The sequence below is a fragment of the Lampetra fluviatilis genome, chromosome 64, assembly GCF_964198595.1.
Source record: "Lampetra fluviatilis chromosome 64, kcLamFluv1.1, whole genome shotgun sequence".
Taxonomy (NCBI): Eukaryota; Metazoa; Chordata; class Hyperoartia; order Petromyzontiformes; family Petromyzontidae; genus Lampetra; species Lampetra fluviatilis.
The window spans coordinates 4,789,315-4,861,403 of record NC_136338.1 but is presented as its reverse complement, the minus strand read 5'-3'; the positions used below and the strand labels follow the sequence as shown (position 1 = coordinate 4,861,403).

Sequence of the window (72,089 nt, the reverse complement as noted above, 5' to 3'; positions counted from 1 at the left end):
TCTGTGACAGATCTAGAGGTAAAACCTCTGTGGCAGACCTAGAGGTAAAACCTGTGTGACAGGTCTAGAGGTAAAACCTCTGTGACAGGTCTAGAGGTAAAACCTCTGTGACAGGTCTAGAGGTAAAATCTCTGTGGCAGATCTAGAGGTAAAACCTCTGTGACAGGTCTAGAGGTAAAACCTCTGTGTCAGGTCTAGAGGTAAAACCTCTGTGTCAGGTCTAGAGGTAAAACCTCTGTGACAGATCTAGAGGTAAAACCTCTGTGTCAGGTCTAGAGGTAAAACCTCTGTGACAGATCTAGAGGTAAAACCTCTGTGTCAGATCTACAGGTAAAACCTCTGTGACAGATCTAGAGGTAAAACCTCTGTGTCAGATCTAGAGGTAAAACCTCTGTGGCAGATCTAGAGGTAAAACCTCTGTGGCAGATCTAGAGGTAAAACCTCTGTGGCAGATCTAGAGGTAAAACCTCTGTGTCAGGTCTAGAGGTAAAACCTCTGTGACAGATCTAGAGGTAAAACCTCTGTGACAGATCTAGAGGTAAAACCTCTGTGTCAGATCTAGAGGTAAAACCTCTGTGACAGATCTAGAGGTAAAACCTCTGTGTCAGATCTAGAGGTAAAACCTCTGTGTCAGATCTAGAGGTAAAACCTCTGTGACAAATCTAGAGGTAAAACCTCTGTGTCAGGTCTAGAGGTAAAACCTCTGTGACATATCTAGAGTTAAAACCTATGTGACAGATCTAGAGGTAAAACCTCTGTGACAGGTCTAGAGGTAAACCCTCTGTGACAGATCTAGAGGTAAAACCTCTGTGACAGATCTAGAGGTAAAACCTCTGTGACAGATCTAGAGGTAAAACCTCTGTGACAGATCTAGAGGTAAAACCTCTGTGACAGATCTAGAGGTAAAACCTCTGTGACAGATCTAGAGGTAAAACCTCTGTGACAGATCTAGAGGTAAAACCTCTGTTACAGATCTAGAGGTAAAACCTCTGTTACAAATCTAGAGGTAAAACCTCTGTGACAGATCTAGAGGTAAAACCTCTGTGACAGATCTAGAGGTAAAACCTCTGTGACAGATCTAGAGGTAAAACCTCTGTGACAGATCTAGAGGTAAAACCTCTGTGACAGGTCTAGAGGTAAAACCTCTGTGACAGATCTAGAGGTAAAACCTCTGTGACAGGTCTAGAGGTAAACCCTCTGTGACAGATCTAGAGGTAAAACCTCTGTGACAGATCTAGAGGTAAAACCTCTGTGACAGATCTAGAGGTAAAACCTCTGTGACAGATCTAGAGGTAAAACCTCTGTGACAGATCTAGAGGTAAAACCTCTGTGACAGATCTAGAGGTAAAACCTCTGTGGCAGATCTAGAGGTAAAACCTCTGTGGCAGATCTAGAGGTAAAACCTCTGTGGCAGATCTAGAGGTAAAACCTCTGTGGCAGATCTAGAGGTAAAACCTCTGTGGCAGATCTAGAGGTAAAACCTCTGTGTCAGGTCTAGAGGTAAAACCTCTGTGTCAGGTCTAGAGGTAAAACCTCTGTGACAGATCTAGAGGTAAAACCTCTGTGACAGATCTAGAGGTAAAACCTCTGTGACAGATCTAGAGGTAAAACCTCTGTGTCAGATCTAGAGGTAAAACCTCTGTGGCAGATCTAGAGGTAAAACCTCTGTGGCAGATCTAGAGGTAAAACCTCTGTGGCAGATCTAGAGGTAAAACCTCTGTGTCAGGTCTAGAGGTAAAACCTCTGTGACAGATCTAGAGGTAAAACCTCTGTGACAGATCTAGAGGTAAAACCTCTGTGTCAGATCTAGAGGTAAAACCTCTGTGACAGATCTAGAGGTAAAACCTCTGTGTCAGATCTAGAGGTAAAATCTCTGTGTCAGATCTAGAGGTAAAATCTCTGTGGCAGATCTAGAGGTAAAACTTCTGTGACAGGTCTAGAGGTAAAACCTCTGTGACAGATCTAGAGGTAAAACCTATGTTACAGATCTAGAGGCAAAACCTCTGTGTCAGGTCTAGAGGTAAAACCTCTGTGACAGATCTAGAGGTACAACCTCTGTGACAGATCTAGAGGTAAAACCTCTGTGACAGGTCTAGAGGTAAAACCTCTGTGACAGATCTAGAGGTAAAACCTCTGTGACAGGTCTAGAGGTAAAACCTCTGTGGCAGATCTAGAGGTAAAACCTCTGTGACAGATCTAGAGGTAAAACGTCTGTGACAGATCTAGAGGTAAAACCTCTGTGGCAGACCTAGAGGTAAAACCTGTGTGACAGGTCTAGAGGTAAAACCTCTGTGACAGGTCTAGAGGTAAAACCTCTGTGACAGGTCTAGAGGTAAAATCTCTGTGGCAGATCTAGAGGTAAAACCTCTGTGACAGGTCTAGAGGTAAAACCTCTGTGTCAGGTCTAGAGGTAAAACCTCTGTGTCAGGTCTAGAGGTAAAACCTCTGTGACAGATCTAGAGGTAAAACCTCTGTGTCAGGTCTAGAGGTAAAACCTCTGTGACAGATTTAGAGGTAAAACCTCTGTGACAGATCTAGAGGTAAAACCTCTGTGTCAGGTCTAGAGGTAAAACCTCTGTGACAGATCTAGAGGTAAAACCTCTGTGGCAGATCTAGAGGTAAAACCTCTGTGGCAGATCTAGAGGTAAAACCTTTGTGGCAGATCTAGAGGTAAAACCTCTGTGTCAGATCTAGAGGTAAAACCTCTGTGACAAATCTAGAGGTAAAACCTCTGTGTCAGGTCTAGAGGTAAAACCTCTGTGACATATCTAGAGTTAAAACCTATGTGACAGATCTAGAGGTAAAACCTCTGTGACAGGTCTAGAGGTAAACCCTCTGTGACAGATCTAGAGGTAAAACCTCTGTGACAGATCTAGAGGTAAAACCTCTGTGACAGATCTAGAGGTAAAACCTCTGTGACAGATCTAGAGGTAAAACCTCTGTGACAGATCTAGAGGTAAAACCTCTGTTACAGATCTAGAGGTAAAACCTCTGTGACAGATCTAGAGGTAAAACCTCTGTGACAGATCTAGAGGTAAAACCTCTGTGACAGATCTAGAGGTAAAACCTCTGTGACAGATTTAGAGGTAAAACCTCTGTGACAGATCTAGAGGTAAAACCTCTGTGACAGGTCTAGAGGTAAAACCTCTGTGACAGATCTAGAGGTAAAACCTCTGTGACAGGTCTAGAGGTAAACCCTCTGTGACAGATCTAGAGGTAAAACCTCTGTGACAGATCTAGAGGTAAAACCTCTGTGACAGATCTAAAGGTAAACCCTCTGTGACAGATCTAGAGGTAAACCCTCTGTGACAGATCTAGAGGTAAAAGCTCTGTGACAGATCTAGAGGTAAAACCTCTGTGACAGATCTAGAGGTAAAACCTCTGTGACAGGTCTAGAGGTAAACCCTCTGTGACAGATCTAGAGGTAAAACCTCTGTGACAGATCTAGAGGTAAAACCTCTGTGACAGATCTAGAGGTAAAACCTCTGTGACAGATCTAGAGGTAAAACCTCTGTTACAGATCTAGAGGTAAAACCTCTGTGACAGATCTAGAGGTAAAACCTCTGTTACAAATCTAGAGGTAAAACCTCTGTGACAGATCTAAAGGTAAAACCTCTGTGACAGATCTAGAGGTAAAACCTCTGTGACAGGTCTAGAGGTAAACCCTCTGTGGCAGATCTAGAGGTAAACTCTCTGTGGCAGGTCTAGAGGTAAAACCTCTGTGACAGATCTAGAGGTAAAACCTCTGTGGCAGATCTAGAGGTAAAACCTCTGTGGCAGATCTAGAGGTAAAACCTCTGTGACAGATCTAGAGGTAAAACCTCTGTGACAGGTCTAGAGGTAAACCTCTGTGACAGGTCTAGACGTAAAACCTCTGTGACAGGTCTAGAGGTAAAACCTCTGTGGCAGATCTAGAGGTAAAACCTCTGTGTCAGGTCTAGAGGTAAAACCTATGTGACAGATGTAGAGGTAAAACCTCTGTGACAGGTCTAGAGGTAAAACCTCTGTGACAGGTCTAGAGGTAAAACCTCTGTGACAGGTCTAGAGGTAAAACCTCTGTGACAGATCTAGAGGTAAAACCTCTGTGACAGATCTAGAGGTAAAACTCTGTCACAGATCTGGAGGTAAAACCTCTAAAACCTGACAATGTACACATCTCTCAATTATTCATGTCAGTTCCTGGTGGTAAAAACCTCTGAAACTTAAAATTATTTTCGTAATAACCAGAAAATCTTGACTTTCGTGACTGCATGAATTCATATTCTTTGGGTCTTTCGGTAAAGTCGCGTAGAAATGTTATTTTTTGTTATTTTCTCTGAACCTATCTACGTGACTTTACCGAAAGACCCCTTTATCCAGGACGAATCTGATGAGCTATGAAGCTCTTTCTTCACAGATGTCCAGTAGTGAGCACGGGGGGGGTCAGAACCACGACAAATAATCAAACAAGTATAACTCGTAAAAACAAAGGTTTTCACTATAAATCCTTTATATGCGTGGCGGCTAGAGTCCTCTCGTCCTCTGGCTTGAGATGGCTGCCACCTATGGGTCAGATTATTGCATTGCACCATTAAGCAATTGGTTATTAAATATAATATTTTTTGTCCAAAAAAGTTTAAATTTTTGGAAAAAAATTTCCACGAACATTAATTGTCACGCACAACGAGTCTGTGTGCAAAATGTCAGCTCGATTGGATCACGGGAAGTGGGTTAAAAAACGACCGAAAGATTTGCACGGTCCTAAGCGCGCAAGCAAGTGAACTTAATATAAAGGATTTAAAAACTCGACGGGTGTGCAAAAGGGCCGTCCATAAATGACGTCATGCGATTTTGGACGATTTTTGCCCCCCCCCCCTCTCGTCACACGACGTCACAAAAAGTCAGACCCCCCCCCCCTCAAATATGACGTCACAAAGCTCTGCCCCCACCCCCCCCCCCAAAACCATATTTACATTTTGAAAATAAAACATGCTTCAAATCGCTTTAAACTATTGTCATTGTAGTGCGTATTTAATGTGGCGCTGCACTCTGATGTTGTAGGAGAAAACCTTTATTAAAAAGTCTATTTAATTAAGTAGAACGTGTTGTCTATATTTATTTATAAAGTTGCGCATTTTGATGTGACGTCACATTTCTCACCCCCCCCCCAACCCCTCGTCACACATCGTCACAAATATCTGACCCCCCTCCCCCCCCAGGTGCGTGACGTCATTTATGGACGGCCCCAAATCAAAGGTAAGCAAATCACTAAACCTAATGCAACTACTAGAAAAATAATGGTATCTTATCAGGTAAACCCCTCTGAGTTGAAACATCTGAAATCTTGCGTCACCTCCACCTATCACAAGCCGCTTAGAATGCACGGCCGTGGAAGCCCCGCCTCCTTTCCCTCATGCCCCGCCTCCTTTCCCTCATGCCCCGCCTCCTTTCCCTCATGCCCCGCCTCCTTTCTCTCATGCCCCGCCTCCTTTCCCTCATGCCCCGCGCACCCACCCTTGTGCCACGCCCCCCACCCTTATGCCCCGCCCCGCCCCCTCGTGCTCAGCGACCCATTCTCTAGTGCCCCGCCTCTCTCTCTATTGCCCCGCCCCCTTTTCTCGTGCCCCGCCTCCTTTCCCTCATGCCCCGCCCCTCGCTCTCGTGCTCCCCAACTGTACCGCGTGCCCCGCCCTCCCTTTCCATCGAGCTGCCCCGCCCCCCACCCTCATGCCCCACCCCCCTACACTCATGCCCCGCCCTCCCTCTCCCTCGTGCGGCCCCCACTCCCCCCCCCTCCCCGCGGTTGCCAGGGGCGACGCGTGACGTAGCGGGGCCCTAAATAGCGGGGAGCTAAAAGCGTCGGGGTATAAATAGAGCGGAGCGCGGCGGCAGTGGCGATACAACCCGCGCTGCTGCTGCTGCTGGGGGCGGGGAGCGGTGGGGGAGCGGTGGGGGAGGCGAGCTGCAGGCTGGAGACTGTATAGGGCTGGCTATAGGGGCAGCGAGCTGCAGGCTGGAGGCAGTATAGGGCTGACTATAGGGGCAGCGAGCTGGAGGCTGTATAGGGCTGGCTATAGGGGCAGCGAGCTGCAGGCTGGAGGCAGTATAGGGCTGACTATAGGGGCAGCGAGCTGGAGGCTGTATAGGGCTGGCTATAGGGGCAGCGAGCTGCAGGCTGGAGACTGTATAGGGCTGGCTATAGGGGCAGCGAGCTGCAGGCTGGAGGCAGTATAGGGCTGACTATAGGGGCAGCGAGCTGGAGGCTGTATAGGGCTGGCTATAGGGGCAGCGAGCTGCAGGCTGGAGGCAGTATAGGGCTGACTATAGGGGCAGCTAGCTGCAGGCTGGAGACTGTATGGGGCTGGCTATAGGGGCAGCGAGCTGCAGGCTGGAGGCAGTATAGGGCTGACTATAGGGGCAGCGAGCTGCAGGCTGGAGGCTGTATAGGGCTGGCTATAGGGGCAGCGAGCTGCAGGCTGGAGGCAGTATAGGGCTGGCTATAGGGGCAGCGAGCTGCAGGCTGGAGACTGTATAGGGCTGACTATAGGGGCAGCGAGCTGCAGGCTGGAGGCTGTATAGGGCTGGCTATAGGGGCAGCAAGCTGCAGGCTGGAGGCAGTATAGGGCTGACTATAGGGGCAGCTAGCTGCAGGCTAGAGACTGTATGGGGCTGGCTATAGGGGCAGCGAGCTGCAGGCTGGAGGCTGTATAGGGCTGGCTATAGGGGCAGTGAGCTGGAGGCTGGGGACTGTATAGGGCTGGCTATAGGGGCAGCTGGAGGCTGTATATGGCTGGCTATAGGGGCAATGAGTTGGAGGCTGTATAGGGCTGGCTATAGGGGCAGTGAACTGGAGGCTGAATAGGGCTGGCTATAGGGGCAGCGAGCTAGAGGATGTATAGGGCTGGCTATAGGGGCAGTGAGTTGGAGGCTGTATAGGGCTGGCTATAGGGGCAGTGAGTTGGAGGCTGTATAGGGCTGGCTATAGGGGCAGTGAGCTGGAGGTTGTATAGGGCTGGCTATAGGGGCAGCAAGCTGGAGGCTGTATAGGGCTGGCTATAGGGGCAGTGAGTTGGAGGCTGTATAGGGCTGGCTATAGGGGCAGTGAGTTGGAGGCTGTATAGGGCTGGCTATAGGGGCAGTGAGCTGGAGGCTGTATAGGGCTGGCTATAGGGGCAGTGAGTTGGAGGCTGTATAGGGCTGGCTATAGGGGCAGTGAGTTGGAGGCTGTATAGGGCTGGCAATAGGGGCAGTGAGTTGGAGGCTGTATAGGGCTGGCTATAGGGGCAGTGAGTTGGAGGCTGTATAGGGCTGGCTATAGGGGCAGTGAGCTGGAGGCTGTATAGGGCTGGCTATAGGGGCAGTGAGTTGGAGGCTGTATAGGGCTGGCTATAGGGGCAGTGAGCTGGAGGTTGTATAGGGCTGGCTATAGGGGCAGTGAGTTGGAGGCTGTATAGGGCTGGCTATAGGGGGCTGGCTATAGGGGCAGTGAGTTGGAGGCTGTATAGGGCTGGCTATAGGGGCAGTGAGTTGGAGGCTGTATAGGGCTGGCTATAGGGGCAGTGAGCTGTAGGTTGTATAGGGCTGGCTATAGGGGCAGCAAGCTGGAGGCTGTATAGGGCTGGCTATAGGGGCAGTGAGTTGGAGGCTGTATAGGGCTGGCTATAGGGGCAGCAAGCTGGAGGCTGTATAGGGCTGGCTATAGGGGCAGTGAGTTGGAGGCTGTATAGGGCTGGCTATAGGGGCAGTGAGTTGGAGGCTGTATAGGGCTGGCTATAGGGGCAGTGAGTTGGAGGCTGTATAGGGCTGGCAATAGGGGCAGTGAGTTGGAGGCTGTATAGGGCTGGCTATAGGGGCAGTGAGTTGGAGGCTGTATAGGGCTGGCTATAGGGGCAGTGAGCTGGAGGCTGTATAGGGCTGGCTATAGGGGCAGTGAGTTGGAGGCTGTATAGGGCTGGCTATAGGGGCAGTGAGCTGGAGGTTGTATAGGGCTGGCTATAGGGGCAGTGAGTTGGAGGCTGTATAGGGCTGGCTATAGGGGCAGTGAGTTGGAGGCTGTATAGGGCTGGCTATAGGGGCAGTGAGTTGGAGGCTGTATAGGGCTGGCTATAGGGGCAGTGAGCTGTAGGTTGTATAGGGCTGGCTATAGGGGCAGCAAGCTGGAGGCTGTATAGGGCTGGCTATAGGGGCAGTGAGTTGGAGGCTGTATAGGGCTGGCTATAGGGGCAGCAAGCTGGAGGCTGTATAGGGCTGGCTATAGGGGCAGTGAGTTGGAGGCTGTATAGGGCTGGCTATAGGGGCAGTGAGTTGGAGGCTGTATAGGGCTGGCTATAGGGGCAGTGAGCTGGAGGCTGTATAGGGCTGGCTATAGGGGCAGTGAGTTGGAGGCTGTATAGGGCTGGCTATAGGGGCAGTGAGTTGGAGGCTGTATAGGGCTGGCTATCGGGGCAGTGAGCTGGAGGCTGTATAGGGCTGGCTATAGGGGCAGTGAGTTGGAGGCTGTATAGGGCTGGTTATAGGGGCAGTGAGATGGAGGCTGAATAGGCCTGGCTATAGGGGCAGTGAGCTGGAGGCTGTATAGGGCTGGCTATAGGGGCAGTGAGTTGGGGGCTGTATAGGGCTGGCTATAGGGGCAGCAAGCTGGAGGCTGTATAGGGCTGGCTATAGGGGCAGTGAGCTGGAGGCTGTATAGGGCTGGCTATAGGGGCAGTGAGTTGGGGGCTGTATAGGGCTGGCTATAGGGGCAGTGAGTTGGAGGCTGTATAGGGCTGGCTATAGGGGCAGTGAGTTGGAGGCTGTATAGGGCTGGCTATAGGGGAAGTAAGCTGGAGGCTGTATCGGGCTGGCTATAGGGGCAACCACGTTTGTAGTAGTGAGTGTAGTAGTGGTGGTGAGTGTAGTGGTGGTGAGTGTACTGGTGGTGAGTGTAGTAGTGGTGAGTGTAGTAGTGGTGAGTGTAGTGGTGGTGAGTGTAGTGGTGAGTGTAGTGGTGGTGAGTCTAGTGGTGGTGAGTGTAGTGGTGGTGAGTGTAGTAGTGGTGAGTGTAGTGGTGGTGAGTGTAGTGGTGGTGAGTGTACTAGTGGTGAGTGTACTAGTGGTGAGTGTAGTAGTGGTGAGTGTATTAGTGGTGATTGTAGTGGTGAGTGTAGTGGTGGTGAGTGTATTAGTGGTGAGTGTAGTGGTGGTGAGTGTAGTGGTGGTGAGTGTACTAGTGGTGAGTGTACTAGTGGTGAGTGTGCTAGTGGTGAGTGTAGTAGTGGTGAGTGTAGTAGTGGTGAGTGTACTAGTGGTGAGTGTAGTAGTGGTGAGTGTAGTAGTGGTGAGTGTAGTAGTGGTGAGTGTAGTGGTGGTGAGTGTACTAGTGGTGAGTGTACTAGTGGTGAGTGTAGTAGTGGTGAGTGTATTAGTGGTGATTGTAGTGGTGAGTGTAGTGGTGGTGAGTGTATTAGTGGTGAGTGTAGTGGTGGTGAGTGTAGTGGTGGTGAGTGTACTAGTGGTGAGTGTACTAGTGGTGAGTGTGCTAGTGGTGAGTGTAGTAGTGGTGAGTGTAGTGGTGGTGAGTGTAGTACTGGTGAGTGTAGTGGTGGTGAGTGTACTAGTGGTGAGTGTACTAGTGGTGAGTGTACTAGTGGTGAGTGTACTAGTGGTGAGTGTAGTGGTGGTGAGTGTACTAGTGGTGAGTGTAGTAGTGGTGAGTGTAGTAGTGGTGAGTGTATTAGTGGTGAGTGTAGTAGTGGTGAGTGTACTAGTGGTGAGTGTACTAGTGGTGAGTGTAGTGGTGGTGAGTGTACTAGTGGTGAGTGTAGTGGTGGTGAGTGTAGTGGTGGTGAGTGTACTAGTGGTGAGTGTGCTAGTGGTGAGTGTAGTAGTGGTGAGTGTAGTAGTGTTGAGTGAGTGGTGGTGAGTGTGCTAGTGGTGAGTGTAGTAGTGGTGAGTGAGTGGTGGTGAGTGTACTAGTGGTGAGTGTGCTAGTGGTGAGTGTAGTAGTGGTGAGTGAGTGGTGGTGAGTGTAGTGGTGGTGAGTGTACTAGTGGTGAGTGTACTAGTGGTGAGTGAGTGGTGGTGAGTGTAGTGGTGGTGAGTGTACTTGTGGTGAGTGTAGTGGTGGTGAGTGTAGTAGTGGTGAGTGTAGTAGTGGTGAGTGAGTGGTGGTGAGTGTACTAGTGGTGAGTGAGTGGTGGTGAGTGTAGTAGTGGTGAGTGTACTAGTGGTGAGTGTAGTAGTGGTGAGTGAGTGGTGGTGAGTGTAGTGGTGGTGAGTGTACTAGTGGTGAGTGTACTAGTGGTGAGTGTACTAGTGGTGAGTGAGTGGTGGTGAGTGTGGTGGTGAGTGTACTGGTGGTGAGTGTAGTGGTGGTGAGTGTAGTAGTGGTGAGTGAGTGGTGGTGAGTGTACTAGTGGTGAGTGTAGTTGGTGGTGAGTGTACTTGTGGTGAGTGTAGTGGTGGTGAGTGTACTAGTGGTGAGTGAGTGGTGGTGAGTGTACTAGTGGTGAGTGAGTGGTGGTGAGTGTAGTGGTGAGTGTACTGGTGGTGAGTGTAGTGGTGGTGAGTGTAGTAGTGGTGAGTGAGTGGTGGTGAGTGTAGTGGTGGTGAGTGTAGTGGTGGTGAGTGTACTAGTGGTGAGTGTACTAGTGGTGAGTGAGTGGTGGTGAGTGTAGTGGTGGTGAGTGTAGTGGTGGTGAGTGTACTAGTGGTGAGTGTGCTAGTGGTGAGTGTAGTAGTGGTGAGTGTAGTAGTGTTGAGTGAGTGGTGGTGAGTGTGCTAGTGGTGAGTGTAGTAGTGGTGAGTGAGTGGTGGTGAGTGTACTAGTGGTGAGTGTGCTAGTGGTGAGTGTAGTAGTGGTGAGTGAGTGGTGGTGAGTGTAGTGGTTTTGAGTGTATTAGTGGTGAGTGTACTAGTGGTGAGTGTACTAGTGGTGAGTGAGTGGTGGTGAGTGTAGTGGTGGTGAGTGTACTTGTGGTGAGTGTAGTGGTGGTGAGTGTAGTAGTGGTGAGTGTAGTAGTGGTGAGTGAGTGGTGGTGAGTGTACTAGTGGTGAGTGTACTAGTGGTGAGTGAGTGGTGGTGAGTGTAGTAGTGGTGAGTGTACTAGTGGTGAGTGTAGTAGTGGTGAGTGAGTGGTGGTGAGTGTAGTGGTGGTGAGTGTACTAGTGGTGAGTGTACTAGTGGTGAGTGTACTAGTGGTGAGTGAGTGGTGGTGAGTGTAGTGGTGAGTGTACTGGTGGTGAGTGTAGTGGTGGTGAGTGTAGTAGTGGTGAGTGAGTGGTGGTGAGTGTACTAGTGGTGAGTGTACTAGTGGTGAGTGTAGTTGGTGGTGAGTGTACTTGTGGTGAGTGGTGGTGAGTGTAGTGGTGGTGAGTGTACTAGTGGTGAGTGAGTGGTGGTGAGTGTACTAGTGGTGAGTGAGTGGTGGTGAGTGTAGTGGTGAGTGTACTGGTGGTGAGTGTAGTGGTGGTGAGTGTAGTAGTGGTGAGTGAGTGGTGGTGAGTGTAGTGGTGGTGAGTGTAGTAGTGGTGAGTGTACTAGTGGTGAGTGTACTAGTGGTGAGTGAGTGGTGGTGAGTGTAGTGGTGGTGAGTGTACTTGTGGTGAGTGTAGTGGTGGTGAGTGTAGTAGTGGTGAGTGAGTGGTGGTGAGTGTACTAGTGGTGAGTGTACTAGTGGTGAGTGAGTGGTGGTGAGTGTACTAGTGGTGAGTGTACTAGTGGTGAGTGTAGTAGTGGTGAGTGTAGTAGTGGTGAGTGAGTGGTGGTGAGTGTACTAGTGGTGAGTGTACTAGTGGTGAGTGTACTAGTGGTGAGTGAGTGGTGGTGAGTGTAGTGGTGAGTGTAGTGGTGGTGAGTGTAGTAGTGGTGAGTGAGTGGTGGTGAGTGTACTAGTGGTGAGTGTACTAGTGGTGAGTGTAGTGGTGGTGAGTGTACTTGTGGTGAGTGGTGGTGAGTGTAGTGGTGGTGAGTGTACTAGTGGTGAGTGAGTGGTGGTGAGTGTAGTGGTGAGTGTACTGGTGGTGAGTGTAGTGGTGGTGAGTGTAGTAGTGGTGAGTGAGTGGTGGTGAGTGTAGTGGTGGTGAGTGTAGTGGTGAGTGTACTAGTGGTGAGTGTACTAGTGGTGAGTGAGTGGTGGTGAGTGTAGTGGTGGTGAGTGTACTAGTGGTGAGTGTACTAGTGGTGAGTGTAGTGGTAGTGAGTTTACTAGTCGTGAGTGTAGTGGTGAGTGTAGTGGTGAGTGTACTAGTGGTGAGTGTGCTAGTGGTGAGTGTACCAGTGGTGAGTGTACTAGTGGTGAGTGTCCATTTGTTTGTGTGTTTCTCCCTGTGATGGGACTCTGTATAGGATGATCGTTGAGATGTATAATGGCCACGGGGTGACCCATGAGGTCTGAACAAGGAGAGAGAAAGACACGAAAACTGCAGTCTACAGCAGGCCTCAGGGTTGGGATGGAACCCACGACCTCCTGTACACCAGGGAAGGGAGTTAACATCTGCTGGCCCAATAAATAAAACTTCACTTGGCAGGACCCTCTTGATAAAGTGGTTTTGAGACTCGGTGAGTCTTTCCTGATTAAGGTAAACACGATAACCTTGAGCTATGAATATCAATAGATAAGACGTAATCCACACGTTTGTCCACACCTTCAAAAATAACCAAGGTGCCGTATAGTTTTACACATCACCAATTATATAATTAACTGCAGGGATTCATATTATTGGTTCTTTCGGTAAAGTCACGTAGAAGGGAAATAATAAAATAATAAAAATAAAATAAAATCACGACGTTTCGATTGCAACGCAAGCAATCGTCATCAGGTGTGAAAACCACACATCTTGTAACTCAATTTTAACCCACTTCCCAAAGTGGTATCGACTGCAAACTTGGTATACTTGTGTCATACTGATGACAATACTATATTCTATCATAAAAAATAAAAATCTATATTTTTAAACATTATTTTTTATTTCGATGTAAAGCTTTCGTGACTGCAGGGATTCATCTTCTTGGTTCTTTCGGTAAAGTCACGTAGAAGGGAAATAATAAAATAATAAAAATAAAACATGATAAAATAATTCTCACGACGTTTCGGCCACAACGCAAGCAGCCGTCCTCAGGTGAAAAACAGGTCTGTCGGAAAGACAGCGTCTGAATGAACAAATTTCGATTTAAAGCTTTCGTGACTGCAGGGATTCATCTTCTTGGTTCTTTCGGTAAAGTCACATAGAAGGGAAATAATAAAATAATAAAAATAAAACAAAATAAAATACAATTCTCACGACGTTTCGGCCACAACGCAAGCAGCCGTCCTCAGGTGAAGAACAGGTCTGTCGGAAAGACAGCGTCTGAATGAACAAATTTCGATTTAAAGCTTTCGTGACTGCAGGGATTCATCTTCTTGGTTCTTTCGGTAAAGTCACATAGAAGGGAAATAATAAAATAATAAAAATAAAATACAATTCTCACGACGTTTCGGCCACAACGCAAGCAGCCGTCCTCAGGTGAAGAACAGGTCTGTCGGAAAGACAGCTTCTGAATGAACAAATTTCGATTTAAAGCTTTCGTGACTGCAGGGATTCATCTTCTTGGTTCTTTCGGTAAAGTCACATAGAAGGGAAATAATAAAATAATAAAAATAAAATACAATTCTCACGACGTTTCGGCCACAACGCAAGCAGCCGTCCTCAGGTGAAGAACAGGTCTGTCGGAAAGACAGCTTCTGAATGAACAAATTTCGATTTAAAGCTTTCGTGACTGCAGGGATTCATCTTCTTGGTTCTTTCGGTAAAGTCACGTAGAAGGGAAATAATAAAATAATAAAAATAAAACAAAATAAAATACAATTCTCACGACGTTTCGGCCACAACGCAAGCAGCCCTTCTCAGGTGAAGAACAGGTCTGTCGGAAAGACAGCGTCTGCATGGGCACCACCAGGCTTGGCAGCGTATATTAACATGTTATATTTCGGCTTGGGTCTAATTGTCCACGCTCAGCTGGCGTTGGCTGTAATTGGCCACGGTCCCTTTCGTCATGGCAAGCTTCGGGGCCACTTCCTGGAGTCGTGGAGTTCTGCCATTACAAGTACATTTAATAAAAGCGAGTTTAGAAAAAAAATGTTTAATATTACTTCTTTTTATCGTTTGGCAGCCATGAGATGTCAACTACCTCTCCTGGTGTACTGGAGGGCGTTGGTTTGATCCCAATCCTGACGTCTGTTGAATACTTGGAGTTTGCACGTCTCTAGGATCATCATCATTAGACCTCCTTTGCCAGTACCAAAATATAATAATAGGGGTGTTTCCCATTTTTTCTGGCAACAAAATTGAAACCTTTTTATGAGGATTCATGTAACTGCATTAACCACAACACTTGCAGTCAAAATGCAAACACAAATCATATTTTTTACTGGCAAATGAAGTTCCAATGTTGTAAATGCTTACCCCGTGCTCTCATACTCTGATGGTGGATTGTCTTTGAGTTGTGCGCCTTTTGGCGTCATCTGGTCCAACACCATGTGAGACTAGGCTCTATGGAAAGCTGTCTCGGGTGTGGGCCAATCAACTTCAAGGACAGTGTATACGGAGTTGTGTGTTTTTGTTTGCATTATGACTGCAGGTATTGTGGTCTATGCAAACATGACTCCTTGTAAAAAAGGTGTCAGTTTTGTTGCCAGATAGAAGGGTAAAAAAACAATTATCATATGTTTTACTGGCAAATGAGGTTCCAATGGTGTAAAAAAAACACACTATAAAAAATATTTGCATTGTCCTTCAAACTGATTGGTCCACACCAAGGGACGGCTTTCTTTTGAGCCTCGACCCAATTGGTGCTCAAAAGGCGCACAGCTCAAAGACGATGCTGCACTAGCAAAGTAATGAGGCCTCGGGGTGAGCATCTACATCATTAGACCTCCTTTGCCAGCACCAAAATATAAGGAGGAAAACCCCTATTATTACGTCTCCGGGATTTTCTGGGTATTCCCCTCCAAATTTCAGAATCAACATCACGCGTTTAGAGTATATGGCGACAATACGCGTCCACGTGATGGTGATGATGATGATGATTCTAAGCCTCTCCGTTGAGCAGCTATCATTTGTGATGGACAGTTCGCTTCTGAAAAATAAGCTCGTAGCTCAGTATTCCTACACAGACTGCTTCAACTACTTTTGGACACTTATATGGGACTGTCGTTTTAAATGGAAAACGAACGGATAATACACTGCCACGTGATAAACACATTGTCCTGCGGAGGGAGCTGGTAGGAACGTTGGGTTGCTCGGTCAATGGCCTGCAGGGTCAACGGCGGCGTGGTGTATTCCGCAAATATGGCCGACTGTGAGGGCGGGCACAAGCCGGCGTGAGTAGGTGAAACGTTGAGTTTTATAAGGGCACCACGGGGTGACCAGCCCCTCCCCACCCAGCCCCACCCCTCCCACCCCCCACCCAGCCCCACCCCACCCTCCCTACCCAGCCCCTCCCTACCCTCCCCACCCAGCCCCTCCCTCCCCTCCCCACCCAGCCCCTCCCGACCCAGCCCCGCCCCACCCTCCCCACCCAGCCCCTCCTCACCCTCCCCACCCAGCCCCTCCTCACCCTCCCCACCCAGCCCCTCCCCACCCTCCCCTCACCACCCAGCCCCTCCCCACCCAGCCCCACCCTCCCCACCCAGCCCCTCCCCAACCTCCCCACCCAACCCCTCCCCACCCTCCCCACCCAACCCCTCCCTCCCCACCCAGCCCCTCCCCACCCTCCCCACCCAGCCCCTCCCTGCACGACGGACACAATAATCCCCTGTGGGCTGGTGTGACCAGGAGGTTCCTACCAGTACAAATGTAATGTCAATCGCTTCACAAAGTCAAATCATCTCCCACGTGTTCACCATTATTTTTCTTTTTGGTTCTTTCGGTAAAGTCACGTAGATTGGAAATAATAAAATAATAATAATAAAAAATCTAACATAATATTATTTTGTTATGTTTTATTTCATTATTTTATTACTTCCCTTCTACGTGAATTTACCGAAAGCACCAAGAAGATGAATCCCTGCAGTCACGAAAGCTTTAAAGCGAAATTATTTAATAATGTTTTATTTTTATTATTTTATTATTTTCCTTCTACGTGACTTTACCGAAAGAACCAAGAAGATGAATCCCTGCAGTCACGAAAGCTTTAAATCGAAATTTTATTATGTTTTATTTTTTTATTTTATTTCTTCCCTTCTACGTGACTTTACCGCAAGAACCAAGAAGATGAATCCCTGCAGTCACGAAAGCTTTAAAGCGAAAATTTTTTAGCATCGTTGTCAACGCGTGCCTAGAATCATCTCCAGGTCGTCTCCAGTGCACGAAGGCACATTTCTCGTCGTGATATAGTTGCAAATTCTCAGAAAGTGTTCACAAAAAATGTTAAGCACCCTGTACGTTTGCACTCCTATCGTGTTTTCGCATTGTGCGTGTTGTTTTTAAATCCTTTATATTAAGTTCACTTGCTTGCTTGCACGCTTACGACCGTGCAAATCTTTCGGTCGTTTTTTAACCCACTTCCCGTGATCCAATCGAGCTGACATTTTGCACACAGACTCGTTGTGCGTGACAATGTATTTTCGTGAAAACATTTTTTTCTAAATTTTTACACTTTTTAGGAAAAAATAAATAATATTTAATTACCAATTGCTTAATGGTGGCAGGCAATCATCTGACCCATAGGTGGCAGCCATCTCAAGCCAGAGGACGAGAGGACTCTAGCCGCCACGCATATAAAGGATTTATCGTGAAAAACTTTGTTTTTACGGGTTAAGTTTTTACTCTCTGACCCCGTGCCCCAGAGGTGTGGACTCGAGTCATGTGACTTGGACTCGAGTCAGACTCGAGTCATGAATTTGATGACTTGCGACTCGACTTGGACTTGCATAACAATGACTTTGTCCCACCTCTGCCGTGCCCCTTACTGGGACATACGTGAAAAATATCTTGATATCTCATCGTATTCCTCCTGCAGTATAAAAAAAATCGGTGTGTGCCACCTGCTAATGCCATGGTCCAGATGCGTGACAGGTTATTGACGTAACATCGCAGGCTGGTAAGTATCCAAAGAAGTACGTCATCGACGGAGCTACGTGTTGAGAAATTACGGAGAGACGCGGAGGCTTTCGCGACCTACATTAGTCACTAGCTGTACTACCCGGCTTCGCCCGGGACTTGGAATTTACCACGCCCGACCGCCTTTGTCTCCCCACACACCGCACCAGTTACTCGTTTGAGGCTGAGTCGACCTAGGGGAGGCCCAGGACCGGTTCAGATAATCGTCACCGGCGTTGGCCGTGAGCGGGAATCGAACTCGGGTCGCCGGGTTCGTAGCGCGGCGTAGCGCTAACCGCTGCACCACCACTCCCCGCACACAAAAACACGGGCGCGTCCATAGGTACACATACACGCGCGTGACGTCATTTATGGACGGCCCCTAAATGTACGTTCAACACGAAGGCTTTCGTGAACCAATATTATCGGTAAGTGGTTTGTTTGTACCATTGGAACCTCATTTGCCAGTAAAAAATATGATAATTGGTTTTTTACCCTTCTATCTGGCAACAAAACGGACACCTTTTTTACGAGGAGTCATGTTTGCATAGACCACAATACCTGCAGTCATAATGCAAACAAAAAACATAACTCTGATAATGTATGCACCTTTTGGCGTCATCTGGTCCAACACCATGTGAGACTAGGCTCTAAGGAAAGCTGTCTCGGGTGTGGACCAATCAACTTCAAGGACAGTGCATACATTATCAGAGTTGTGTTTTTTGTTTGCATTATGACTGCAGGTATTGTGGTTTATGCAAACATGACTCCTTGTAAAAAAAGGTGTCAGTTTTGTTGCCAGATAGAAGGGTAAAAAACCAATTATCATACATCATTATCAGAGTTGTTTCTTTTTGTTTGCATTTTGACTGCTTGTGTTGTGGTTATTGTAAACATGATCCCTTGTCTAAACGTGTCAGTTTTGTACCAGTTTAAAGGGTAAAAAACACAATTATTATGGTTTGTTTGTTTTCTTCTTTCTCGGGTTCGATGGCGTAACCACAACGAACATGATGATGATGATGCCAGTTGTCACTACTCGCGAAAGGTCACGGCGCTCAAATCGTAAATGTGGCTGTGTGTTTACCCTCCAACACACAACCGGTGTCGTAACGAATTGGCCACATTCTGTTGACGTGGCGGGTTTAGCGACACATCAATAGTCTTCTTGGTTCTATGGGTAAAGTCACGTAGAAGGGAAATAATAAAATAATAAAAATAAAACCTAATAAAATAATTCTCACGACGTTTCGGCCACAACGCAAGCAGTCGTCCTCAGGTGAAGAACGGGGCTGTCGGGAAGACAGCGTCTGAAGAACAGGTCTGTCTTCCCGACAGACCTGTTCTTCACCCGAGGACGGCTGCTTGCGTTGTGGCCTAAACGTCGTGAGAATTGTATTTTATTATGTTTTATTTTAATTATTGTATTATTTCCCTTCTACGTGACTTTACCGAAAGAACCAAGAAGACACGAAGGTTTAATGATGCCGGTCTTCATCCAGCAATGCATATACCATGATCCGAATGATTACAAAAACTGTTTAAAATTTTCTACGCACTTTTATTTCACTTGCCCTCTGTTGTCCGTTCATATTCTTTCTAATTTTTTTGACGCTTAATATCTTCGGATGTACGAAAACCAGCGAGCTGACACTTCGTAGACACAGACTCGTCCAGCTCACATGACAATTCGAGATTTCATTTAAAGAACCGGTCCTGGGCCTCTTGGTGTTTTTTTTTAGTAAATTTTTTTTTATTCCATAATAATAGAGGTTTTTGTTGGGGGTTAGATCGCGTAAATAAATGTGTCATACTGGTAGGAATCTCCTGGTTCCACCAGCCCACAGGGGATTATTGTGTCCGTCCGTCGTGCATCCCAAAATGGGAGGGGTGGGGCTGGGTGGAGAGGGGAGGGTGGGGAGGGGCTGGGTGGGGAGGGTGGGGCTGGGTGGGGGGTGGGAGGGGTGGGGCTGGGTGGGGAGGGGCTGGTCACCCCGTGGTGCCCTTATAAAACTCAACGTTTAACCTACTCATGCCGGCTTGTGCCCGCCCTCACAGTCGGACATATTTGCGGAATACACCACGCCGCCGTTGACCCTAGCCATTGACCGAGCAACCCAACGTTCCTACCAGCTCCCTCCGCAGGACAATGTGTTTAAAACCCGCCACCACCCGACACAGCCAACTAGTAAGGGTTGTCATGTAAACAGAACGTGGCCAATTCGTCACTAGTACAGCACTAGTGTGTAGTGTATAGTGTAGTGTATAGTAGTGTAGTGTATAGTAGTGTATTCTGTAGTGTATAGTAGTGTAGTGTATAGTAGTGTAGTGTATAGTAGTGTAGTGTATAGTGTAGTGTGTAGTGTAGTGTGTAGTCTATAGTGTAGTGTATAGTGTAGTGTGTAGTGTATAGTGTAGTGTATAGTGTATAGTGTAGTGTATAGTGTAGTGTGTAGTGTATAGTGTAGTGTATAGTAGTGTATAGTGTAGTGTATAGTGTAGTGTGTAGTGTATAGTGTAGTGTATAGTGTAGTGTGTAGTGTATAGTGTAGTGTATAGGGTAGTGTATAGTGTAGTGTATAGTGTAGTGTGTAGTGTATAGTGTAGAGTATAGTGTAGTGTATAGTGTACTAGTACAGCCACACCGGTTGTGTGTTGAAGAGCCAAGCCACGAGGAAGTGTGATTGTTGTGATCGCTGTCACCTGATGAAGCTAGTTGTAATTACTGGTGAAACGTCGGACTCAGATTGTAAATGTTGTGGCTTGGCTCTCCAACACACTGGTGTGGCTGTACTAGTATACTACACTATACACTACACTACTATACACTACACTATACACTATACTATATACTAAACTATACACTACACTATACACTACACTATACACTAGACTATACACTACACTATACACTACACACTACACTATACACTACACACTACACTATACACTAAACACTACTATACACTACACTATACACTACACTATACACTACACTACTATACACAATACACGACACACTACACTATACACTACACTATACACTACACTATACACTACACTACTATACACTACACTATACACTACACACTACACTATACACTACACACTATACACTACACACTATACACTACACACTACACTATACACTACACTATACACTACACTCTACACTACACACTACACTATACACTACACTATACACTACACTCTACACTACACACTACACTATACACTACACTCTACACTACACACTAGTGCTGTACTAGTGACTAATTGGTCACGTTCTGTTATCGTGACAACTCTTACTCGTTGGCTGTGTCGGGTGGTGGCGGGTTTTAACGACACATTTATATATTTACGCGATCTATTCCAAATAAAACCTCTATATTGGATGATATTGGTCGCTGAAGCCTACGTGTTAAACTTCATTTTTTAATTTCACCTTTTCAAAAATATGTCCGAATTATCCAGACAATAATGAACTGTTGTTATTGTCTGGGATTGAGATCTCAGAATGAATATGTACAAACAAAACATTTTTAAAAAATTACGTTTAAAACTTTACGTTATTGACTAGTTTTTGCACTCAAAATTAGAACAATAATTATTTTGACCCCAGAATTAATCAAATTTGATGTGCTCAATAAAAGTGGGTGGTTTCCTTTCGACGCGTCTAATTTTGTTAACGCAATCCACCCACTTTTATTGATCGCGTGAAATTTGATTCATTCTGGGGTCAAATTCATTTATTTTCTACCGTTGAGCTCCTAATAAAATTGTGCGCGTTGGGGAGAAAAAGAAAATTCACCCGTAAAAACAAAGTTTTTCACTATAAATCCTTTATATGCGTGGCGGCTAGAGTCCTCTCGTCCTCTGGCTTGAGATGGCTGCCACCTATGGGTCAGATGAATGCATGGCACCATTAAGCAATTGGTAATTAAATATTATTTATTTTATCCTAAAAAGTGTAACATTTTGGAAAAAAAATGTTCACGAAAATAAATTGTCACGCACAACGAGTCTATGTGCAAAATGTCAGCTCGATTGGATCACGGGAAGTGGGTTAAAAAACGACCGAAAGATTTGCACGGTCGTAAGCGCGCAAGCAAGCAAGTGAACTTAATATAAAGGATTTAAAAACCGTGTTTCTCAACAAAACCTTTTGTGTTCTTCTTAACTGGCACCTGGGAGGGAAGGGTCCATTCTCATGTCTCCTTCACTGCGTGTGATCAGTGCATCTGAAACTAGGAAGTGCGATTGTCGTGATGGCATTTTAATGCAAATTCACTCTCCGAGTCGGCCAGGTGCTGGCGGTGAGGGGGAGGGGTGGTCGTTGGGGGGAGGGGTGGAAGTTGTGAGGAGCGGTGGCGCAGTGGTGAAGCGCACTGCGGTCGAAAAATCCCGTGCCCCGACTTCGATGCCCGCTCACGCGCCCATCAGAACAGTGGCGAATATCTGAGCCGTGGTCATGGCGGGCCTCCCCTAGGTCGGCTCAGCCTTAAATGCCAGCGCTGGGGAGACAAAAGCGTCCGGGCGTAGTGCTTACCAAAACCTTCCCGTCGTGTTTGCCGTGCCGGCTTTCATAAGTGCTCGCGAACAGCACTTGCCCTAACAGCCTGTTAGAGGCTATAGCAGCCGGGGTCAATCCACTGCTGGATGAAGGCCTCTCTTAACCACCACCACCATCATCATCATCACAGCAGACAGGGTCACTCTACTGCTGGATGAAGGCCTCTCTAAACCACCACCACCATCATCATCATCACAGCAGACAGGGTCACTCCACCACCACCACCATCATCATCATCATCGCAGCAGCCAGGGTCACTCCACTGCTGGATGAAGGCCTCTCTAAGCCACCACCATCATAATCATTGCAGCCAGGGTCACTCCACCACCATCATCATCATAGCAGCCAGGGTCAATCGACTGCTGGATGAAGGGAAGGCCTCTCTAAGCCACCACCATCACCACCATCATCACAGCAGCCAGGGTCACTCCACTTCTGGATGGAGGCCTCTCTATGCCACCATCATCATCATCACAGCAGCCAGGGTCACTCCACTGCTGGATGGAGGCCTCTCTATGCCACCACCACCACCATCATCATCATCACAGCAGCCATGATCATTCTACTGCTGGATGGAGGCCTCTCTAAGCCACCACCATCACCATCATCATCACAGCAGCCATGATCATTCTACTGCTGGATGGAGGCCTCTCTAAGCCACCACCATCACCATCATCATCACAGCAGCCATGATCATTCTACTGCTGGATGGAGGCCTCTCTAAGCCACCACCACCATCATCATCATCACAGCAGCCATGATCATTCTACTGCTGGATGGAGGCCTCTCTAAGCCACCACCATCACCATCATCATCACAGCAGCCATGATCATTCTACTGCTGGATGGAGGCCTTCATTGTCATTGATTAAGATGTATTCGTGAGGCTCGTGGTGACCGGGAGGGTTGCTCTGTGCGCAGCGCGGAGTCTAAAGTCTGCGCGGCGACGTGGTCTATGGACCCAGGTGGGTGTCTCGTTCGCGTAGAACGAGGACGCGTTTTGTTTAGAGCGCTTTTAACGAGTGTACTGCGTGTTATATTTCGTTATTTCGGTAAAGTCACGTAGATAGAAAGTAAAAAAATAAATAATAAATTGGAAATAATAAAAGCGTTGACATCGGTGTGGCGAGAGACGTACAGGGAAGAAGGGGGGGGAGGCTTTGTTATAAAATGTAATTTGCTCGATAATTTTCCTCTATTATAGTTAAGAGGGGGTCACCTGTAAGTGTATTAGACCAGGTGACGTCAGCGTGACCATCCCTACACCTTATTCTTAGGTTTTTTCGGTAAAGTCACGTAGGTAAAACATCAAAATTAATGAAAATAAAATAAACAAAAATCACGACGTTTCGGAGGCAACACATGATTTTTGTTTTATTTTTCATTAATTTTGATGTTTTACCTACGTGACTTTACCGAAAAAACTTAAGAATATGATTCCTTGCAGTCACGAAAGCTTCAAATCTAGAATGAATCCCTACACCTTGCCCCGCCCACCTCCCTATGCCCCGCCCACCTCCCTATGCCCCGCCCACCTCCCTATGCCCCGCCCACCTTCCCCGCCCCTTCCTCCATCTCCCCCCCTCCCCCGCTTGCCTACGTCACTAACCGGCACTGCACAATATAACTTCCTCGCGATTGGCTAATCGGAGATCACGTGAGGCAAGCTGTGGGGGGGGGGGGAGGGTTCTGATTGGCTGTCGCTTGTTCATCGCGAATCCCCCCCACCGCTTCTGGTTCCGGTGCACGGCACAAGAATATGCCCCGTCGCGATTGGCTGACGGAGATCACGTGAGGCAAGCTGTGGGGGGGGGGGGTGACCGCGTGCCACAGAGATAACGATCATTATACCATTGGAACCTCATTTGCCAGTAAAAAATATGATAGACCGCAATACCTGCAGTCATAATGCAAACAAAAAAACACAACTCTGATAATGTATGTGCACTGTCCTTGAAGTTAATTGGTCCACACCCGAGACAGCTTTGGAGATGAGGTGTCAGTTTTGTTGCCAGATAGAAGGGTAAAAAAACAATTATCATATTTTCTACTAGCAAATGAGGTTCCAATGGGGCACTTCCCAGGGGTTAGAGGTCCCACTCGGTCCCGACAAAGCCGGCTGCCCCGTGCCGTCTCCTCTGCGCCGGCCGTGGGATCAGCCAACACGGCCGACCGAGGAGCACAGCCACGTCCGGCTCTGACGCTGTCTATCCCCTATTCCTACCCTCTTGCCCCTGGCTCAGAGGTCGCAACCGGGTACCCGATACCCGTACCCTACCCGATACCCGGCTACCCGTACCCGGCCAGGTACGGGTACGGGTAGCCGTTTGCGACCCTGGTGCGGCCGGGTACGGGTAAGGAATCAAAACCCATTTGCGACCTCTGCCCTGGCTCCCCCCGTTCCACCCTACTCCGACCCTTGACTCCAGCCACGACCCCGCTTATGTCACGGGGTCGCCCCTTTATACTCGAGGAGCAGTGTCGTCGTGTGCGCCGTCCAGAGCGCGTGACCCCACGTCCCGTGACGCCATCGCACCGGACAGCGCACGTGACGTCACTACCCTCTTCTACTCCTCTACATCTACACAAATATATTTAAATAATGAGGCGTCCATTCAAAATGTAAATCGCTTTCAAGTAGCGAATTAATTGATTAATTGGTTTTGATACAGGCATGCATCGTCACCGGATCTGAGTACGCGTGCAATTTTTTTAATCGATTGGACAACAGGAAGTAGACTAAATGTTGATGACAAGATTTGACCACGGCACACATCGGAGTGAAGTGAAGTAAAACCTTATGGGAACCTCATGTGAGACTAGGCTCTAAGGAAAGCTGTCTTGGGTGTGGACCAATCAACTTCAAGGACAGTGCATACATTATCAGAGTTATGTCTTTTGTTTGTATTTATGACTGCAGGTATTGCGGTCTATACAAACATGACTTCTTGTAAAAAGGTGTCAGTTTTGTTGCCAGATAGAAGGGTAAAAAACCAATTATGAAGTAAAACCGTTGAAAAAAGGACCGCATCCAACATGGCAAGCCAACGGACTGGGGTCACGTGGGACACGAGCTCGAACCCAATCGAAAGATCGGAATCTGGCTAAGCACCGGCAATCAAAGAGAAGAATAGCACGCTCGGGGTGGCCTGGGAACGCCTGGGAATTCTCCAGGAGGAAGCTAGAGTCTGTCGCCAGGGAAAGGGAGGCCTGGACCGCCACTACTCAATGTCACCACCGCGACCCTCAACAGGACGAGCGGACTGAGAAACAAATTAACGAAATTGAATTGAATTTCGTCTTTCCGACAGACCTGGTCTTCACCTGAGGACGGCTGCTTGCGTTGTGGCCGAAACGTCGTGAGAATTGTATTTTATTATGTTTTATTTTTATTATTTTATTATTTCCCTTCTACGTGACTTTACGGAAAGAACCAAGAAGAAGATGACATTTAACTGCTCTGAACTGAATCACGTTGTGTGACTTTTTGGCCCAATCAGAGACGCGGGAATCGCCCCTTCCCCCCCTTACAACCGCCGTAAACACAAACGCACTCGGCCCCTCTGCACCCCGAATCGGTCACGTTATATTCTCTCTCGACCAATCAGGGGACCGCAAAATCGTTCACCCATCCCCTCCCCGAATCGGTCACGTTACACCCCCTCTCGACCAATCAGGGGACCGCGAATTCGCTCACCCATCACCCTGAATCGGTCACGTGACACCCCCTCTCGACCAATCGGGGGACCGCGAATTCGCTCACCCATCACCCTGAATCGGTCACGTGACACCCCCTCTCGACCAATCAGGGGACCGCGAATTCGCTCACCCATCACCCTGAATCGGTCACGTGACACCCCCTCTCGACCAATCAGGGGACCGCGAATTCGCTCACCCATCACCCTGAATCGGTCACGTGACACCCCCTCTCGACCAATCAGGGGACCGTGAAATCGCTCACCCATCACCCTGAATCGGTCACGTGACACCCCCTCTCGACCAATCAGGGGACCGCGAATTCGCTCACCCATCACCCTGAATCGGTCACGTGACACCCCCTCTCGACCAATCGGGGGACCGCGAATTCGCTCACCCATCACCCTGAATCGGTCACGTGACACCCCCTCTCGACCAATCAGGGGACCGCGAATTCGCTCACCCATCACCCTGAATCGGTCACGTGACACCCCCTCTCGACCAATCGGGGGACCGCGAATTCGCTCACCCATCACCCTGAATCGGTCACGTGACACCCCCTCTCGACCAATCGGGGGACCGTGAAATCGCTCACCCATCACCCTGAATCGGTCACGTGACACCCCCTCTCGACCAATCAGGGGACCGCGAATTCGCTCACCCATCACCCTGAATCGGTCACGTGACACCCCCTCTCGACCAATCGGGGGACCGCGAATTTGCTCACCCATCACCCTGAATCGGTCACGTGACACCCCCTCTCGACCAATCAGGGGACCGTGAAATCGCTCACCCATCACCCTGAATCGGTCACGTGACACCCCCTCTCGACCAATCAGGGGACCGCGAATTCGCTCACCCATCACCCTGAATCGGTCACGTGACACCCCCTCTCGACCAATCAGGGGACCGCGAATTCGCTCACCCATCACCCTGAATCGGTCACGTGACACCCCCTCTCGACCAATCGGGGGACCGCGAATTCGCTCACCCATCACCCTGAATCGGTCACGTGACACCCCCTCTCGACCAATCAGGGGACCGTGAAATCGCTCACCCATCACCCTGAATCGGTCACGTGACACCCCCTCTCGACCAATCAGGGGACCGCGAATTCGCTCACCCATCACCCTGAATCGGTCACGTGACACCCCCTCTCGACCAATCGGGGGACCGCGAATTCGCTCACCCATCACCCTGAATCGGTCACGTGACACCCCCTCTCGACCAATCGGGGGACCGTGAAATCGCTCACCCATCACCCTGAATCGGTCACGTGACACCCCCTCTCGACCAATCAGGGGACCGCGAATTCGCTCACCCATCACCCTGAATCGGTCACGTGACACCCCCTCTCGACCAATCGGGGGACCGTGAAATCGCTCACCCATCACCCTGAATCGGTCACGTGACACCCCCTCTCGACCAATCGGGGGACCGCGAATTTGCTCACCCATCACCCTGAATCGGTCACGTGACACCCCCTCTCGACCAATCAGGGGACCGTGAAATCGCTCACCCATCACCCTGAATCGGTCACGTGACACCCCCTCTCGACCAATCAGGGGACCGCGAATTCGCTCACCCATCACCCTGAATCGGTCACGTGACACCCCCTCTCGACCAATCAGGGGACCGCGAATTCGCTCACCCATCACCCTGAATCGGTCACGTGACACCCCCTCTCGACCAATCGGGGGACCGCGAATTCGCTCACCCATCACCCTGAATCGGTCACGTGACACCCCCTCTCGACCAATCGGGGGACCGTGAAATCGCTCACCCATCACCCTGAATCGGTCACGTGACACCCCCTCTCGACCAATCAGGGGACCGCGAATTCGCTCACCCATCACCCTGAATCGGTCACGTGACACCCCCTCTCGACCAATCGGGGGACCGCGAATTCGCTCACCCATCACCCTGAATCGGTCACGTGACACCCCCTCTCGACCAATCGGGGGACCGTGAAATCGCTCACCCATCACCCTGAATCGGTCACGTGACACCCCCTCTCGACCAATCAGGGGACCGCGAATTCGCTCACCCATCACCCTGAATCGGTCACGTGACACCCCCTCTCGACCAATCGGGGGACCGTGAAATCGCTCACCCATCACCCTGAATCGGTCACGTGACACCCCCTCTCGACCAATCAGGGGACCGCGAATTCGCTCACCCATCACCCTGAATCGGTCACGTGACACCCCCTCTCGACCAATCAGGGGACCGTGAAATCGCTCACCCATCACCCTGAATCGGTCACGTGACACCCCCTCTCGACCAATCGGAGGACCGCGAAATCGCTTACCCACCCCCACCTCCCTCCCCCCAGCTAACGCTGCTGCACCCACAGCGGATCGTGGTCACGTGCGTGCCTCTCGACCAATCGGAGACGTGGAATCGCCCTCCCCATCCCCTCCCCCCAACTAACGCTGCACCGGGAGAGGAACGCGGTCACGTGCGCCTCTCGACCAATCGGGGGACAGCGGTATCGCTCACCCCCCCACCCCTCCCCCTAACGAACGCTCTGCCGAAAGCGGGTCACGTGAGCGCCTCTCGACCAATCGAGAGACCGCGGCAATCGCCTCCACAGTGGGGAGTTCCCCCACCCCCTCCACCCACGTCCCCCCCACCCCACCCAGTCCGACCACGCCTCCTTCCACGTCGCCCCGCCCCCCTTCTCTTCGCCCCGCCCACCCCTCAATACGCCCGCCCCCTTTCTCTTCGCCCCGCACTCTTTCCACTCGCCCCGCCCCCTTTCACCCTCTCCGCCCCGCCCACCCCTCAACACGCCCCGCCCCCTTTCCACTCGCCCGCCCTCTATCCACTCGCCCCGCCCCCTTTCCACTCGCCTCGCCCTCTTTTCTTTCGCCCCGCCCTCTTTTCATTCGCCCCGCCCTCTTCCTCTTCGCCCCGCCCCCTTTCTAACCGCACCCCTCCCTCCCCCACCACCCCTCTCTCCGTGCGAGTCGAAGGCTCCCCAACCTCCATGTCCCTGACACTCTCCTACCGCCGGCAGCGACGGACTCCATAGCGGCTACGGCGGCTCTCGGCCTTTCGTTCCGTCGGGGACACCCGGGGGTAAGTCGGCGTAGGGGGCCCGGCACGAGCCCCCCGTTCGGGAACGGCGTGGGGGGGTGGTGGTGGGTGGCAATCTCAACCCACCCACCCCCACCCCCCACACACACACACAACACCCGCCCGCCCGCCCGCGTTCACCGTCGTCCCCGCCCTGGCCTGCCTGCGGCCTAGCGCAGGCTCGCGGTAGGGGCTTTCAGGCGAGCCGGCGTGCGTTTTCCCGTCCCCCGTAAAGTCGACACACAAAAAAAAAATTCAACAACCTCCTCCTCCTCATCTTAGCCACCCCCCCCCTTCTCCGTGTTTTGAACTGCCGCGTCCGGAGATCGATTATCGATCCGATCGAAACGAACGAACCGATTGGGTCTCGCCTGCTCGCCGCTTAACCGCACAAGACATCGATCGATCTTCACGCCAACCTCCTACGTGTTGTCCCTGATCTTCCGTGGGTCTCTCTACTGCTGGATGATGCACGGCCCCTTCATCAACGCCCCGTTACCACCCACCCATCACAACCCTCGCCCGCCTATCCTCCCCACCTTTGCCTGCTACCCCCATCCCTTCCCAACCTCGCTGTACCTTCGCTACACGTGAACCGATCTCATCATCATCATCACCCAGGCCTGCATTCAAACGCTGCTGCTGCTGCTACAACGTGAAGCTAACGCCATGAACATCGCTCTTCCGCGGGCAGAATGAGAGTGTTTGTGTTTCCCGGAGGAATCCGATGAGCTATGAAGCGCTTTGTGTGTTTTTTTTTCTTTCTTCTTCTCAGTCTCAGATCTCTGCGGTGGTCGTCCGTCGCGGCGTCGTGGACTAAGCGCGTGGATTTGTGTCTCGTGTAATCAAGGTATAGCGTCTAGTAGGTGTGTGTGCCAAGTCTAGTGTGTCACGTGTAGTAGATGTGTCACCTCTAGTGTGTCACGTGTAGTAGATGTGTCAAGTCCAGTAGATGTGTCACGTGTAGTGTGTCACGTGTAGTAGATGTGTCACCTCTAGTGTGTCACGTGTAGTAGATGTGTCACGTGTAGTAGATGTGTCACGTCTAGTGTGTCACGTCTAGTGTGTCACGTGTAGTAGATGTGTCACGTGTAGTAGATGTGTCACCTCTAGTGTGTCACGTGCAGTAGATGTGTCACGTGTAGTAGATGTGTCACGTGTAGTAGATGTGTCACCTCTAGTGTGTCACGTGTAGTAGATGTGTCACCTCTAGTGTGTCACGTGTAGTAGATGTGTCACCTCTAGTGTGTCACATGTAGTAGATGTGTCACGTGTAGTAGATGTGTCACGTGTAGTAGATGTGTCACGTGTAGTAGATGTGTCACCTCTAGTGTGTCACGTGTAGTAGATGTGTCACGTCTAGTGTGTCACGTGTAGTAGATGTGTCACTTGTAGTAGATGTGTCACGTGTAGTAGATGTGTCACCTCTAGTGTGTCACGTGTAGTAGATGTGTCACGTGTAGTGTGTCACGTGTAGTAGATGTGTCACTTGTAGTAGATGTGTCACCTCTAGTGTGTCACGTGTAGTAGATGTGTCACCTCTAGTGTGTCACGTGTAGTAGATGTGTCAAGTCTAGTGTGTCACGTGTAGTAGATGTGTCACGTGTAGTAGATGTGTCACGTGTAGTAGATGTGTCACCTCTAGTGTGTCACGTGCAGTAGATGTGTCACCTCTAGTGTGTCACGTGCAGTAGATGTGTCACGTGTAGTAGATGTGTCACGTGTAGTAGATGTGTCACATGTAGTAGATGTGTCACCTCTAGTGTGTCACGTGCAGTAGATGTGTCACCTCTAGTGTGTCACGTGTAGTAGATGTGTCACGTGTAGTAGATGTGTCACGTGTAGTAGATGTGTCACGTGTAGTAGATGTGTCACCTCTAGTGTGTCACGTGTAGTAGATGTGTCACGTCTAGTGTGTCACGTGTAGTAGATGTGTCACCTCTAGTGTGTCACGTGTAGTAGATGTGTCACGTGTAGTAGATGTGTCACCTCTAGTGTGTCACGTGTAGTAGATGTGTCACCTCTAGTGTGTCACGTGTAGTAGATGTGTCACCTCTAGTGTGTCACGTGTAGTAGATGTGTCACGTGTAGTAGATGTGTCACGTGTAGTAGATGTGTCACCTCTAGTGTGTCACGTGTAGTAGATGTGTCACCTCTAGTGTGTCACGTGCAGTAGATGTGTCACGTGTAGTAGATGTGTCACGTGTAGTAGATGTGTCACGTGTAGTAGATGTGTCACCTCTAGTGTGTCACGTGTACTAGATGTGTCACGTCTAGTGTGTCACGTGTAGTAGATGTGTCACTTGTAGTAGATGTGTCACGTGTAGTAGATGTGTCACCTCTAGTGTGTCACGTGTAGTAGATGTGTCACGTGTAGTGTGTCACGTGTAGTAGATGTGTCACTTGTAGTAGATGTGTCACCTCTAGTGTGTCACGTGTAGTAGATGTGTCACCTCTAGTGTGTCACGTGTAGTAGATGTGTCAAGTCTAGTGTGTCACGTGTAGTAGATGTGTCACGTGTAGTAGATGTGTCACGTGTAGTAGATGTGTCACCTCTAGTGTGTCACGTGCAGTAGATGTGTCACCTCTAGTGTGTCACGTGCAGTAGATGTGTCACGTGTAGTAGATGTGTCACGTGTAGTAGATGTGTCACATGTAGTAGATGTGTCACCTCTAGTGTGTCACGTGCAGTAGATGTGTCACCTCTAGTGTGTCACGTGTAGTAGATGTGTCACGTGTAGTAGATGTGTCACGTGTAGTAGATGTGTCACGTGTAGTAGATGTGTCACCTCTAGTGTGTCACGTGTAGTAGATGTGTCACGTCTAGTGTGTCACGTGTAGTAGATGTGTCACCTCTAGTGTGTCACGTGTAGTAGATGTGTCACGTGTAGTAGATGTGTCACCTCTAGTGTGTCACGTGTAGTAGATGTGTCACCTCTAGTGTGTCACGTGTAGTAGATGTGTCACCTCTAGTGTGTCACGTGTAGTAGATGTGTCACGTGTAGTAGATGTGTCACGTGTAGTAGATGTGTCACCTCTAGTGTGTCACGTGTAGTAGATGTGTCACCTCTAGTGTGTCACGTGCAGTAGATGTGTCACGTGTAGTAGATGTGTCACGTGTAGTAGATGTGTCACGTGTAGTGTGTCACGTGTAGTAGATGTGTCACGTGTAGTGTGTCACGTGTAGTAGATGTGTCACCTCTAGTGTGTCACGTGCAGTAGATGTGTCACCTCTAGTGTGTCACGTGTAGTAGATGTGTCACGTCTAGTGTGTCACGTGTAGTAGATGTGTCACGTGTAGTAGATGTGTCACGTGTAGATGTGTCACCTCTAGTGTGTCACATGTAGTAGATGTGTCACCTCTAGTGTGTCACGTGCAGTAGATGTGTCACCTCTAGTGTGTCACGTGTAGTAGATGTGTCACGTGTAGTAGATGTGTCACGTGTAGTAGATGTGTCACCTCTAGTGTGTCACGTGTAGTAGATGTGTCACGTCTAGTGTGTCACGTGTAGTAGATGTGTCACCTCTAGTGTGTCACGTGTAGTAGATGTGTCACGTGTAGTAGATGTGTCACGTGTAGTAGATGTGTCACGTGTAGTAGATGTGTCACCTCTAGTGTGTCACGTGTAGTAGATGTGTCACCTCTAGTGTGTCACGTGTAGTAGATGTGTCACGTGTAGTAGATGTGTCACGTGTAGTAGATGTGTCACCTCTAGTGTGTCACGTGTAGTAGATGTGTCACCTCTAGTGTGTCACGTGTAGTAGATGTGTCACGTGTAGTAGATGTGTCACGTGTAGTGTGTCACGTGTAGTAGATGTGTCACCTCTAGTGTGTCACGTGTAGTAGATGTGTCACCTCTAGTGTGTCACGTGTAGTAGATGTGTCACGTGTAGTAGATGTGTCACGTGTAGTAGATGTGTCACGTGTAGTAGATGTGTCACCTCTAGTGTGTCACGTGTAGTAGATGTGTCACGTGTAGTAGATGTGTCACGTCTAGTGTGTCACGTGTAGTAGATGTGTCACCTCTAGTGTGTCACGTCTAGTGTGTCACGTCTAGTGTGTCACGTGTAGTAGATGTGTCACGTGTAGTAGATGTGTCACCTCTAGTGTGTCACGTGTAGTAGATGTGTCACCTCTAGTGTGTCACGTGTAGTAGATGTGTCACGTGTAGTAGATGTGTCACGTCTAGTGTGTCACGTGTAGTAGATGTGTCACGTGTAGTAGATGTGTCACCTCTAGTGTGTCACGTGTAGTAGATGTGTCACCTCTAGTGTGTCACGTATAGTAGATGTGTCACGTGTAGTAGATGTGTCACCTCTAGTGTGTCACGTGTAGTAGATGTGTCACGTGTAGTGTGTCACGTGTAGTAGATGTCACCTCTAGTGTGTCACGTGTAGTAGATGTGTCACGTCTAGTGTGTCACGTGTAGTAGATGTGTCACGTGTAGTGTGTCACGTGTAGTAGATGTGTCACCTCTAGTGTGTCACGTGTAGTAGATGTGTCACGTCTAGTGTGTCACGTGTAGTAGATGTGTCACCTCTAGTGTGTCACGTGTAGTAGATGTGTCACCTCTAGTGTGTCACGTGTAGTAGATGTGTCACGTGTAGTAGATGTGTCACATGTAGTAGATGTGTCACCTCTAGTGTCACCTCTAGTGTGTCACGTGTAGTAGATGTATCACCTCTAGTGTGTCACGTCTATTGTGTCACGTGTAGTAGATGTGTCACGTGTAGTAGATGTGTCACGTGTAGTAGATGTGTCACCTCTAGTGTGTCACGTGTAGTAGATGTGTCACGTCTAGTGTGTCACGTGTAGTAGATGTGTCACCTCTAGTGTGTCACGTGTAGTAGATGTGTCACGTGTAGTAGATGTGTCACCTCTAGTGTGTCACGTGTAGTAGATGTGTCACCTCTAGTGTGTCACGTGTAGTAGATGTGTCACCTCTAGTGTGTCACGTGTAGTAGATGTGTCACGTGTAGTAGATGTGTCACGTGTAGTAGATGTGTCACCTCTAGTGTGTCACGTGTAGTAGATGTGTCACCTCTAGTGTGTCACGTGCAGTAGATGTGTCACGTGTAGTAGATGTGTCACGTGTAGTAGATGTGTCACGTGTAGTGTGTCACGTGTAGTAGATGTGTCACGTGTAGTGTGTCACGTGTAGTAGATGTGTCACCTCTAGTGTATCACGTGCAGTAGATGTGTCACCTCTAGTGTGTCACGTGTAGTAGATGTGTCACGTCTAGTGTGTCACGTGTAGTAGATGTGTCACGTGTAGTAGATGTGTCACGTGTAGATGTGTCACCTCTAGTGTGTCACATGTAGTAGATGTGTCACCTCTAGTGTGTCACGTGCAGTAGATGTGTCACCTCTAGTGTGTCACGTGTAGTAGATGTGTCACGTGTAGTAGATGTGTCACGTGTAGTAGATGTGTCACCTCTAGTGTGTCACGTGTAGTAGATGTGTCACGTCTAGTGTGTCACGTGTAGTAGATGTGTCACCTCTAGTGTGTCACGTGTAGTAGATGTGTCACGTGTAGTAGATGTGTCACGTGTAGTAGATGTGTCACGTGTAGTAGATGTGTCACCTCTAGTGTGTCACGTGTAGTAGATGTGTCACCTCTAGTGTGTCACGTGTAGTAGATGTGTCACGTGTAGTAGATGTGTCACGTGTAGTAGATGTGTCACCTCTAGTGTGTCACGTGTAGTAGATGTGTCACCTCTAGTGTGTCACGTGTAGTAGATGTGTCACGTGTAGTAGATGTGTCACGTGTAGTGTGTCACGTGTAGTAGATGTGTCACCTCTAGTGTGTCACGTGTAGTAGATGTGTCACCTCTAGTGTGTCACGTGTAGTAGATGTGTCACGTGTAGTAGATGTGTCACGTGTAGTAGATGTGTCACGTGTAGTAGATGTGTCACCTCTAGTGTGTCACGTGTAGTAGATGTGTCACGTGTAGTAGATGTGTCACGTCTAGTGTGTCACGTGTAGTAGATGTGTCACCTCTAGTGTGTCACGTCTAGTGTGTCACGTCTAGTGTGTCACGTGTAGTAGATGTGTCACGTGTAGTAGATGTGTCACCTCTAGTGTGTCACGTGTAGTAGATGTGTCACCTCTAGTGTGTCACGTGTAGTAGATGTGTCACGTGTAGTAGATGTGTCACGTCTAGTGTGTCACGTGTAGTAGATGTGTCACGTGTAGTAGATGTGTCACCTCTAGTGTGTCACGTGTAGTAGATGTGTCACCTCTAGTGTGTCACGTATAGTAGATGTGTCACGTGTAGTAGATGTGTCACCTCTAGTGTGTCACGTGTAGTAGATGTGTCACGTGTAGTGTGTCACGTGTAGTAGATGTCACCTCTAGTGTGTCACGTGTAGTAGATGTGTCACGTCTAGTGTGTCACGTGTAGTAGATGTGTCACGTGTAGTGTGTCACGTGTAGTAGATGTGTCACCTCTAGTGTGTCACGTGTAGTAGATGTGTCACGTCTAGTGTGTCACGTGTAGTAGATGTGTCACCTCTAGTGTGTCACGTGTAGTAGATGTGTCACCTCTAGTGTGTCACGTGTAGTAGATGTGTCACGTGTAGTAGATGTGTCACATGTAGTAGATGTGTCACCTCTAGTGTCACCTCTAGTGTGTCACGTGTAGTAGATGTATCAGCTCTAGTGTGTCACGTCTAGTGTGTCACGTGTAGTAGATGTGTCACGTGTAGTAGATGTGTCACGTGTAGTAGATGTGTCACCTCTAGTGTGTCACGTGTAGTAGATGTGTCACGTCTAGTGTGTCACGTGTAGTAGATGTGTCACCTCTAGTGTGTCACGTGTAGTAGATGTGTCACCTCTAGTGTGTCACGTGTAGTAGATGTGTCACGTGTAGTAGATGTGTCACCTCTAGTGTGTCACGTGTAGTAGATGTGTCACGTCTAGTGTGTCACGTGTAGTAGATGTGTCACCTCTAGTATGTCACGTGTAGTAGATGTGTCACCTCTAGTCTGTCACGTGTAGTAGATGTGTCACCTCTAGTGCGTCACGTGTAGTAGATGTGTCACGTGTAGTAGATGTGTCACGTGTAGTAGGTGTGTCATGAGTAGTAGGTGTGTCACGTCTAGTGTGTCACGTGTGGTGTGTCCCGTGTAGTAGGTGTGTCACGTGTGTCGTGTAGCGTGTCACGTGTAGTGTGTCACGTGTAGTAGGCATGTTACGTGTAGTAGGCATGTCACGTGTGGTAGGCGCGCGTCACGTGTGGTAGGCACGTGTCACGTGTAGTGTGTCCCGTGTAGTAGGTGTGTCACGTGTGTCGTGTAGCGTGTCACGTGTAGTAGGCATGTCACGTGTGGTGTGTCACGTGTGGTGTGTCACGTGTGGTAGGCGCGTCACGTGTGGTAGGCGCGTCACGTGTGGTAGGCGCGTCACGTGTGGTGTGTTCCGTGTAGTAGGTGTGTCACGTGTGTCGTGTAGCGTGTCACGTGTAGTGTGTCACGTGTAGTAGGCATGTCACGTGTAGTAGGCATGTCACGTGTGGTAGGCGCGCGTCACGTGTGGTAGGCACGTCACGTGTGGTAGGCGCGTCACGTGTGGTAGGTGTGTGTCTAGTAGATGTGTGTAGGTAGGTGTGTGTGTGTGTAGGTAGGTGTGTGTGTGTAGGTAGGTGTGTGTGTAGGTACGTAGGTGTGTGTGTGTAGGTAGGTGTGTGTGTGTGTGTAGGTGTGTGTGTGTGTAGGTAGGTGTGTGTGTGTAGGTAGGTGTGTGTGTGTGTGTGTAGGTAGGTGTGTGTGTGTGTGTAGGTAGGTGTGTGTGTGTGTAGGTAGGTAGGTGTGTGTGTGAGGAGGCTTACCGCAGCCTTCGCTCAGAGGTTCGGAGAGCCGTGAGGCGCTGCAAGGATGGGTGGTGGTCGCGGGTTGCTGAGGAGATGGAGTCTGGTTCAATGACCCGTGATCACAAATCAGTTTTTAATTCCATCAAAAAAGTAACCTGCAGCTCCACACCTATTACCATCATTAGAGGAAAGAACGGTGATCCAATCTCCGACTCCCAGGAACAGGTTTGCAGATTTGCTGAGCATTTCTGTGAGGTCCTAGGGGAGGGGAAATCCCTCAGCCAGGAAAACATCATGGCACAAAGTGGGGATAACCCTGCTGAGGCTGCGGTGCCTCAAATATAGGAAGAAGTCACCCCCTGTGAGTGGCTGGCTGAGGTGCCATCTGTTGAGGAAGTACTGAAGGCGATCCGGAGTCTGAGACTAGGAAAGGCACCGGGCAGAGATGATCTCCCAAGCGAAATGCTGAGGGAGGGTGGCGTTTGTGCAGAGACTGCCCTACATGACATCATAACAACAGTCTGGACCACTGGACGGGTTCCGCAGGATTGGAAGGATGCCCTGGTGGCCCCCCTCTTTAAGAAGGGGGACCGCACAGACTGTAACAACTACAGGGGCATCTCACTCCTCAGTGTGCCGGGAAAGGTCCTGGCAAGGATCCCCAATGTGGTTTCAGGAAAGGGCGATCCTGCACAGATGCCATATTTTCTGTCAGTCTGCTACAGCAGAGGTGTAGGGAATTCCAACAAGACCTACATCTCTGCTTTATTGACCTGGTCAAGGCCTATTATACCATCAGTAGGCCTGGGCTCTGGGTTGTTCTTCGTGCTTTCGGAGTCCCTGACCCTCTGCTCATGATCATTAAGGACCTTCATGATGGTGAGCGGGCCCGGGTAAAACTATGTAGCCGGGAGTCGGAGCCTTTCTCTGTACACCTTGGGGTGCGACAGGGATGTCCTCTGGCTCCCACATTATTTAACATCTATTTTGACCACGTAGTTCGTGAAGCCTTCAATAGCTGTACCGGGGGAATTTCCATTTGGTACAGATATAATGGGAGGCTGATCGATGCTCGGGTGCGATCAAGGGATGGCTCCCTATTGGTCAACCACGTTATGTATGCCGATGATTTGGTAATAGCTGCTCATTCAGAGGAGGAGTTGGAGACGCTGCTGCTGAGACTGGAGCATGCCACTAAGAGTTGGGGCCTTACCTTCAGCCCCACCAAAACTAAGCACCTGCCTGGGTATTTTGTACCATCGAACACTCCACCCCCACAACTCCCAATTGGTGATGGGGCAGTAGTGGAGAGAGTGGAGAGTTTCCCCTACCTGGGCAGTGTGCTTATGACCGGCTCCAGTTTAACAGCAGAGGTCTCACTCAGAATCAGTCGAGCGGTATAATCTTTTCATCGGTTGCGTAACGCTGTGTGGAAGCTACCTGGTCTGTCGCTCCGCACGAAGCTTTGGGTCTTCTTGGCCACAGTCATTCCCTCCCTTCTCTACGCTTGCGAAACGTGAACCCCCCTAATGGAGCATCTTCACCGGTTGGAAACATTTAGGCTGACCTGCCTACCATCCATCCTGGGTTTAACCAGGCTGGATTGTGTGAGGAGCTCACAAATCCTTGAAAGAATTGGGCAAAATCCCATCGGTGAGCTCCTCCGGCAGGCAAGGCTGCGTTGGCTGGGTCATGTAGCCCGCATGCCCAGCCACCGCATGCCTAAACAACTTTTGTTCGGCCAGATCGAGGGGGCTCAACGGGCGCGGCACGGGCTAGAGAAGAGTTGGAGTGATGTGGTACAAGAGGACGTGGAGCTGAGTGGACTTGCCGATGACTGGTACCAGCGGTGTCAAGATCGGCCTCAGTGGAGGAGGCTCGTGAAGGACGACACTGGGCAGTTGGAGGCAGTCGCCCTCCAGCAACAACGGAGGGCGGAGGAGCGACGCTCACAACAACGAGCGGAGCGCCGGGTGGCTAAAGCACAGCAAGTTGGCACAGTAGGGGGCACAGGTGGTGCATCAGCCAGTCATCTCGGTCATCTCGGTCAGTCGACCCGTGGCACCTGCTGGGTCTGCCCCGTGACCTCCTGCCAGCGGGCGTTCGACACTTCACGTGGCCTCAAGGTGCACTTGGCCTGGCACAAGCGTCGTGGTGACGTCACCGCCCCTTAGTGGCGAATGGCGGTTGTTGTGTGTGTCTAGTAGGTAGGTGTGTGTGTGTGTGTGTCTAGTATATGTGTGTGTGTTTAGTAGGTAGGTGTGTGTGTGTGTCACGTCTATGGGAGCGGTGGTGCAACGGTTAGCGCTACGCTGCGCTATGAACCTGGCGACCCGGGTTCTATTCCCGCTCACGGCCAACATCCGTGACGATTATCTGAACCGGTCCCGGGCCTCCCCTAGGTCGACTCGGCCTCAAATGAGTACCTGGTGCGGTGTGTAAACATCGCAACTGGGGAGACAAAGGCGGTCGGGCGCGGTGCTGGCCACCCATCCCCTCGTGTGCCGTTCCGGCCTTCATAGGTGCTCGCTAACAGCACTTGCCCCTACAGTCTGTTAAGGCTACACGGGGGATCTTTGTCTTTGTTGTTGTCGGGGGGGGGGGGGGGGGTAGTGTAGCGGTTAGCGCCACGCTGCGCTACGAACCCGGCGACCCGGGTTCGATTCCCGCTCACGGCCAACACCACCGGTGACGATTGTCTGAACCGGTCCTGGGCCTCCCTGATGTGTGAGCGGCAGCCGCATCTTTGGCGTACTTCTAGAGGGGCGAGTTACTCGAAGTTGTGACTGAGAGACCGTTGTTTTTTGTTATTTAAAAAAAAAAACTTTTTTTTAAAGAGTTTATTTTACGTTACCAGGTAAGGACCCACTGAGGTTATTTGAGAAGCGACCCCGGCTCTCGCCACGTGATAGCCCGACGAAGTGGCCAATCGCGTGGGAATGTGTCGCAGTCAAACACTCTGAATGCGCGTCGATTCTAAAATGTGGAGGGGAGAGTGAACAGTAGACGTCACGGTCCAGATTGAACCCACGACCTCCTCCTGTATACCAGGCGAGGTAGTTAACATCTCCTAGCCACCGTGATGATGATTAGAGAGAGACACGCAAACTCCAAATATACAGCAGCAGGCGTCAGGGTCCAGATGGAACCCACGACCTCCTGTATACCAGGCGAGGTAGTTAACATCTCCTAAATCCACGCGACCACGAGGAGAGTAAACACGCAAACTCCAAATATACAGCAGCAGGCGTCAGGGTCCAGATGGAACCCACGACCTCCTGTATACCAGGCGAGGTAGTCAACATCTCCTTGTGGCACCACCATGTGTATGCACATAATCAGAATATTAATACGGAGGAATCCGAGGGTCTTTAGTGCGTGTTTTGTTACAGATGTTCAGTAAAATGAGGTTGTACAGTACTCGCGTACGCAATGTCATCTTTGTACACAGCAGACAAAGATATCCATCCCCCCACCTTCACAGGTGCTACTCGCTAACAGCACTTGCCCCTACAGTCTGTGAAGGCTATACCAGGGATCTTTGTCTCTTGTGTGTAGCGGTAGTGTGATGCGTAACGAACCTGGCGACCCGGGTTAAATTCCGCGCTCACGGCCACCGACACCACCAGTGCCGGTCCTGGGTCTCCCCTAGGTAGACTCGGCCTCAAATGAGTGCCTGGTGCGGTGTGCAGTAAACATCGCCACTGGGGAGACAAAGGCGGCCGGGCGTGGTGCTGGCCACACACCCCCTCGTGTGCCACAGCGCCGGTAGCCTTCATCACTCGCTAACAGCACTTGCCCCAACAGCCTGCTAAGGCTACACGGGGGACCTTTGTCTTTGTGTGTGTGTGTGTGTGCACGCGTGACGCAAGAGATGCACCACTTGCATCTGATGCAGGTCTCGGCCCGTCAACCCGTGGCACCACCTGGGTCTGAACCTTGACCTCCCGCCAGCGGCAGTTGGACAACTTCACGTGGCCTCGCATAAGCGCCGTGGGTGAAGTTGTCGTCGTCGTTGTCGTTGTTGTCGTCGTTGTTGTCGTTGTCGTGGCAGCAGCAGGCGGGACAGCGGGCGCCATGACGGAGTACAAGCTGGTGGTGGTGGGCGCTGGAGGCGTTGGCAAGAGCGCCCTCACCATCCAGCTCATCCAGAACCACTTTGTGGATGAGTACGACCCCACCATCGAGGTGAGCGGTGGAGCCGCAGCGACCTCGCAGACTGGAACTCGCCTGCACGCTTCGCTCCCTCGCTCGCCCGCCCGCCCGCCTCACCCAATAACCTACTCGTCCACCCGTCCACCCACCTGCTCACCCGCTCTCTCTTCGACCTACTCGCCCACCCACTCATTCACCCACCCACTCGCCTAATTACCCACCCACCTACTCGCCCACCCACCCACTCACCTAATTACCCACCCACCTACTCACCCAACCCACCTACTCAGTCACTCATCCACTCACTCACTCACTCATCTACTTGCCCCCCCACTCACCCCCCCCGCTCGCCCCCCCACTCGCCCACCCGCTCGCCCACCCACTCGCCCACCCACTCGCCCACCCACTCGCCCACCCACTCGCCCACCCGCTCGCCCACCCCGCTCGCCCACCCACTCACTCGCCCACCTACTCGCCCACCTACTCGCTCACCCACCTACTCGCCTAGTTATCCACCCAATCACATGCTCACTCACCCACCTACCTACCTACTCACCCAACCCGTACCCGGCCGCACCAGGGTCGCAAACGGGTATCGGGTAGGGTACGGGTATCGGGTACCCGATTGCGACCTCTGCTACTCGCCCACCCACCTACTCACCTAGTTGCCCCCCCCACTCGCCCACCCGCTCACTCGCCCACCCCTTTGGCCACCCGCTCGCCCCGCTCGCCCGCCCACCCCCTCGCCCACCCACTCGCCCACCCCCCTCTCGCCCACCCTGTCGTGAGAATTGTATTTTATAATGTTTGATGAATCCCTGCAGTCACGAAAGCTTTAAATCGAAATTATTTTATTATGTTTTATTTTTATTATTTTATTATTTCCCTTCTACGTGACTTTACCGAAAGAACCAAGAAGATGAATCCCTGCAGTCACGAAATTCGCTCACGCTCGTTCACGCTCGTCCACGCTCGCTCACGCTCGTCCACGTTCGTCCACGCTCGTCCACGTTCGTCCACGCTCGTCCACGCTCGTCCACGCTCGTCACGCTCGTTCACGTTCGTTCACGCTCGTCCACGCTCGTCCACGCTCGCTCACGCTCGCTCACGCTCGTCCACGTTCGTCCACGCTCGTCCACGTTCGTCCACGCTCGTCCACGCTCGTCCACGCTCGTCCACGCTCGCTCACGCTCGTCCACGCTCGTCCACGCTCGTCCACGCTCGTCCACGCTCGCTCACGCTCGTCCCACGTTCGTCCACGCTCGTCCACGTTCGTCCACGCTCGTCCACGCTCGTCCACGCTCGTCCACGCTCGTTCACGTTCGTTCACGCTCGTCCACGCTCGTTCACGTTCGTTCACAGCTCGTCCACGCTCGTCCACGCTCGTTCACGCTCGTCCACGCTCGTCCACGCTCGTCCACGCTCGCTCACGCTCGTCCACGCTCGTCCACGCTCGTCCACGCTCGCTCACGCTCGTTCACGCTCGTCCACGCTCGCTCACGCTCGTCCACGCTCGTCCACGCTCGTCCACGCTCGCTCACGCTCGTTCACGCTCGTTCACGCTCGTCCACGCTCGCTCACAGCTCGTTCACGCTCGTCCACGCTCGTTCACGCTCGTCCACGCTCGTCCACGCTCGCTCACGCTCGTTCACGCTCGTTCACTAGCTCGTTCACCGCTCGTTCACGCTCGTCCACGCTCGTCCACGCTCGCTCACGCTCGTTCACGCTCGTCCACGCTCGTTCACGCTCGTCCACGCTCGTCCACGCTCGCTCACGCTCGTTCACGCTCGTTCACGCTCGTCCACGCTCGTCCACGCTCGCTCACGCTCGTTCACGCTCGTTCACGCTCGTCCACGCTCGTTCACAGCTCGTCCACGCTCGTTCACGCTCGTCCACGCTCGTCCACGCTCGCTCACGCTCGTTCACGCTCGTTCACGCTCGTCCACGCTCGTCCACGCTCGCTCACGCTCGTTCACGCTCGTCCACGCTCGTCCACGCTCGCTCACGCTCGTTCACGCTCGTTCACGCTCGCTCACGCTCGTTCACCGCTCGTCCACGCTCGTTCACGCTCGTCCACGCTCGTCCACGCTCGCTCACGCTCGTTCACGCTCGTTCACAGCTCGTCCACGCTCGCTCACGCTCGTTCACGCTCGTTCACGCTCGTTCACGCTCATTCACACTCATTCACACTCATTCACGCTCGTCCACGCTCATTCACGCTCATTCACGCTCATTCACGCTCATTCACGCTCATTCACGCTCATTCACGCTCGTCCACGCTCATTCACGCTCATTCACGCTCGCTCACGCTCATTCACGCTCATTCACGCTCATTCACGCTCATTCACGCTCGTCCACGCTCATTCACGCTCATTCACGCTCATTCACGCTCGTCCACGCTCATTCACGCTCATTCACGCTCGTTCACGCTCGTTCACGCTCATTCACACTCATTCACACTCATTCACGCTCGTCCACGGCTCATTCACGCTCATTCACGCTCATTCACGCTCATTCACGCTCATTCACGCTCATTCACGCTCGTCCACGCTCGTCCACGCTCATTCACGCTCGTTCACGCTCATTCACGCTCATTCACGCTCATTCACGCTCATTCACGCTCATTCACGCTCATTCACGCTCATTCACGCTCGCTCACGCTCATTCACGCTCGTCCACGCTCATTCACGCTCATTCACGCTCGCTCACGCTCATTCACGCTCGTCCACGCTCATTCACGCTCATTCACGCTCATTCACGCTCATTCACGCTCGTCCACGCTCATTCACGCTCATTCACGCTCATTCACGCTCATTCACGCTCGCTCACAGCTCATTCACGCTCGTCCACGCTCATTCACGCTCATTCACGCTCGCTCACCGCTCATTCACGCTCATTCACGCTCATTCACGCTCATTCACGCTCATTCACGCTCATTCACGCTCGTCCACGCTCATTCACGCTCATTCACGCTCATTCACGCTCATTCACGCTCATTCACGCTCATTCACGCTCATTCACGCTCGCTCACGCTCATTCACGCTCATTCACGCTCATTCACGCTCATTCACGCTCATTCACGCTCGTCCACGCTCATTCACGCTCATTCACGCTCATTCACGCTCATTCACGCTCATTCACAGCTCATTCACGCTCATTCACGCTCATTCACGCTCATTCACGCTCGTCCACGCTCATTCACGCTCATTCACGCTCATTCACGCTCGCTCACGCTCATTCACGCTCATTCACGCTCGTCCACGCTCATTCACGCTCATTCACGCTCATTCACGCTCGTCCACGCTCATTCACGCTCATTCACGCTCATTCACGCTCATTCACGCTCATTCACGCTCATTCACGCTCGTCCACGCTCATTCACGCTCATTCACGCTCATTCACGCTCGTCCACGCTCATTCACGCTCATTCACGCTCATTCACGCTCGCTCACGCTCATTCACGCTCATTCACGCTCATTCACGCTCATTCACGCTCATTCACGCTCATTCACGCTCCGTCCACGCTCATTCACGCTCATTCACGCTCATTCACGCTCGTCCACGCTCATTCACGCTCATTCACGCTCATTCACGCTCATTCACGCTCATTCACGCTCATTCACGCTCATTCACGCTCATTCACGCTCATTCACGCTCATTCACGCTCATTCACGCTCATTCACGCTCATTCACGCTCATTCACGCTCATTCACGCTCATTCACGCTCATTCACGCTCATTCACGCTCATTCACGCTCATTCACGCTCGTTCACGCTCATTCACGCTCATTCACGCTCATTCACGCTCATTCACGCTCATTCACGCTCATTCACGCTCATTCACGCTCATTCACGCTCATTCACGCTCATTCACGCTCATTCACGCTCATTCACGCTCATTCACGCTCATTCACGCTCATTCACGCTCGTTCACGCTCATTCACGCTCATTCACGCTCATTCACGCTCATTCACGCTCATTCACGCTCATTCACGCTCGCTCACGCTCATTCACGCTCATTCACGCTCATTCACGCTCATTCACGCTCATTCACGCTCATTCACGCTCGTTCACGCTCATTCACGCTCATTCACGCTCATTCACGCTCATTCACGCTCATTCACGCTCATTCACGCTCGTCCACGCTCATTCACGCTCATTCACGCTCATTCACGCTCGTTCACGCTCATTCACGCTCGTTCACGCTCATTCACGCTCATTCACGCTCATTCACGCTCGTTCACGCTCATTCACGCTCGTCCACGCTCATTCACGCTCATTCACGCTCATTCACGCTCGTTCACGCTCATTCACGCTCATTCACGCTCATTCACGCTCATTCACGCTCATTCACGCTCGTCCACGCTCATTCACGCTCATTCACGCTCATTCACGCTCGTTCACACTCATTCACGCTCGTTCACGCTCATTCACGCTCGTTCACGCTCATTCACGCTCATTCACGCTCATTCACGCTCATTCACGCTCATTCACGCTCATTCACGCTCGTCCACGCTCGTCCACGCTCATTCACGCTCATTCACGCTCATTCACGCTCATTCACGCTCATTCACGCTCGTCCACGCTCGTCCACGCTCATTCACGCTCATTCACGCTCATTCACGCTCATTCACGCTCGCTCACGCTCATTCACGCTCGTTCACGCTCGTTCACGCTCATTCACGCTCATTCACGCTCATTCACGCTCATTCACGCTCGTTCACGCTCATTCACGCTCGTCCACGCTCATTCACGCTCATTCACGCTCATTCACGCTCATTCACGCTCATTCACGCTCATTCACGCTCATTCACGCTCATTCACGCTCATTCACGCTCATTCACGCTCATTCACGCTCATTCACGCTCATTCACGCTCATTCACGCTCGTTCACGCTCATTCACGCTCATTCACGCTCATTCACGCTCATTCACGCTCGCTCACGCTCATTCACGCTCATTCACGCTCGTTCACGCTCATTCACGCTCATTCACGCTCATTCACGCTCATTCACGCTCATTCACGCTCATTCACGCTCATTCACGCTCATTCACGCTCATTCACGCTCATTCACGCTCATTCACGCTCGCTCACGCTCATTCACGCTCATTCACGCTCATTCACGCTCATTCACGCTCATTCACGCTCGTTCACGCTCGTCCACGCTCATTCACGCTCATTCACGCTCATTCACGCTCATTCACGCTCATTCACGCTCGTTCACGCTCATTCACGCTCATTCACGCTCATTCACGCTCATTCACGCTCATTCACGCTCGTTCACGCTCGTCCACGCTCATTCACGCTCGTCCACGCTCATTCACGCTCATTCACGCTCATTCACGCTCGTTCACGCTCGTTCACGCTCATTCACGCTCGTCCACGCTCATTCACGCTCATTCACGCTCATTCACGCTCGTTCACGCTCGTCCACGCTCGTCCACGCTCATTCACGCTCATTCACGCTCATTCACGCTCATTCACGCTCATTCACGCTCATTCACGCTCGTTCACGCTCGTTCACGCTCGTCCACGCTCGTCCACGCTCATTCACGCTCATTCACGCTCATTCACGCTCATTCACGCTCATTCACGCTCATTCACGCTCATTCACGCTCATTCACGCTCGTTCACGCTCGTTCACGCTCGTCCACGCTCGTCCACGCTCATTCACGCTCATTCACGCTCATTCACGCTCATTCACGCTCATTCACGCTCATTCACGCTCATTCACGCTCATTCACGCTCATTCACGCTCATTCACGCTCATTCACGCTCATTCACGCTCGTTCACGCTCGTTCACGCTCGTCCACGCTCGTCCACGCTCATTCACGCTCATTCACGCTCATTCACGCTCATTCACGCTCATTCACGCTCATTCACGCTCATTCACGCTCATTCACGCTCATTCACGCTCGTTCACGCTCGTTCACGCTCGTCCACGCTCGTCCACGCTCATTCACGCTCATTCACGCTCATTCACGCTCATTCACGCTCATTCACGCTCATTCACGCTCATTCACGCTCATTCACGCTCATTCACGCTCATTCACGCTCATTCACGCTCATTCACGCTCATTCACGCTCATTCACGCTCATTCACGCTCATTCACGCTCGTCCACGCTCATTCACGCTCATTCACGCTCGCTCACGCTCGCTCACGCTCATTCACGCTCGCTCACGCTCATTCACGCTCGTTCACGCTCGTTCACGCTCGTTCACACTCATTCACGCTCGTTCACCCTCATTCACGCTCGTCCACGCTCATTCACGCTCATTCACGCTCGTTCACGCTCGTTCACACTCATTCACGCTCGTCCACGCTCGTTCACCCTCATTCACGCTCGTCCACGCTCATTCACGCTCGTCCACGCTCATTCACGCTCATTCACGCTCATTCACACTCATTCACGCTCATTCACGCTCATTCACGCTCGTCCACGCTCATTCACGCTCGTCCACGCTCATTCACGCTCATTCACGCTCATTCACACTCATTCACGCTCGTTCACGCTCATTCACGCTCGTCCACGCTCGTTCACGCTCATTCACGCTCATTCACGCTCATTCACACTCATTCACGCTCGTTCACGCTCATTCACGCTCATTCACGCTCGTCCACGCTCGTTCACGCTCATTCACGCTCGTCCACGCTCATTCACGCTCATTCACGCTCGTTCACGCTCATTCACGCTCGTCCACGCTCGTTCACGCTCATTCACGCTCGTCCACGCTCATTCACGCTCATTCACGCTCGTCCACGCTCATTCACGCTCATTCACGCTCGTTCACGCTCATTCACGCTCGTCCACGCTCGTTCACGCTCATTCACGCTCGTCCACGCTCGTTCACGCTCATTCACGCTCGTCCACGCTCATTCACGCTCATTCACGCTCATTCACGCTCATTCACGCTCGTTCACGCTCGTTCACGCTCGTTCACACTCATTCACGCTCGTTCACACTCATTCACGCTCATTCACGCTCGTTCACGCTCGTCCACGCTCGTCCACGCTCATTCACGCTCGTCCACGCTCGTTCACGCTCATTCACGCTCGTCCACGCTCGTCCACGCTCATTCACGCTCATTCACGCTCATTCACGCTCGTTCACGCTCATTCACGCTCATTCACGCTCGTTCACGCTCGTTCACACTCATTCACGCTCGTTCACGCTCATTCACGCTCATTCACGCTCATTCACGCTCATTCACGCTCGTCCACGCTCATTCACGCTCATTCACGCTCATTCACGCTCATTCACGCTCGTTCACGCTCATTCACGCTCATTCACACTCATTCACGCTCGTCCACGCTCATTCACGCTCGTCCACGCTCGTTCACGCTCATTCACGCTCGTCCACGCTCGTCCACGCTCATTCACGCTCATTCACGCTCATTCACGCTCGTTCACGCTCATTCACGCTCATTCACGCTCGTTCACGCTCGTTCACACTCATTCACGCTCGTTCACGCTCGTTCACGCTCATTCACGCTCATTCACGCTCATTCACGCTCATTCACGCTCGTTCACGCTCATTCACGCTCATTCACGCTCATTCACGCTCGTCCACGCTCATTCACGCTCATTCACGCTCGTCCACGCTCATTCACGCTCATTCACGCTCGTTCACGCTCGTTCACACTCATTCACGCTCATTCACGCTCGTCCACGCTCGTCCACGCTCATTCACGCTCATTCACGCTCATTCACGCTCATTCACGCTCGTCCACGCTCGTCCACGCTCATTCACGCTCATTCACGCTCGTTCACGCTCATTCACGCTCATTCACGCTCATTCACGCTCGTCCACGCTCATTCACGCTCGTCCACGCTCGTTCACGCTCATTCACGCTCGTCCACGCTCGTTCACGCTCATTCACGCTCATTCACGCTCATTCACGCTCGTTCACGCTCGTTCACGCTCATTCACGCTCATTCACGCTCATTCACGCTCATTCACGCTCATTCACGCTCGTTCACGCTCATTCACGCTCATTCACGCTCGTCCACGCTCGTCCACGCTCGTTCACGCTCGTTCACGCTCATTCACGCTCATTCACGCTCATTCACGCTCATTCACGCTCGTTCACGCTCGTTCACGCTCATTCACGCTCGTCCACGCTCGTTCACGCTCATTCACGCTCATTCACGCTCGTTCACGCTCATTCACGCTCATTCACGCTCATTCACGCTCGTTCACGCTCATTCACGCTCATTCACGCTCGTCCACGCTCGTTCACGCTCATTCACGCTCATTCACGCTCGTCCACGCTCGTTCACGCTCATTCACGCTCATTCACGCTCGTCCACGCTCATTCACGCTCATTCACGCTCGTCCACGCTCGTTCACGCTCATTCACGCTCATTCACGCTCATTCACGCTCATTCACGCTCGCTCACGCTCGTCCACGCTCATTCACACTCATTCACGCTCGCTCACGCTCGTCCACGCTCATTCACACTCATTCACGCTCATTCACACTCATTCACGCTCGCTCACGCTCGTCCACGCTCATTCACGCTCATTCACACTCATTCACGCTCATTCACGCTCATTCACACTCATTCACGCTCATTCACACTCATTCACGCTCATCCACGCTCATTCACACTCATTCACGCTCATTCACACTCATTCACGCTCGTTCACGCTCGTCCACGCTCATTCACACTCATTCACGCTCATTCACGCTCATTCACGCTCATTCACGCTCGTTCACGCTCATTCACGCTCATTCACGCTCATTCACGCTCGTTCACGCTCATTCACGCTCGTTCACGCTCATTCACGCTCATTCACGCTCATTCACGCTCATTCACGCTCATTCACGCTCGCTCACGCTCGTTCACGCTCATTCACGCTCATTCACGCTCATTCACGCTCGCTCACGCTCGTTCACGCTCATTCACGCTCATTCACGCTCATTCACGCTCGTTCACGCTCATTCACGCTCGTTCACGCTCATTCACGCTCATTCACGCTCATTCACGCTCATTCACGCTCATTCACGCTCGCTCACGCTCGTTCACGCTCATTCACGCTCATTCACGCTCATTCACGCTCATTCACGCTCGTTCACGCTCATTCACGCTCATTCACGCTCATTCACGCTCATTCACGCTCGTCCACGCTCATTCACACTCATTCACGCTCATTCACGCTCATTCACGCTCATTCACGCTCGTTCACGCTCGTTCACACTCATTCACGCTCGTCCACGCTCGTTCACGCTCATTCACGCTCATTCACGCTCATTCACGCTCGTCCACGCTCGTTCACACTCATTCACGCTCATTCACGCTCATTCACGCTCATTCACGCTCGTTCACGCTCATTCACGCTCGCTCACGCTCATTCACGCTCGTCCACGCTCGTTCACGCTCGCTCACGCTCATTCACGCTCATTCACGCTCATTCACGCTCGTTCACGCTCGCTCACGCTCATTCACGCTCATTCACGCTCATTCACGCTCATTCACGCTCATTCACGCTCGTTCACGCTCATTCACGCTCGTTCACGCTCATTCACGCTCGTTCACACTCATTCACGCTCATTCACGCTCATTCACGCTCGTTCACACTCATTCACGCTCGTTCACACTCATTCACGCTCGTCCACGCTCATTCACGCTCGTTCACACTCATTCACGCTCGTTCACACTCATTCACGCTCGTCCACGCTCATTCACGCTCGCTCACGCTCATTCACGCTCGTCCACGCTCATTCACGCTCATTCACGCTCGTTCACACTCATTCACGCTCGTCCACGCTCATTCACGCTCATTCACGCTCGTTCACGCTCGTTCACGCTCGTCCACACTCATTCACGCTCGTCCACGCTCGTTCACGCTCGTTCACACTCATTCACGCTCGTTCACACTCATTCACGCTCGTCCACGCTCGTTCACGCTCGTTCACACTCATTCACGCTCGTTCACACTCATTCACGCTCGTTCACACTCATTCACGCTCGTCCACGCTCGTTCACGCTCGTTCACACTCATTCACGCTCGTTCACACTCATTCACGCTCGTTCACACTCATTCACGCTCGTTCACACTCATTCACGCTCGTTCACACTCATTCACGCTCGTCCACGCTCATTCACGCTCGTTCACGCTCATTCACGCTCGTTCACGCTCGTTCACACTCATTCACGCTCATTCACGCTCGTTCACGCTCATTCACGCTCATTCACGCTCGTCCACGCTCGTTCACGCTCGTTCACACTCATTCACGCTCGTTCACGCTCGTTCACGCTCGTTCACACTCATTCACGCTCGTCCACGCTCATTCACGCTCATTCACGCTCATTCACGCTCATTCACGCTCATTCACGCTCATTCACGCTCATTCACGCTCATTCACGCTCATTCACGCTCATTCACGCTCGTTCACGCTCGTTCACGCTCATTCACGCTCATTCACGCTCATTCACGCTCATTCACGCTCATTCACGCTCATTCACGCTCATTCACGCTCGTTCACGCTCATTCACGCTCATTCACGCTCGTTCACGCTCGTTCACACTCATTCACGCTCATTCACGCTCATTCACGCTCATTCACGCTCATTCACGCTCATTCACGCTCATTCACGCTCATTCACGCTCATTCACGCTCATTCACGCTCATTCACGCTCATTCACGCTCATTCACGCTCATTCACGCTCGTTCACGCTCGTTCACGCTCGTTCACGCTCATTCACGCTCATTCACGCTCATTCACGCTCATTCACGCTCATTCACGCTCATTCACGCTCATTCACGCTCATTCACGCTCGTTCACGCTCGTTCACGCTCATTCACGCTCATTCACGCTCATTCACGCTCATTCACGCTCGTTCACGCTCGTTCACGCTCATTCACGCTCATTCACGCTCATTCACGCTCATTCACGCTCGTTCACGCTCGTTCACACTCATTCACGCTCATTCACGCTCATTCACGCTCATTCACGCTCATTCACGCTCATTCACGCTCATTCACGCTCATTCACGCTCATTCACGCTCGTCCACGCTCGTCCACGCTCATTCACGCTCATTCACGCTCATTCACGCTCATTCACGCTCATTCACGCTCGTCCACGCTCGTCCACGCTCATTCACGCTCATTCACGCTCATTCACGCTCGTTCACGCTCATTCACGCTCATTCACGCTCATTCACGCTCATTCACGCTCATTCACGCTCGTTCACGCTCATTCACGCTCATTCACGCTCATTCACGCTCATTCACGCTCGCTCACGCTCATTCACGCTCATTCACGCTCATTCACGCTCATTCACGCTCATTCACGCTCATTCACGCTCATTCACGCTCATTCACGCTCGTTCACGCTCATTCACGCTCATTCACGCTCATTCACGCTCGTCCACGCTCGTCCACGCTCATTCACGCTCATTCACGCTCATTCACGCTCATTCACGCTCATTCACGCTCGCTCACGCTCATTCACACTCATTCACACTCATTCACGCTCATTCACGCTCATTCACGCTCATTCACGCTCATTCACGCTCATTCACGCTCATTCACGCTCATTCACGCTCATTCACGCTCATTCACGCTCATTCACGCTCGTTCACGCTCATTCACGCTCATTCACGCTCATTCACGCTCATTCACGCTCGCTCACGCTCATTCACGCTCATTCACGCTCATTCACGCTCGTTCACGCTCATTCACGCTCATTCACGCTCGTTCACGCTCGTTCACGCTCATTCACGCTCATTCACGCTCATTCACGCTCATTCACGCTCGCTCACGCTCATTCACGCTCATTCACGCTCATTCACGCTCATTCACGCTCATTCACGCTCATTCACGCTCATTCACGCTCATTCACGCTCATTCACGCTCATTCACGCTCATTCACGCTCATTCACGCTCATTCACGCTCGCTCACGCTCATTCACGCTCATTCACGCTCGTTCACGCTCATTCACGCTCATTCACGCTCATTCACGCTCGTTCACGCTCATTCACGCTCATTCACGCTCGCTCACGCTCATTCACGCTCGCTCACGCTCATTCACACTCATTCACGCTCATTCACGCTCATTCACGCTCGTTCACGCTCATTCACGCTCATTCACGCTCGTTCACGCTCATTCACGCTCATTCACGCTCATTCACGCTCATTCACACTCATTCACGCTCATTCACGCTCATTCACGCTCGCTCACGCTCATTCACACTCATTCACGCTCATTCACGCTCATTCACGCTCGCTCACGCTCATTCACACTCATTCACGCTCATTCACGCTCATTCACGCTCGTTCACGCTCATTCACGCTCATTCACGCTCATTCACACTCATTCACGCTCATTCACGCTCATTCACGCTCATTCACGCTCGTTCACGCTCATTCACGCTCATTCACGCTCATTCACACTCATTCACGCTCATTCACGCTCATTCACGCTCGCTCACGCTCATTCACGCTCGTTCACGCTCATTCACGCTCATTCACGCTCGTCCACGCTCGTTCACGCTCGTTCACGCTCATTCACGCTCATTCACACTCATTCACGCTCGTTCACGCTCGTCCACGCTCGTTCACGCTCGTTCACGCTCATTCACGCTCGCTCACGCTCATTCACGCTCGTTCACGCTCGTTCACGCTCATTCACGCTCGTCCACGCTCGTTCACGCTCGTTCACGCTCATTCACGCTCGCTCACGCTCATTCACGCTCGTTCACGCTCGTTCACGCTCATTCACACTCGTCCACGCTCGCTCACGCTCATTCACACTCATTCACGCTCATTCACACTCATTCACACTCATTCACGCTCATTCACACTCATTCACACTCGTCCACGCTCGCTCACGCTCGTTCACGCTCGTTCACGCTCATTCACACTCATTCACGCTCGTTCACGCTCATTCACACTCGTCCACGCTCGCTCACGCTCGTTCACGCTCGTTCACGCTCATTCACACTCATTCACGCTCGTTCACGCTCATTCACACTCGTCCACGCTCGCTCACGCTCGTTCACGCTCGTTCACGCTCATTCACGCTCGTTCACGCTCATTCACACTCGTCCACGCTCGTTCACGCTCATTCACGCTCGTTCACGCTCATTCACACTCGTCCACGCTCGCTCACGCTCGTTCACGCTCGTTCACGCTCATTCACACTCGTCCACGCTCATTCACGCTCGTTCACGCTCATTCACGCTCGTTCACGCTCATTCACGCTCGTTCACGCTCGTTCACGCTCGTTCACGCTCATTCACGCTCGTCCACGCTCGCTCACGCTCATTCACGCTCGTTCACGCTCGTTCACGCTCATTCACGCTCGTCCACGCTCGTTCACGCTCGTTCACGCTCGCTCACGCTCATTCACACTCATTCACGCTCGTTCACGCTCATTCACACTCGTCCACGCTCGCTCACGCTCGTTCACGCTCGTTCACGCTCATTCACACTCGTTCACGCTCGTTCACACTCATTCACGCTCGTCCACGCTCGCTCACGCTCGTTCACGCTCGTTCACGCTCATTCACACTCATTCACGCTCGTCCACGCTCGTTCACGCTCGTTCACGCTCGCTCACGCTCATTCACGCTCATTCACGCTCGTCCACGCTCGCTCACGCTCGTTCACGCTCGTTCACGCTCATTCACGCTCGTTCACGCTCGTCCACGCTCGCTCACGCTCGTTCACGCTCGTTCACGCTCATTCACGCTCGTCCACGCTCGCTCACGCTCGTTCACGCTCGTTCACGCTCATTCACACTCATTCACGCTCGTCCACGCTCGTTCACGCTCGTTCACGCTCGTCCACGCTCGCTCACGCTCGTTCACGCTCATTCACACTCGTCCACGCTCGCTCACGCTCGTTCACGCTCGTTCACGCTCGCTCACGCTCGTTCACGCTCATTCACGCTCGTCCACGCTCGCTCACGCTCGTTCACGCTCGTTCACGCTCATTCACGCTCATTCACGCTCGTCCACGCTCGCTCACGCTCGTTCACGCTCGTTCACGCTCATTCACGCTCGTCCACGCTCGCTCACGCTCGTTCACGCTCGTTCACGCTCATTCACACTCATTCACGCTCGTCCACGCTCGTTCACGCTCGTTCACGCTCGCTCACGCTCGTTCACGCTCGTTCACGCTCGTTCACGCTCGTTCACGCTCGTTCACACTCATTCACGCTCGTCCACGCTCGCTCACGCTCATTCACACTCATTCACGCTCGTTCACGCTCGTTCACGCTCGTCCACGCTCATTCACGCTCATTCACACTCATTCACGCTCGTTCACGCTCATTCACGCTCATTCACGCTCGTTCACGCTCATTCACGCTCATTCACGCTCGTTCACGCTCATTCACGCTCATTCACGCTCGTTCACGCTCATTCACGCTCATTCACGCTCGTTCACGCTCATTCACGCTCGTTCACGCTCATTCACGCTCATTCACGCTCGTTCACGCTCATTCACGCTCATTCACGCTCATTCACGCTCATTCACGCTCATTCACGCTCATTCACGCTCATTCACGCTCGTTCACGCTCATTCACGCTCATTCACGCTCATTCACGCTCATTCACGCTCATTCACGCTCATTCACGCTCATTCACGCTCATTCACGCTCATTCACGCTCATTCACGCTCATTCACGCTCATTCACGCTCATTCACGCTCATTCACGCTCGTCCACGCTCATTCACGCTCGTTCACGCTCATTCACGCTCATTCACGCTCATTCACGCTCGTTCACGCTCATTCACGCTCATTCACGCTCATTCACGCTCATTCACGCTCATTCACGCTCATTCACGCTCGTTCACGCTCATTCACGCTCATTCACGCTCATTCACGCTCATTCACGCTCATTCACGCTCATTCACGCTCATTCACGCTCATTCACGCTCATTCACGCTCATTCACGCTCATTCACGCTCGTCCACGCTCGTTCACGCTCATTCACGCTCGTTCACGCTCATTCACGCTCATTCACGCTCATTCACGCTCGTTCACGCTCATTCACGCTCATTCACGCTCGTTCACGCTCATTCACGCTCATTCACGCTCATTCACGCTCGTCCACGCTCGTTCACGCTCATTCACGCTCATTCACGCTCATTCACGCTCATTCACGCTCGTTCACGCTCATTCACGCTCATTCACGCTCGTTCACGCTCATTCACGCTCATTCACGCTCGTCACGCTCATTCACGCTCATTCACGCTCATTCACGCTCGTTCACGCTCATTCACGCTCATTCACGCTCGTTCACGCTCATTCACGCTCATTCACGCTCATTCACGCTCATTCACGCTCGTTCACGCTCATTCACGCTCATTCACGCTCGTTCACGCTCATTCACGCTCATTCACGCTCGTTCACGCTCATTCACGCTCATTCACGCTCGTTCACGCTCATTCACGCTCATTCACGCTCGTTCACGCTCATTCACGCTCATTCACGCTCATTCACGCTCATTCACGCTCATTCACGCTCGTTCACGCTCATTCACGCTCATTCACGCTCATTCACGCTCATTCACGCTCATTCACGCTCGTCCACGCTCGTTCACGCTCATTCACGCTCGTTCACGCTCATTCACGCTCATTCACGCTCATTCACGCTCATTCACGCTCGTTCACGCTCATTCACGCTCGTCACGCTCATTCACGCTCATTCACGCTCATTCACGCTCGTTCACGCTCATTCACGCTCATTCACGCTCATTCACGCTCGTTCACGCTCGTTCACGCTCATTCACGCTCATTCACGCTCATTCACGCTCATTCACGCTCGTTCACGCTCATTCACGCTCATTCACGCTCATTCACGCTCATTCACGCTCGTTCACGCTCATTCACGCTCGTCACGCTCATTCACGCTCATTCACGCTCATTCACGCTCATTCACGCTCGTTCACGCTCATTCACGCTCATTCACGCTCATTCACGCTCGTTCACGCTCGTTCACGCTCGTTCACGCTCATTCACGCTCGTTCACGCTCGTTCACGCTCATTCACGCTCATTCACGCTCATTCACGCTCATTCACGCTCATTCACGCTCATTCACGCTCATTCACGCTCGTTCACGCTCGTTCACGCTCATTCACGCTCATTCACGCTCATTCACGCTCATTCACGCTCATTCACGCTCATTCACGCTCGTTCACGCTCGTCCACGCTCATTCACGCTCATTCACGCTCATTCACGCTCATTCACGCTCATTCACGCTCGTTCACGCTCGTCCACGCTCATTCACGCTCGTTCACGCTCGTTCACGCTCGTTCACGCTCATTCACGCTCATTCACGCTCGTTCACGCTCGTCCACGCTCATTCACGCTCATTCACGCTCATTCACGCTCGTTCACGCTCATTCACGCTCGTCCACGCTCATTCACGCTCATTCACGCTCATTCACGCTCATTCACGCTCATTCACGCTCGTTCACGCTCGTTCACGCTCGTCCACGCTCATTCACGCTCATTCACGCTCGTTCACGCTCGTCCACGCTCATTCACGCTCATTCACGCTCATTCACGCTCGTTCACGCTCATTCACGCTCGTCCACGCTCATTCACGCTCATTCACGCTCATTCACGCTCATTCACGCTCATTCACGCTCGTTCACGCTCGTCCACGCTCATTCACGCTCATTCACGCTCATTCACGCTCATTCACGCTCATTCACGCTCATTCACGCTCGTTCACGCTCGTCCACGCTCATTCACGCTCGTTCACGCTCGTTCACGCTCATTCACGCTCATTCACGCTCATTCACGCTCATTCACGCTCATTCACGCTCATTCACGCTCATTCACGCTCATTCACGCTCGTTCACGCTCGTTCACGCTCATTCACGCTCATTCACGCTCATTCACGCTCATTCACGCTCATTCACGCTCATTCACGCTCGTCCACGCTCATTCACGCTCATTCACGCTCATTCACGCTCATTCACGCTCGTCCACGCTCATTCACGCTCATTCACGCTCGTCCACGCTCATTCACGCTCATTCACGCTCATTCACGCTCATTCACGCTCATTCACGCTCATTCACGCTCATTCACGCTCATTCACGCTCATTCACGCTCATTCACGCTCATTCACGCTCGTTCACGCTCGTTCACTGCTCATTCACGCTCATTCACGCTCATTCACGCTCATTCACGCTCATTCACGCTCATTCACGCTCGTCCACGCTCATTCACGCTCATTCACGCTCATTCACGCTCATTCACGCTCATTCACGCTCATTCACGCTCGTTCACGCTCGTTCACGCTCATTCACGCTCATTCACGCTCATTCACGCTCATTCACGCTCATTCACGCTCATTCACGCTCGTCCACGCTCATTCACGCTCATTCACGCTCGTCCACGCTCATTCACGCTCATTCACGCTCGTTCACGCTCATTCACGCTCATTCACGCTCGTCCACGCTCATTCACGCTCATTCACGCTCGTTCACGCTCATTCACGCTCATTCACGCTCATTCACGCTCGTCCACGCTCATTCACGCTCGTTCACGCTCATTCACGCTCGTCCACGCTCATTCACGCTCATTCACGCTCGTTCACGCTCATTCACGCTCATTCACGCTCATTCACGCTCGTCCACGCTCATTCACGCTCATTCACGCTCGTCCACGCTCATTCACGCTCATTCACGCTCGTCCACGCTCGTTCACGCTCATTCACGCTCATTCACGCTCGTCCACGCTCATTCACGCTCATTCACGCTCGTTCACGCTCATTCACGCTCATTCACGCTCATTCACGCTCGTTCACGCTCATTCACGCTCGTTCACGCTCATTCACGCTCGTCCACGCTCATTCACGCTCATTCACGCTCGTTCACAGCTCATTCACGCTCATTCACGCTCATTCACGCTCGTTCTCGCTCGTTCACGCTCATTCACGCTCATTCACGCTCGTTCACGCTCGTCCACGCTCGTCCACGCTCGTTCACGCTCGTCCACGCTCGTTCTCGCTCGTTCACGCTCATTCACGCTCATTCACGCTCGTTCACGCTCGTCCACGCTCGTTCTCGCTCGTTCTCGCTCGTCCACGCTCGTCCACGCTCGTTCACGCTCGTCCACGCTCGTTCTCGCTCGTTCACGCTCGTCCACGCTCGTCCACGCTCGTTCACGCTCGTCCACGCTCGTTCACGCTCGTCCACGCTCGTTCACGCTCGTCCACGCTCGTCCACGCTCGTTCACGCTCGTCCACGCTCGCTCACGCTCGTTCACGCTCGTCCACGCTCGTTCACGCTCGTTCACGCTCGTTCACGCTCGTTCACGCTCGTCCACGCTCGCTCACGCTCGTTCACGCTCGTCCACGCTCGTTCACGCTCGTTCACGCTCGTTCACGCTCGTCCACGCTCGTCCACGCTCGTTCACGCTCGTTCTCGCTCGTCCACGCTCGTTCACGCTCGTCACGCTCGTTCACGCTCGTCCACGCTCGTCCACGCTCGTTCACGCTCGTTCACGCTCGTCCACGCTCGCTCACGCTCGTTCACGCTCGTCCACGCTCGTTCACGCTCGCTCACGCTCGTCCACGCTCGCTCACGCTCGCTCACGCTCGTTCACGCTCGTTCACGCTCGTCCACGCTCGTTCACGCTCGTCCACGCTCGCTCACGCTCGTTCACGCTCGTCCACGCTCGTTCACGCTCGCTCACGCTCGTCCACGCTCGTCCACGCTCGTTCACGCTCGTCCACGCTCGTTCACGCTCGTCCACGCTCGTTCACGCTCGTCCACGCTCGTTCACGCTCGTCCACGCTCGTCCACGCTCGTTCACGCTCGTCCACGCTCGTCCACGCTCGTCCACGCTCGTCCACGCTCGTCCACGCTCGTTCACGCTCGTCTACGCTCGTCCACGCTCGTCCACGCTCGTCCACGCTCGTCCACGCTCGTCCACGCTCGTCCACGCTCGTCCACGCTCGTTCTCGCTCGTTCTCGCTCGTTCACGCTCGTCCACGCTCGTCCACGCTCGTCCACGCTCGTCCACGCTCGTTCACGCTCGTCCACGCTCGTCCACGCTCGTTCACGCTCGTCCACGCTCGTCCACGCTCGTCCACGCTCGTCCACGCTCGTTCTCGCTCGTCCACGCTCGTCCACGCTCGTCCACGCTCGTCCACGCTCGTCCACGCTCGTTCACGCTCGTCCACGCTCGTTCTCGCTCGTCCACGCTCGTCCACGCTCGTCCACGCTCGTCCACGCTCGTTCACGCTCGTTCACGCTCGTTCACGCTCGTTCACGCTCGTCCACGCTCGTTCACGCTCGTCCACGCTCGTTCACGCTCGTTCACGCTCGTTCACGCTCGTTCACGCTCGCTCTCGCTCGTTCACGCTCGTTCACGCTCGTTCACGCTCGTTCACGCTCGTTCACGCTCGCTCTCGCTCGTTCACGCTCGTTCTCGCTCGCTCACGCTCGTTCACGCTCGCTCTCGCTCGTTCACGCTCGTTCTCGCTCGCTCTCGCTCGTTCACGCTCGTTCTCGCTCGTTCTCGCTCGTTCACGCTCGTTCACGCTCGCTCTCGCTCGCTCTCGCTCGTTCACGCTCGTTCTCGCTCGTTCACGCTCGTTCTCGCTCGTTCTCGCTCGTCCTCGCTCGTTCTCGCTCGTTCTCGCTCGTTCTCGCTCGTTCTCGCTCGTTCACGCTCGTTCACGCTCGTTCTCGCTCGTTCTCGCTCGTCCACGCTCGTCCACGCTCGTTCTCGCTCGTCCTCGCTCGTTCTCGCTCGTTCTCGCTCGTTCTCGCTCGTTCACGCTCGTTCTCGCTCGTTCACGCTCGTCCTCGCTCGTTCTCGCTCGTTCTCGCTCGTTCTCGCTCGTTCTCGCTCGTCCTCGCTCGTTCACGCTCGTTCTCGCTCGTTCTCGCTCGTTCTCGCTCGTTCTCGCTCGTTCACGCTCGTTCTCGCTCGTTCACGCTCGTCCTCGCTCGTTCTCGCTCGTTCCTCGCTCGTTCTCGCTCGTTCTCGCTCGTTCTCGCTCGTCCTCGCTCGTTCTCGCTCGTTCTCGCTCGTTCACGCTCGTCCACGCTCGTTCTCGCTCGTCCTCGCTCGTTCTCGCTCGTTCTCGCTCGTTCTCGCTCGTTCACGCTCGTTCTCGCTCGTTCACGCTCGTCCTCGCTCGTTCTCGCTCGTTCTCGCTCGTTCTCGCTCGTTCTCGCTCGTTCTCGCTCGTTCACGCTCGTTCTCGCTCGTTCACGCTCGTCCTCGCTCGTTCTCGCTCGTTCTCGCTCGTTCTCGCTCGTTCACGCTCGTCCACGCTCGTTCACGCTCGTCCACGCTCGTTCACGCTCGTTCACGCTCGTCCACGCTCGTTCACGCTCGTTCACGCTCGTCCACGCTCGTCCACGCTCGTCCACGCTCGTTCACGCTCGTCCACGCTCGTTCTCGCTCGTCCTCGCTCGTTCACGCTCGTTCTCGCTCGTTCTCGCTCGTTCACGCTCGTCCACGCTCGTTCTCGCTCGTCCTCGCTCGTTCTCGCTCGTTCTCGCTCGTTCTCGCTCGTTCACGCTCGTCCACGCTCGTTCACGCTCGTCCACGCTCGTTCTCGCTCGTTCTCGCTCGTTCACGCTCGTTCTCGCTCGTTCACGCTCGTCCTCGCTCGTTCTCGCTCGTTCTCGCTCGTTCTCGCTCGTTCTCGCTCGTCCTCGCTCGTTCACGCTCGTTCTCGCTCGTTCACGCTCGTCCACGCTCGTTCTCGCTCGTCCTCGCTCGTTCTCGCTCGTCCTCGCTCGTTCACGCTCGTTCTCGCTCGTCCACGCTCGTCCACGCTCGCTCTCGCTCGTTCACGCTCGTTCTCGCTCGTTCTCGCTCGTTCTCGCTCGTCCTCGCTCGTTCACGCTCGTCCACGCTCGCTCTCGCTCGTTCACGCTCGTTCTCGCTCGTTCACGCTCGTCCACGCTCGTTCACGCTCGTTCACGCTCGTCCACGCTCGCTCTCGCTCGTTCACGCTCGTTCTCGCTCGTTCACGCTCGTCCACGCTCGTCCTCGCTCGTTCACGCTCGTCCACGCTCGTTCTCGCTCGTCCTCGCTCGTTCTCGCTCGTTCTCGCTCGTTCTCGCTCGTTCTCGCTCGTTCTCGCTCGTTCACGCTCGTTCTCGCTCGTTCACGCTCGTTCTCGCTCGTTCTCGCTCGTTCTCGCTCGTTCTCGCTCGTTCACGCTCGTTCTCGCTCGTTCTCGCTCGTTCTCGCTCGTTCTCGCTCGTTCACGCTCGTCCTCGCTCGTTCTCGCTCGTCCACGCTCGTTCTCGCTCGTTCTCGCTCGTTCTCGCTCGTTCTCGCTCGTTCTCGCTCGTTCTCGCTCGTTCTCGCTCGTTCTCGCTCGTTCTCGCTCGTTCACGCTCGTTCTCGCTCGTTCTCGCTCGTTCTCGCTCGTTCTCGCTCGTTCTCGCTCGTTCTCGCTCGTTCTCGCTCGTTCTCGCTCGTTCTCGCTCGTTCACGCTCGTTCTCGCTCGTTCTCGCTCGTTCTCGCTCGTTCTCGCTCGTTCACGCTCGTTCTCGCTCGTTCTCGCTCGTTCTCGCTCGTTCTCGCTCGTTCACGCTCGTCCTCGCTCGTTCTCGCTCGTCCACGCTCGTTCTCGCTCGTTCTCGCTCGTTCTCGCTCGTTCTCGCTCGTTCTCGCTCGTCCACGCTCGTCCTCGCTCGTTCTCGCTCGTTCTCGCTCGTTCTCGCTCGTTCACGCTCGTTCTCGCTCGTTCACGCTCGCTCACGCTCGTTCACGCTCGTCCACGCTCGTCCACGTTCGTTCACACTCGCTCGCTCACGCTCGTTCACGCTCGTCCACGCTCGTCCACACTCGCTCGCTCACGCTCGTTCACGCCCATTCACGCTCGTTCACGCTCGCTCACGTTCGGCCCACGTCGCCTTAGCATCGACGCAGCGCTCCTCGTTGGGAGAAAACTACAAAAACAAACGCCTCTCCCACCCCCCTCCAAACCCCTTCACGATGCATTCCCCAATCTTCATTTGGAGCTTTCGTGACTGCAGGAGTTACTGTTTGGTTCTTTCGGTAAAGTGACGTATGAAGATAAAGTAATACATTAAATACTAGCATACTACGACGTTTCGATTGCAACGCAAGCAATCGTCATCAGGTATTAAAGAAATAGCAACACAAATCTAACCACGAAACTATAGGCAGACATACAAGCGGACAGATATCGCAAAGATACACAGAGAGAGAGAATATTTCTTCTAGATTTGAAGCTTTCGTGACTGCAAGGATTCATATTCGTAGGTTTTTTCGGTAAAGTCACCAGGTTGGTAAAACATTAAAATTAATAAAAGTAAAATAAAATAAAAATCACGACGTTTCGGAGGCAACACAAGCTTCCGTCTTCAGGTGGAACCGTCACAGCCACGACAGCTGTATCAAGTAAATGAGAGATTGCAAGAGCTACCACTCCGTATATATAGTGGTTGAAGAGGGGAAGGGCCGTACTTGGCCCTTCATTATATCCATTATATATACGGAGTGGTAGCTCTTGTAATCTCTCATTTACTTGATACAGCTGTCGTGGCTGTGACGGTTCCACCTGAAGACGGAAGCTTGTGTTGTTGCCTCCGAAACGTCGTGATTTTTATTTTAATTTTACTTTTATTAATTTTAATGTTTTTACCTACACGGTGACTTTACCGAAAAAACCTAAGAATACGAATAAGAGAGAGAGAGAGAGAACACGCATGGGCACACACACACAGAGAGAGAGAGACTTTTACCGAAAGAACCACAGAGATGCGTTCCCCAATCGCGCCGCGTATCCATCGCGCCGCCCTTGTGGCGGGAGGCACGGGGGCTGAACGTCCGCGTCTGCGGGAGGCCAATGCTACCGTCGGCTGTTGGGGGGTCGGGGCGTGCCTTGTGCACAGGACTCGTACCGCAAGCAGGTGGTGATCGACGGGGAGACGTGTTTGCTGGACATCCTGGACACAGCCGGGCAAGAAGAGTACAGTGCCATGCGAGACCAGTACATGCGCACGGGAGAGGGCTTTCTCTGCGTCTTCGCCATCAACAACTCCAAGTCCTTCGAGGACATCCACCAGTACAGGTGGGTGTGTGTGTGTGTGTTTCACACCATCCACCAGTACAGGTAGGTGTGTGTGTGTGTCTAACACTATCCACCAGTACAGGTGGGTGGGTGGGTGTGTGTGTGTGTCTAACACTATCCACCAGTACAGGTAGGTGTGTGTGTGTGTGTGTCTAACACCACCCACCAGTACAGGTGGGTGGGTGGGTGTGTGTGTGTGTCTAACACCATCCACCAGTACAGGTAGGTGTGTGTGTGTGTCTAACACCATCCACCAGTACAGGTAGGTGTGTGTGTGTGTGTGTCTAACACCACCCACCAGTACAGGTAGGTGTGTGTGTGTGTTTGTCTAACACCATCCACCAGTACAGGTAGGTGTGTGTGTGTGTCTAACACCATCCACCAGTACAGGTAGGTGTGTGTGTGTGTGTCTAACACCATCCACCAGTACAGGTAGGTGTGTGTGTGTGTGTCTAACACTATCCACCAGTACAGGTAGGTGTGTGTGTGTGTGTCTAACACCATCCACCAGTACAGGTAGGTGTGTGTGTGTGTCTAACACCATCCACCAGTACAGGTGGGTGTGTGTGTGTGTGTGTCTAACACCATCCACCAGTACAGGTGGGTGGGTGTGTGTGTCTAACACCATCCACCAGTACAGGTAGGTGTGTGTGTGTGTGTGTCTAACACCATCCACCAGTACAGGTGGGTGGGTGTGTGTGTCTAACACCATCCACCAGTACAGGTGACAGGGTGTGTGTGTGTGTGTCTAACACCATCCACCAGTACAGGTAGGTGTGTGTGTGTGTGTCTAACACCATCCACCAGTACAGGTGGGTGTGTGTGTGTGTGTGTGTCTAACACCATCCACCAGTACAGGTGTGTGTGTGTGTGTGTCTAACACCATCCACCAGTACAGGTGGGTGTGTGTGTGTGTGTCTCACACCATCCACCAGTACAGGTGGCAGGGTGTGTGTGTGTGTGTGTTACACCACCCACCACTACAGGTGTCAGGGTGTGTGTGTGTGTGTGTTACACCACCCACCACTACAGGTGTCAGGGTGTGTGTGTGTGTGTTACACCACCCACCACTACAGGTGTCAGGGTGTGTGTGTGTGTGTGTTACACCACCCACCACTACAGGTGACAGGGTGTGTGTGTGTTACACCACCCACCACTACAGGTGTCAGGGTGTGTGTGTGTGTGTTACACCATCCACCACTACAGGTGACAGGGTGTGTGCGTGTGTGTTACACCACCCACCACTACAGGTGTCAGGGTGTGTGTGTGTGTGTCTAACACCACCCACCACTACAGGTGACAGGGTGTGTGTGTGTGTGTGTCTCACAGTATCCACCACTACAGGTGGCAGGGTGTGTGTGTGTGTCTTACTGTATTCACCAGTACAGCAGGAAGGGTGTGTGTATAGTAGTGTATAGTGTATTATATAGTAGTGTGTAGTGTATAGTAGTGTGTGCAGTGCGTAGTGTATTGTAGTGTGTTATATAGTGTGTAGTGTATCGTAGTGTGTACTGTATAGTAGTGTGTAGTGTATGTGTAGTGTATAGTGTAGTGTATAGTGTAGTGTATAGTGTAGTGTATAGTAGTGTAGTGTATAGTGTAGTGTGTATAGTGTAGTGTGTGTAGTGTAGTGTGTGTAGTGTATAGTAGTGTAGTGTATAGTGTAGTGTATAGTGTAGTGTGTATAGTGTAGTGTGTGTAGTGTGTAGTGTATAGTAGTGTAGTGTGTAGTGTAGTGTGTAGTGTATAGTATAGTAGTGTAGTGTGTGTAGTGTAGTGTGTGTAGTGTAGTGTGTGTAGTGTAGTGTGTGTAGTGTAGTGTTGTGTGTAGTGTATAGTAGTGTAGTGTATAGTAGTGTATAGTGTAGTGTATAGTAGTGTAGTGTGTAGTGTATAGTAGTGCAGTGTATAGTAGTGTAGTGTATAGTGTAGTGTACATAGTGTATATTATCTGAAAGCGCCGCGCGATGTGGTGACCGACGTCTTTGTTCGACGGCCGAGCCAAAATCCGCTGCTGCGAGGATGACGACCGTAGCAAGTTGACGTGACCACGACCACCACCACAACCACCACCACCACCACCACGACCACCACCACCACGACCACCACCACCACGACCACCACCACGACCACCACCACCACCACCACGACCATCACCACCACCACCACGACCACCACCACCACGACCACCACCACGACCACCACCACGACCACCACCACCACGACCACCACCACCACGACCACCACCACGACCACCACCACCACGACCATCACCACCACCACCACGACCACCACCACCACGACCACCACCACGACCACCACCACCACGACCACCACCACGACCACCACCACCACGACCACCACCACCACGACCACCACGACCACCACCACGACCACCACCACCACGACCACCACCACCACGACCACCACCACGACCATCACCACCACCACCACGACCACCACCACGACCACCACCACCACCATGACCACCACCACGACCACCACCACGACCATCACCACCACCACCACGACCACCACCACGACCACCACCACCACGACCACCACCACGACCACCACCACGACCACCACCACGACCACCACCACCACCACCACCACCACGACCACCACCACGACCACCACCACCACCACGACCACCACCACGACCACCACCACGACCACCACGACCACCACCACAACGACCACCACGACCACCACCACGACCACCACCACCACCACGACCACCACCACGACCACCACCACGACCACCACCACGACCACCACCACCACGACCACCACCACGACCACCACCACGACCACCACCACGACCACCACCACCACGACCACCACCACCACGACCACCACCACCACCACCACCACCACCACGACCACCACCACCACCACGACCACCACCACGACCACCACCACCACCACGACCACCACCACGACCACCACCACGACCACCACCACCACCACGACCACCACCACGACCACCACCACGACCACCACCACGACCACCACCACCACCACGACCACCACCACGACCACCACCACGACCACCACCACGACCACCACCACCACCACGACCACCACCACGACCACCACCACGACCACCACCACGACCACCACCACGACCAGCACCAGCACCACCACCACGACCACCACCACGACCACCACCACCACCACCACCACGACCACCACCACGACCACCACCACGACCACCACCACGACCACCACCACGACCACCACCACGACCACCACCACGACCAGCACCACCACCACCACCACGACCACCACCACGACCACCACCACCACCACCACGACCACCACCACGACCACCACCACGACCACCACCACGACCACCACCACGACCACCACCACCATCACCACCACCACCACGACCACCACCACCACCACGACCACCACCACCACCACCACGACCACCACCACGACCACCACCACCACGACCACCACCACGACCACCACCACGACCACCACCACCACCACTACCACCACGACCACGACCACCACCACGACCACCACCACCACGACCACCACCACGACCACCACCACCACCACCACCACGACCACCACCACGACCACCACCACGACCACCACCACCACCACTACCACCACGACCACCACCACGACCACCACCACCACCACTCACCACCACCACGACCACCACCACGACCACCACCACCACCACTCACCACCACCACGACCACCACCACGACCACCACCACGACCACCACCACCACCACGACCACCACCACCACCACTCACCACCACCACGACCACCACCACCACCACGACCACCACCACGACCACCACCACCACCACTCACCACCACCACCACGACCACCACCACGACCACCACCACGACCACCACCACGACCACCACCACGACCACCACTACGACCACCACCACCACGACCACCACCACTCACCACCACCACGACCACCACCACCACCACGACCACCACCACCACGACCACCACCACCACCACTCACCACCACCACGACCACCACCACGACCACCACCACGACCACCACCACGACCACCACCACTCACCACCACCACGACCACCACCACCACCACGACCACCACCACGACCACCACCACCACGACCACCACCACGACCACCACCACGACCACCACCACCACGACCACCACCACGACCATCACCACCACGACCACTGCCACCACCACCACGTCCACCACCACGACCACCACCACCACGACCACCACCACCACGACCACCACCACGACCCCTTGACGAGAGGTCGGCAGCGATGCGCCCTCGCTCGGAGCGTCGGCACCCACCGCCACCACCGCCACCACCGCTGCCACCACGACCACGACCACCACCACCACCACGACCACCACCGCTGCCACCACCGCCACCACCACCTCGACCACCACCACGACGCGCGACCGACCTCTGCCGCGCGCCCTCCCGCCGGCTCTCTGTTGCAGGGAACAGATCAAGCGCGTGAAGGACTCGGAGGACGTGCCGATGGTGCTGGTGGGGAACAAGTGCGACCTGCCCACGCGGACCGTTGACACGAAGCAGGCCCAGGAGCTGGCACGCAGCTACGGCATCCCCTTCATCGAGACCTCCGCCAAGACTCGGCAGGTAGGAGGGGGGCGGGGGGGGGGAGGGGGGCGGGGGGAGGGGGCGGGGGAGGTGGGGGCAATTGGGGGGGGGGGGGGGTTCGATTCCCACGTTCCTGGGAGGTCGCGTGCCCACGTGGCCACACGTGTGTGTGTGTGAGTCTATCGGTGTTGGTCTGTGTGTGTGAGTGTGTGTGTGCGTGTGTGTGTGTGTTTGTGTGAGTGTGTCTGTGTGTGTCTGTGTGTGCGTGTGTGTGAGTGTCTGTGTGTGTGTGTGAGTGTCTGTGTGTGTGTGTCTGTGGGTGTGTGTGAGTGGGTGTGTGTGTGTGTGTGTGTCTGTGTGTGCGCGTGTGTCTGTGTGTGTGCGAGTGTCTGTGTGTGTGTGTCCGCGTGTGTGTGAGTGTCTGTGTGTGTGCGTGTGTGTGTGAGTGTCTGTGTGCGTGTGAGAGTCTGTGTGTGTCCGTGTGTGTGTCTGTGTGTGTGAGGCTACCAGTGTTGGCCCTGCGTGTCCGCGTCTCTGCGCACGAGTCCCTCCCTCTAACGAGAGCTCCCCGCGACGGTGGCGGCTGCCACTGCGTGTGTCTGTGTGTGTGTGCGTGCGTGTGTGTGTGCGTGCGTGTGTCTGTGTGTGCGCGTGTGTCTGTGTGTGTTCGCCCTGCGTGTGTGTGTGTGTGTCTGTGTGCGTGTGTGTGTGTCTGTGTGTGCGTGTGTGCGTGTGTCTGTGTGTGCGTCTGTGTGTGCGTGTGTGTGTGTGCGTGTGTCTGTGTGTGCGTGTGTCTGTGTGTGTGCGTGTGTCTGTGTGTGTGCGTGTGTGTGTGTGTGTGTCTGTGTGTGTGTGTGTGTGCGTGTGTGCGTGTGTCGTGCAGGGCGTGGACGATGCCTTCTACACGCTGGTGCGGGAGATCCGCAAGTACAAGGACCGCATGAGCAAAGACGGGCGCAAGAAGAAAAAGAAATCAAAGAGGAAGTGTGTCCTCATGTAAATTTCATTCCCTCCCTGCCCCCCCCCCGCCCCCCCCCCCTTTCTCCCCTCCCTCCGATGGTGACGAGAGAACAGAGGGGGGTGGGGTGGGGGGGTCGTGGGGGGTCGTGGGGGGGGTGGAGGGGAGGGGGTCGAACCGCAGAACCGAAACCGCCACCCACACGTGTCGACGATGGGGAGACCCCCCCCCTGTGTCTCAGCGACCGCCCACCGCTAAACGATTTTGAGCTCGGCTGAAACTGGGGCCCGGTTTTAACTCGCGAAGGGAATTTCAATGTCCCCCCCCCCTCCATCTGACCCCCCCCCTCCCCTGGTTTTGAGGGGGGGGCGGGAAATAAAAAAAATTATCGACCGGCCACACATCCCTCTCTCCCTCCCTCCCTCCCTCCATCCCTCCTCCTCCTCCCTCCCCCCCCCTCCCTTCCCCCTCCCTCCCTCCCTCCCTCCATCCCTCCTCCTCCTCACTCTCCCCCCCCTCCCTCCCCCCTCCCTCCCTCCCTCCTCCCTCCCTCCCTCCTCCCTCCCTCCCTCCCTCCCTCCCTCCTCCCTCCCTCCCTCCTCCCTCCCTCCCTCCTCCCTCCCTCCCTCCCTCCCTCCCTCCCTCCCTCCCTCCCTCCCTCCCTCCCTCCTCCCTCCCTCCATCCCTCCTCCCTCCCTCCCTCCCTCCTAGTGGTAACTGGCAGAGGGAGTCGGTCGGGGGGGGGGGCGGTGACGGCTTTGGAGAATGAAAAGAAATTTAATTTGGTTGCCAGTTAATTTTTTTGGCTTTTAAGGTTTTATTTTTTTGTAACGATGAGAACCGTCGTAGATATTGGGGGGGGGGGTCGGGGGAGGGGGGGTGTGGGGGGGTGCGATTTTGGGAGGGAGGGAGGGGGAGGTGCGGGGGGTGGTTGTTGTTGTTGTGCATTTCTCGAACGCAAGCGAGCGAGCGAATCGGTGGAGTGCGGAGAGTTTGCGTTTGATGGAAAGAAACGGAAAAAAACAAAAATTACTAAAATGTAAACGTTCGGTTGAGACGATTGTTGGGTTTTTTTTTTGCGCTTGTGGAAAATGCCCGGTGAAGACGATTTGATGATCATGATGATGATGGTGGTGGTGGTGATGTTGTTGACGGTTGTTGTTGCTGTGCGCCAGAGATATAAGTGAGGTCCGTCATTTATTTACCGCCGCATTCTCTGGATACTGTTCTGGGATACTCCGGAGAGAAATGAAATTCCCCCACCCACCACCACTCCAGAGGGAGATGTTGACTACCTCGCCTGGTGCGCAGGAGGTCGTGGGTTCGTACCCGACCCTGACGCCTGCTGCGTATTTGAGGTTGGTGTGTACACTCTCTCCCCGTGGAGATGTTGACTACCTCGCCTGGTGCGCGGGAGGTCGTGGGTTCGTACCCGACCCTGACACCTGCTGCGTATTTGGTCTTGGCGTGTTCACTCTCTCGCCGTGGAGATGTTGACTACCTCGCCTGGTGCGCAGGAGGTCGTGGGTTCGCGCCCGACCCTGACGCCTGCTGCGTATTTGGTCTTGGCGTGTTCACTCTCTCGCCGTGGAGATGTTGACTACCTCGCCTGGTGCGCAGGAGGTCGTGGGTTCGTACCCGACTCTGACACCTGCTGCGTATTTGGACTTGGCGCGTTCACTCTCTCCCCGTGGTCGCGTGGATTTTTTGACCGGGTTTTCTGCCCCCCCCAACCCTCCCCGCTCCACATTTTAGAATGGACATCGCCACACTTTCAGATTATCCCACGTGGTTGATGATGATGGTAAAAACCACTTGGTGCGAGCTCTCATTTGTGGTTGGCCCCGATCGTTTTATTTCCATCGCACTATTCGTAAAAAAAAAAAAAATGCTTCGCAGGCATGAACAATGAAAGTAAAATCGTCGGCAAAATAAAATCGTCGGGACAAACTTCAAACAAAGACGTAATAGCACGCGGAAGAAAATCCTGATTGAAAGCAAGTTTAAAAAAAAAAAGATTTATTTTGAAAGTGCTTAATGATTGAAGCCCTCGTAATCTACTACACAGCCTTAACCTGGTAAAATGAAACTAGTTGATCAGATGGACCAAAACGAAGATGCGCAGATCTGATGACACGACCGTTGTCCCATAGTGCTTCACGCATTTGATGACACACTCCCACGCAGCCAATCGGATGATGAATCTGTACACACGTGATCACACACGCACACACGTGATCACACGCACACACGTGATCACACGCGCACACACACGTGATCACACACGCACACGTGATCACACGCACGCACACGTGATCACACGCGCACACACGTGATCACACGCGCACACACGTGATCACACGCGCACACGTGATCACACACGTGATCACACGCACACACCGCCTGTATAAGATGCACTCAGTAAAACGATACAGATCTCGCACGCACGCACGCATCCAGTAAAGTCCTACAAATCACATCAACTCCGACTGGCGTACGAGATAAATCCATCTTCTTGGTTCTTTCGGTAAAGTCACGTAGAATGGAAATGATAAAATATTAAAAATAAAATATAATAAAATTTCGATTTAATAATGAAAATAAAACATTAAATAATTCTCACGACGTTTCCCTTCTACGTGACTTTACCGAAAGAACCGAGAAGATGAATCCCTGCAGTCACGAAAGCTTTAAATCGAAATTTTATTATATTTTATTTTTAATATTTTATCATTTCCCTTCTACGTGACTTTACCGAAAGAACCAAGAAGATGAATCCCTGCAGTCACGAAAGAAGCTTTAAATCGAAATTATTTTATTATTCATCATTCATATTATTCATCTTCTTGGTTCTTTCGGTAAAGTCACTTAGAAGGGAAGTAATAAAATAATTAAAATAAAACATAATAAAATAATTTCGATTTAAAGCTTCTTTCGTGACTGCAGGGATTCATCTTCTTGGTTCTTTCGGTAAAGTCACGTAGAAGGGAAGTAATAAAATAATAAAAATAAAACATACAATTATTATTTTATGAATCCCTGCAGTCACGAAAGCTTTATTATGTTTTATTTTTATTATTTTATTACTTCCCTTCTACGTGACTTTACCGAAAGAACCAAGAAGGTGCCC

The 72,089-nt window shown here is 52.6% G+C and overlaps 1 protein-coding gene across 3 annotated transcripts; it reads left to right on the top strand.

Annotated features, from left to right (window-relative positions):
* Positions 1-28,237: 28,237 nt before the first annotated feature.
* Positions 28,238-69,084, top strand: KRAS (KRAS proto-oncogene, GTPase). 3 transcript variants are annotated; one of them, XM_078882275.1, is made up of 6 exons: positions 28,243-28,389; positions 29,162-29,236; positions 40,253-40,386; positions 63,225-63,403; positions 67,881-68,040; positions 68,885-69,084. In XM_078882275.1, the coding sequence occupies exons 3-6, from the start codon at positions 40,276-40,278 to the stop codon at positions 68,999-69,001; spliced, it is 567 nt and encodes a 188-aa protein (XP_078738401.1). In that variant the 5' UTR covers positions 28,243-28,389; positions 29,162-29,236; positions 40,253-40,275; the 3' UTR covers positions 69,002-69,084. The 3 variants fall into 3 exon arrangements, with proteins under 3 accessions (XP_078738400.1, XP_078738398.1, XP_078738401.1); XM_078882274.1 differs by lacking the exon at positions 29,162-29,236 and having other exon boundaries at positions 28,238-28,389; positions 68,885-69,082; XM_078882272.1 differs by lacking the exon at positions 29,162-29,236 and having other exon boundaries at positions 28,238-28,389; positions 40,256-40,386; positions 68,885-69,080.
* Positions 69,085-72,089: the final 3,005 nt, after the last annotated feature.

Bases quoted from the DNA above. Each gene is read 5' to 3' on its own strand.
- KRAS (XM_078882275.1), top strand. From the start codon at position 40,276: ATGACGGAGTACAAGCTGGTGGTGGTGGGCGCTGGAGGCGTTGGCAAG. The intron at 40,387-63,224 runs GTGAGCGGTGGA...CCTTGTGCACAG, and splicing joins AGTACGACCCCACCATCGAG to GACTCGTACCGCAAGCAGGT. The intron at 68,041-68,884 runs GTAGGAGGGGGG...TGTGTCGTGCAG, and splicing joins CCTCCGCCAAGACTCGGCAG to GGCGTGGACGATGCCTTCTA.